General features: G+C 39.9%; 1 protein-coding gene and 1 long non-coding RNA gene across 2 annotated transcripts; one reads left to right on the forward strand and one right to left on the reverse strand.

Annotated features, from left to right (window-relative positions):
* Positions 1-533: 533 nt before the first annotated feature.
* On the reverse strand, positions 534-51,770 carry CA8 (carbonic anhydrase 8). The gene is made up of 9 exons (XM_048054498.2): positions 51,597-51,770; positions 51,252-51,443; positions 47,132-47,256; positions 26,392-26,487; positions 23,925-23,987; positions 22,521-22,569; positions 19,610-19,722; positions 14,366-14,538; positions 534-2,673 (listed from the first exon to the last, which is right to left on the reverse strand). The coding sequence occupies exons 1-8, from the start codon at positions 51,673-51,675 to the stop codon at positions 14,404-14,406; spliced, it is 852 nt and encodes a 283-aa protein (XP_047910455.1). The 5' UTR covers positions 51,676-51,770; the 3' UTR covers positions 534-2,673; positions 14,366-14,403.
* LOC136790190 (uncharacterized) lies at positions 51,424-58,331 on the forward strand. Its single transcript, XR_010829697.1, has 3 exons — positions 51,424-51,563; positions 56,374-56,438; positions 57,456-58,331. It is a non-coding gene; the product is annotated as an uncharacterized lncRNA (long non-coding RNA).
* The last annotated feature ends 4,294 nt before the right edge of the window (positions 58,332-62,625 follow it).

Consider the following 62,625-nt stretch of genomic DNA (forward strand, 5'->3'; position numbering starts at 1 on the left):
GTGGAACTCTAATTGAAGAGTAGCAGAGCCTTGCCACACTCAATAAAATCTCTCATGGGTGCAGTGTAACTGGAGTAATACACAGAGAGCCCTTTCTGCAAATTCCTCCCTGCAGATTCCTACTGAAACCAGAAAGACTAATTTAACTTTTCCCAGCACACCACGAATGTGGGTTGACCAATCTGTAATTAGAATGGGTGTGTTTGGGGAGTGAACTTGTTGTTATAATTAGATCTGGGTCTAAAGACAAAACACAGTTATAAATATTTTTACTAGTGTTGTGTTTTTTTTAAAGCCAAGCCTTCAAAAAAAAATTCACAAATGTTGAGACAAATTTTCTAACCTCAGTTTCTGCACAGTAGGATTTAAACAACTCAAACTTCACTGTCCAAGGCAATGCAGGAAAGAACAGCAAACACAGGAAGGGAGCACAGGAAAGGGAAGCAATGGACTTCAATTTTTCAGTGGAGACATTACATCATTTTCTTTGCAATGTATCTGTATTTCAAAGCCAGAATAATATCAGCCAGCTCCAAGATAAGGAACGTGTTTATTCAGAGAATAAACTACTTCAGATTTCATTGTAACGTCAATATTTGCTGTATTAATATTACAGTTCCCCTCAGCTAATACCCAGTAGTTATTAATATGTTTTGTGCAAAGGGAAAAGATCTTCCGAATGAGCTATTCACGGAACCTGGGAATTGCCAGGTTCAGAATCTGGTTCACTCCACTTTTGGACAGTTCTTTCATTCCTGTGTGCAAGGAGATAGCAAGAGGTCATCAACGCAGAAACACGTTGACTTCCACCTCCTAGGATTTTTATTTATTTATATTTATTTTAATTTATTTTAGAGCCAAACCTGACAACTGCAATAAATTACTGGGCTACTGTCAAAAACCGCAGACAATCCAGCCAAGCCATTGCAGAGCAGACACTCTGTACAGCAGACCTTATGCAGACTCCTCCCTGTGCTGTGGCAAGATATAGACCCAGAGGAAGCCAGGCTCTGCTGTTGGGGTTGGGTTACAGCTGCAGCTGCTTGAGGAGTCATTGCTGAAGGAAGAGGAGCAGCAGCCAGTGAGTGAAGCTGCTACTTTGACATTTTGAAGTGCTGGGACATTGCAGATGGAAAGCCTATTTTTGGCCAGTACTGAAATGTTGAGCCCCTTGACTAGAGAATGTGCTTATATTTCATTAAATTTGGGCAGGAGGTAGAGGAACATTCTTAAGCAAAACCCTAAGAAATGTGAGTTTCCATAGGTCCACGAAGCAATTTGCCAATTACAACTCTGCTAAGCTTCTTAAACAGACGACTTCATGATGGGCTGCTTGCTGCATATTTTATATGCATTTATTGCAATATCAAGGGCGGCTGTGTCTCTCCAAAGGTTGCAAATGTTTCTGTAGTACATACAGTCACGAGCTTGAAGAGGTGGATTAAGCATGCCTTGTGACTGACACTGCATTTGCCGCTGCATAGTGCTGACTTTGTGATTGATGACTCACCAATCTGCTCCGAGGGAGTAAACTCCGCTTTGTGATCCTCTGTTTTCATCTCCATTGTGCCCTGCCTGCAGCTTGCCATCTGCGCTCAGGCATTCTTCCACTCACGTAGGTCTCACCATAAGCCTGCCCTCATTGTGCTAGCAAAATGGACCACGCTGATAGCCATGGTGATCAAAGCTACCTTCCACCACTTTATTGTCTCTGTCTGTTGGCTACCTGTTCTGCAGGAATCAGAAGCTACGAGCTTGATTAACTGGCTTAGGCTGAGTTTACCTCTTGGGCTCTGTCAGAGCTCTGTCTGTGCCATGTGTGGCCCAGCGTGGCAACCCCCATGCTGTGCAGCAAGCTCAGGACATGCAGAGCAGGTCCCCAGACCACCATCCTCAGCAATGTGCAGAAACAAATGGAACTGTCATAACTCACGGGAGAACAAAGGCTGATAATTTTCTGCCCGAATTGAACATTTCTTTGCAAAATTCCATGACTCACCAAATAGAAAATAATCCAGACGGTTCTGTTTTGTTACACTGGTTATTTTCCTTATTTTAAATTTGTTCTTTATTCGAATAAGGTTCCTAATATTGCAAATGCCATTCAGCTTTATTCAGATAAACCATGTTAAGTGCATAGGTTTGGCAGAGAAGTGTTCATTTCTGCCCAAAAATTAATTCAGAATTTGTATAACGCTCTCTGTGAACAACCAATGTTTTTTTAACTTTACAGAATGTACTTCCCCTCTATAGAAAAGATGGTTACTGACAGCACAAGAAATGCTACAAAATAAAATTAAATGTAACATTCAAAACAATAATGAGCACTTCTACATATATTAACATTCATACCAAGCTTAAAATTAGTTCTGTTTGGATCACAGACCACTATTGAATGCTATGGCAAAGAAACTATATAAGCAATGATAATTACCATTTTAAAATAGTTAACAGTGTGAATTGGAAGATTTAATGTGTTTTCTTCTTTTAATGTACTGCCCCATTCCCAGAATTTCACTGGACCGTGTGGACAGACCAACTGTCACAGCTGTCTATCAAGGCTGAATTAGATGAAGACAAACAATACAGGCTTTGTGGTTCAACTGAAGCTGCAGCCTCAAAAGTTTCCATTTCTCATCCAAGGGCACTGTGGGAGCATTGTCTTCCCCCTCTCTGAAAAGAGAATGGAACAATTATGTTACTGAAATTCCTCTGCAGTGGGTCTGAAAGACTGTTTATGTCCAGCCAGGGAGACAGGGAAAACTAAAAGCAGGGGTTTCATGACAGCAGGTGGGGGTAGTTTCAGGGTATATACTTCATGGACATAATGGTCCTGATTCTTCTCTTTCAGGGTAAAGCCAGTGGTGGAAGATTTAATAGCAAGGGAGGAAATGGCAGTAAAAATGCAAAGTTAAATGCAGCGGTAAACTTGAAACAAAGCTTTACAATTGGCTTTCTGAATCAATCAGGTAATTGATTCTAATGTGGAGAGTACAGCTGTAAAGTAGAAAGGAAAATATACTATCACCCAGAATTTGTTACCATCTATGGGGACCTACCAAGTAGAGTGCTAAGCACACAGCCCTCATGGGAGTCAGATGGGCTCAAGAGATAAAGCAAAGGCCCGATTTAACCCTCCTAATAGCAGTAATATTCTTACTTGTTAGCAGTAGAGATAAATTAATACTTGGTTTCATGCAAACACGTATTCATGTGCTGCAGCCTAACAACAGCCTAATCTTAGGAAATCAGCTACTCACATAGCCCCCGTTCAGAAGTGGTAGGTATGAGTGACAAATCATTTCATTCTGTTGTACTAACAATCTCATTTTTCCTGAGGTTATTTTAGGGCTCAGGATGTATACACATGAAATCTATAAATGCTTGGGTGCAAATGATCACCTGGGGCTACAACTGCTTGCAGGAACAGTCAACACATCTCTAGAGTTCGCACTCCTTTCCTTAAGGAGAAAGGGACTGTAGAGGCTGTCAGTCTCCTACAGTACTGTCAAGGATTCGGTGTCTACACACAGGACAAACTGTGCAATGATGTCTGTACACTCCCTAGTTACACAACACACCCCCAAATCATGCAGTTTGGCAGCAGGATCATTTGATGGTCAACCTGAAGAACTTTCTGATGGCTACTGTCTAAGGGAGTCTGTAAGCCCTTCTCAGAGCAGCTGGTTTTAGACATACTTCATGCAGTGGCACAGGGGACTCCCAGTTCTTCCTGAGGCTTGGTATAAAGGTACAACATGGGGGGAAAAAAAATGTATACTACTATAGCAAGTTATTCTCAGTCTCTGGAAAAACTCTTGGCACATTTTCCAGTGGGCTCCTGATACGATGGTGCAGGGACCAACCCCTTCCTGAAAAGAAAGGTTTCTCTTGTGTGGACAGAAGATACCGGACCAAAGTATTAGACTGAAAAATCAAAGTAAGCTCAGAAGTTCAACGAGCTCAGAAGAAACCAAAAACTTTGTATTCTTAAGGTTCCGTGTAGGCAAACTAATGCTTTGACAAAGTGACGTTTTCTCAATCTCAATTAATGTTAAACTAATTAACAAAACTGTTTTATACACTGCACTGAGTAGTATATCTCTTCTTTCTTGGAGAATCCCTAGTGTGATGTAAGGGTGATTGAGTATCTAATTACTCCTTAATTGAATGCACACTTCGTACATTTTTTACTAGTTCAAGCTTAATGCTTTTGGTCCAAAAATCAAAGTCAGTGAAATTAAGTTGAACTGGGATTTGGGCAGCTATTGTATTAATGGATTACTTTTGGAAAGGAGCCTAATTATGAGCCAGCTGGAAGATTTCAGTTGTGGCTGTATGGAAATACTTTGTATTGTCTGACAAAAAACTAATTGTATATATTGGTGGTGGTGTTATTCCTGTTTACCCATTATTGGCATTTAAGACTGATTTTTCTACCATGCTAAATTAATAGCACTGTTCCACAATATATAAAACCAAGTAACATACTATTCAGACTAATATTTTATGCATATATTAAGGTACTTGTTTCTCTTACTCTTCTGAAGAGTTTTGGTTGAGCTAAAATTGTACAAATGTATATTATAATCAAAAAATTGCCTAGATGACTTGCTTGTTTATGCTTATATTTCTGTCTCTTAAACTTCCTTTGCTTGGGTCAAGTCCTACATATAGAGCCCCACTGCTTCTGGAGGAGTCCTTTACAGGTCAGACAACAGTCTTCAAAGAAAAGCTTTTTTTCAGAATCAGTGCCATCAAGTGTAAATATCTGAGAAATTAAATAGGATGGCCACAATACTATGCCTTTCCATCAGACAGGGAGGAAGCAAGATACCCCTCTGCAGCCGCCTTAGGCTTATAGTTAACCACTATACAAGATCAAAACCTTTTTTCTGCTACATAAAAATAGTCAATCTCCTTTCTGGAGAGCTTTTCTCCCTCTTTTGTCTTAGCATATTCCTTACCATTACTGTCTCACTCAATGTTTCTATTTTTTTTTTTCTTGTTAGAAGCATCTTGCCTCCTCCTCAACACCAAGTTAAACTAAAAAGTTTGTTAAGAGTTAAAAACCTTCAGAGGACATGAGTAGCAAAATCACTTTAACACTGACTACACACTGCCATCATTCTACACCTTCCTAAAAGCAGCACCTGAAAATATGGTGAGGCATGGATTCAAAGTGTCCTACTACCTTATGAATCCTCATTTCTTGCAACTCTTCGTAATTCATTCCATGAAAGGATCACAGTTTATAGAATGTACATTTAGCTGTGTGGGCATTTAACAATATCTAGCCAACTAAAGTGTACCTGTGTTTCTCTTGAGTTCTGGACCTGCATAAAAAGGTGTTAAAATTACAGAAAGTTCTGCTTTGTAGGATTGCTCTGTCACAAAATTTGGTCTTAGTCATAAAATACAGCTAACAACAATCACTGCTGGTATTATCTTCCTTGAATGAGAATTATCAGTTGCAGAAATATTTTCAGTAACCCAAATTACTTGATCAGTTTTATTTGATATTTATTTTCAAAACATTGCTGTCTGCTTAGCAAGAATTTGTATGCCTACTCATTGTAGTGTTTTCGTCCATATGAAAGAATTAGAATTATAATTTCCAATAAGAATAAAGATCTGTGAATCCCTGGATTCTTGGTTCCAATGGAGTAATAATTTTCTTGCTAAAACTCCTTGTGTGATTTCACTGAGGCAAAACAGAGCACGCTGCCACTTCCTAACATGCTGTACAACCATGTAGAAGAAGGAATGCGTCTTGTGGGCTTTCTTCTCTGTTTCTGTAGTCAGACGCATTTGAGAGCTGTTACATTACTAGATATTACATATAATAATCTAGAGTCTCTATACTTTAAAAATCAGGTGTAGTTCAATTAGAGATGATTTAAGCTTCTGACCATTTTGCCTCAATGTTGATCTGCAGCATTTTCCCCATAAGTGAGTAAAACATGGCAGAGTTCCAGCTAGCTTTCATGCTGAAATTGCCAATAAACACGCTGTGAGAAAATTTTTTTATGACAGGTGCTCCTCGCTAAGTTTTCAGTTTCCAAGCAGTAGTGTACAAACCATACATGAGTTATGCTAAGCAGCTGGAAATTGTACTCTGATTATTTTTTTTCATAAAAAGGCTGATGATAGCAGTGCATTGGGGAACATGTGGTGTTGAACGTGTGGTGTTGATAGAGAGGCACACACCAAGAAATTTGGGAGCTTTTGTTAATATGAAGTATCTTATCTGAAGCACATAGCAGGGGGTTGATTCCTAGGCTACCCTCTGATTTTGTTTAGCTTTCAAAAGGAAGCACAATATTTTTTTTTTTTTAAGAGATTTCAACTGTTTCCTGTTCCTCCAATACTTTGGTTTTTCTAAAAAGAGATTTGTAAATGATTAAGCAAGGACAATTCCAATATGGTACTCACTCTGGAAACACCTACAACTCAAAATTATTTTCTTCCTCATTTATGGCTTGATCGCTTCTTGTACTGATCCTCTGGCCTGGATACAGCAAAAATTTCTACTACAGTAATGACCAATCTATGACTCTTGAGTTGCCTGTGGCTACTGAATCCTTAAATTGTGTCTCCTGTTTCAGAGTTATGCCATACAATCAACAAAAGTGTTTTGCTGCTCACTAGTTTGAATTCTTGGCAGTGGGAAAACAAGTTAGACTGACATTACAGGGTTAATCTGCAATGTCAATGCACACCCCTTTTCCTTCTGTTGCAACAAAGTAGTGGGAAGCAACCTGAAAAGGTTGCTTTCAGCCATTCCTGAAGCTCTCCATCCCCTAAACTCTCCAAAGCTTTTGGTAGTATGCTTCCAGTAGCTCTCCAGTTATGATGTGTGGCTCACAAGCCAAAGGTGTTTGGCTCTCTATCCTGTAGTCACTCAAACGTAAGCACACTCTCAAGTACTCTGAAGTGGCAGCAGTGTGCTGGGCACCATACATAAGCTCTCAAAAACGGAAGAACAATAGTTGGTTGTGTTGATAGCATGATGCTGTGTGTCTTTCAAAGACTGAAACTTAACAATTAAACCAATTCTCTTTCATGAACAAAACTTGAACTCATGGAGACAAATAGTGACTGATGAAAAATCACTTGATGAAAAGCAGCATAACTATTCACATTTCATCACAATGATCTAGGAAATCATTGTTTTTATTTCTAAAGAGCTAGTGTTGATAACCTCTGTTTTTTGTTTTTGTTTTGTTTTGTTTTTAATACCAGGAAAAGGCAAAGAATGGCCATAGTAGCATAATGATGCATGGCTGCTGAAAGCTCACTCCAGATCTGGATCAACACAACAGGAAACCATAAAACTCCTCAGTGTTGGAACTTCCTCGGAGCAACTTGTTTGTGAACTTTAGGAACCGCAAAAGCTATTAGTAACTGAGAGCAATGACACAGCCATTGGTAATGTGAACCTCCTTTCAAATGTGAAGTTCACTGAGATCTACCTAGGCAAAGAAATGCAGACTACAGCATCATGCCACTCAACCCTGTTTCTCAAAGGCAAGGCACAGCTCCACAGCTCGCTCTGTATCTAAATATCCTTTCATATACTGTATTCTACTGCTACAGTAAAATGCGCAATGCCACGAAGAGGGGAACATACCACTACCTGTTTAGCGATAGCTCATTCCCACTGGCAATGCTGATCCCTTGTTCAGTTCCCTGTAGAAAGGGCAGCATAGTTTTGCTGCCACAAGCTCAGCTCAGTAGCTTCAAAAGCGAGCAATTTGCACTCACAAAACACACCAGATACAGTCACCATGTAGTCCTCCCTCCTCTGCTTACGCTGTGAACCTAATGCTGTGCCAATTTCTGCTTGTTTGGTCGTACCTCACAACATCATGCAGACAGTCTCTGTGGTATTAGGCATGCAGTCTCTTTTATTCCCTCATGATATCATGCAATCTCTGCAGTATCAAGCATGCAGCCACTGTTCCTCCCACCCTAAATTACCCCTTCCTGTTCTTCAGGCCTAGCACAAACTTGGTGTTTTAATGACAACATTTATATCTTTTTCCTCTACTTTTGAAATGTACAACTAGGAAACAGGAACTAGGAAAACACAGAATAGTCTTTAATCCAAGGTCATTGCTGCTAACATAATTTACATGACGTTGGATAAGCTTGTAGCTACTGACAATCTGAGGGCTACTAAAGATGCATGTATATGTATGAATGTGTACATGCATTTGTGTACATAAAAACATGCTTTTTCAGGAGTTTCTGAATCAGTCACAAAAATGTTCAGAACTGGAGTAATGTAGATAGGTAGCTGGAATACAATTCATAAATACAAAATAAAAGAAGTTTCTTTTATATTTATTCTTCATACCTACAAAATAAAAGAAGCTGTGTCTGAGATGTGCACTTTCAAGACAGCACATTGGAGATCAAATTATTTAGCTTACTGGTTATGCTCAGTGAAAAATAAATTAAAGCTTATCATTTTCAAGAGAAAATATTATTTCAATATTGTGTTAGTGAGTTATTTTTTAGAACCAGGTCTTACTGCCTTCTATTAAAAGAATCTCCTTGATTTCAATGACTTCGATACTAGGCATTTATCTGATCTCCCCTTCGTAAATGGGAGCAATGACATTTAACTATAATAAGAATGGAATCATGCTTATGCAGCCTGATTGTAAAGGAATGTGGACATGTAAGCATGCCACACTGAATTCAGTATCACTGTCGATTCAAGCTGATATGCATAGAATGGTTTGGGTTGGAAGGGACCTTAAAGATCATCTAATTCCAACCCCCTGCCATGGGCAGGGACACCTTCCACTAGACCAGGTTGCTCCAAGCCCCATCCAACCTGGCTTTGAACACCTCCAGGGATGGGGCATCCACAGCTTCTCTGGGCAACCTGTGCCAGTGCCTCACCACCCACATAATATTTTTTTCCTAACTGCTAATCTAAATCTATCCTCTTATAGTTTAAAGACGTTACTCCTTGTCCTATCACTACACTCCGTGACAAAGAGTCCCTCCCCAGCTTTCCAGTAGGCCCCCTTTAGGTCACTATAAGGTCTCCCCAGAGCCTTCTCTTCTCCAGGCTGAACAACCCCAACTCCTTCAGCCTGTCTTCATAGGAGAAGATGTGCTCCAGCCCTCTGATCATCCTCATGGCCCTCCTCTGGACTCATTCTAATAAGTTCGTGTCCTTGTGCAGGGGGTCCCAGAGCTGAATGCGGCACTCCAGGTGGGGTCTCACAAGAGCAGAATAGAGGGGGAGAATCACCTCCCTCACCCTTCTTTTGATGCAGTCCACGGTATGGTTGGCTTTATGGGCCGCAAGCACACATTGCCAGCTCAATGTTGAGCTTCTTGTCAAGCAACATCCCCAGGTCCTTCTCCTGAGAGCTGCTCTCAATCCATTTTCCACCCAGCCTGTATTTGTGCTTGGGATTGCTGCAGCCCAGATTCAGGACCTTGCACTTGGCCTTGTTGAACCTCATGAGGTTTGCACAGGCCCACCTCATCCAGATCCCTCTGGATGGCATTCCTTCCCACCAGTGTGACGACTGCACCACCCAGCTTGGTTTCATCAGCAAACTTGCTGAGGGTGCACTCAATCCCACTGTCCATGTCACCAACAAAGATGTTAACCAGTGTTGGTCCCAATACCAACCCCTGAGGAACACCGCTCATTACTGATCTCCACCTGGACATTAAGCCATTGACCACAACTCTTTGAGTGCAACCATCCAGCCAATTCCTTATCCACTGAGTGGCCCATCCATAGAATCCACGTTTCTCCAATTTAGAGACAAGGATATAATGTGGGACAGTGTCAAATGCTTTGCACAAGCATACAGGTAGATGGCGCCAGTTGATGATGCTGTTTTCAATGAAGAATACACTACTGAAAAAGATACATTAGATAATGTGACAAGCCCCAGAATATAACAGAGTTTGGGAATACTGATTATTCTCACAAAAACTAGTAACACTGAGGGATCATAACACTATCCCTCCTCTCTTTCCTTTCAGAAAACGATCTAGGGGTCCTGCTAGACAAGAAGTTGAACATGAGCCAACAATGCACCCATGCAACAGCCTCCTGGGCTGCACTAGGAAGTACATTGCCAGCAGTTCAAGGGAGGTGATCCTTCACGTCTGCTCCTCACAGGTGAGATGTCTGGAGTGCTGGATTTAGTTCTGGGTTCCCCACTTCAAGAGAAACATGGACATACTGGAAAGAGTCCAGCAACAGACCACAAAAAATAATTAAGAGAAATACAGAAAATCTCATTCAAGCTTTTCTTACTGTAAGGGCACTCAAACAAAGAAACAGCTTGCCCAGAGGTGTTGTGGAGTCTTCATCTTTAGAATTATTCAAAACCCAATTGGGCATTGCCCTGAACAACCCACTGTAGTTGACACTGCTTTGAGCCAGTGGTTGGACTAACACATCTCCAGAGGCCCCTTCCAACCACAATTATTCTGTGATTCTACTGTTCTTCAGTCTAAAATTAAATTCAGTTTTTTTACCTTCTATATCTGAAAGCAAATCTGCACTGAGCTTTCCATCCAAATTCCCTGTCACCTGACTAGCTCTATCACTAGTCTAGTGATAGACCAAAATAGGTTATAAACAATAATAAAAAAAGTTTTATTTCTATGGAAATGTGAAAACTTCAGCAATTGCAGAAAAAAATGGATGTAAAGGTTGTTCTGTAAACAATATATTTCAAAAAAAATCCACAGAACAGATCCGAGAGGTTCACTAACCCCAGGCTATAGGATAGAGATGCATTTTTAGTGGAAAAACAGAGCCAAAAGAGGTCAACTAAGCAGCAAAAACTTATCCTAAAACCAACCAGGTTAAAAGGAGCAGTGGAGCTACAAAGTTCTACCTACTGTGTCCTCCTTAATATCTCTGTTTCATCCTAGACAAACTTTGCTCCAGAATTGGAGGAGGCTATTTTGAGATCTGTTCTCTCTTACGATAAAGGAACAGTCAAAAAAATAATAATTTCTTTACCTGATTACACAATATGATATATGTTCGTGTCATCTGTGCCTTCAATTCAACAAGCTACCACAAATTGCATCAAAGATCAACATATGCCATTTGATCATAAGCCACAAAAGGCTCAGTTCTGTCAAGGTTTCAATCAAGGCTGAAAAGCAGATGCTCCATAGATTTATGAGCATGGCATGCATAAAGCCTGCATTCTGATTCAGTCAAAACTAATTAGACCTTTTACACAACCTCTCTCTATGCCTGTGTATACACTACTTATAAAGGAACATTTGTCTCCTTTCCTTGACAGAGTGATGTGGCCACAGAAAACTAATGTTTCTCAAGGTTCTTCGAGTGCTTGCACTACACTGGCTTGAAATGAAGGAGAAAATATTGAAAGCTCTACAGACAGGAATTCCAGCAGCCTTGGCAGAGGGGCATCATGTCAGAAAAGAAGTCCACCTGTATGTTTGTAACTGTAATATTCAAGACATACCAGACCTTTAAAATAAAAGGTAGTCTTCTCTTTGAAAGCAAGCAATACTTCCTCTTGGATCATTACGTAGATCCAACTCTGCAAACTATTACTTCCCCATCTGCTACTGAGTCTTCATAACCCATGTTAGAAGCCCCAGCTAAAAGACCATTATTCATTCCTAGGAAGGAGGGGAGGTATCTATTCTGAGGATGTCTGAGGTATGTGTGGGGAGCTACTGTTCTTCAACACCTTCCACCTGGAGAGAACAGTTTGAGAAAACCACAACAAAATAGGTAAGATTGTTTATTTCCTTTTCTGGGGAGAAAAGTGCAGAAGAGAGGTGATCAAGGCCACACCATTTCCTTTTAGACTTCATATATCTAATTCCCAGCTCCCCAGAGACAAACTCAATAGCAGGAATGTCTTGTGAGCCTTCAATTGGCTATTTAGTAGTATTTAATACTACTATTTGGACTGATGCACCCAAAACTAAAAGGAAGATCTTTTCAGATTCTACTGAAGGAAGACCTTCAAACAGGTGTGTAGAGCCAAGTTGCCATTTTTTCTGTGGGCTACACAATGCTCAGAGTCACAGTTCTTTCTCAGTACTTAAGAGTCTATAATTAGCACAACCCAACAGTGAACACTGGCATTTCACATTAAAAATTCCATCATTTGGGAATTAAAACTGCAGATTATTTTGTGAAGCATGGCCAAGATAAATCTTGTTATTTATAACAATTCTTCAAAAGTATCGACAAATGTAATAAAATTTCAAACATGAAAGCAAAAGGAAAATTTTCACATTTCAGTTTCAGCACTGTAAAGGGAAGCTCTTTCATGCTTAAAATTCAAAGTCAGAGTGTCAAGTAATTTCACTGTTAGAGACCTGAATTACCTGCACTGGCCTGAGGGCATTATTCATTCTCTGGGAAAAATCGTACTTTAATATTGCTATGATTTTCCCAAGTAATTTTAATGCAGAAGCCTGGATGAATTTGAATCATCCATTTCAAGATTAAAGTGATGACATTCCGTGACTGCAGAGAACTATGTAATTGAGAATTGGGCTTCAGGATGTGCCCAAATTCAAATATAGGAATGAGAAAACGATATTAATAAAAGGATGAATGAGAAAACAATATTAATAAAAGGACTAGTATTTTGCTTTCTTTACTTAACTTCTGGGATGCTAACATTAAATAGAGTTATAAAATACAAATAAACACATTAAAAATATTTAGATGCATATGTTATATTGAATGCTTACACTATATCAAAAAACATTAAATTGTTGGCCACTGTTCCAGACCACTTAATAATTTGTCAAGTGTGGGAGGAAAGATAATCTTCCCACTAGGTTTTAACAGATCCGTTTTTGGAAGCACTGAATTATTAATTTCTTTTAGGCGTTATCTACTGCCTGATCATTTGTTAACTTTATATGAAGTTGAGTGTGGGACCCAGAGCATAGTCTGAAGAAGTTTAACCCCACAACAGAGCCTGAAGTGAAACAGGCAGTTCCAGCACTGACCTAGATAGTGCGTGAGTTTAATGTACAAATAAATGTCTGTACCCTACAGTGTATATCAAAAACCTTTCAGCAGCATGCTTCCAGGTGAAACTCTGGAAGAATTGCTTCTATTATAAGCATATGGCTTTGAAGAAATGTGCAGATAGAAAAACCGATGCCTTTATATAATAGATTCTACCAGTAAAACAGGGTACCCTATGGTTTTTGTTATTTTTTTTAAAGTTTATTTTAGAATAGGAGATGGACATTTCTATGACGCTAAAAAGTAGTAGGACTTATTAAAGAAAGAAAGAAAGAAAAAATTTTTAAACATTTTCCAGATTAGCTTTCATACTATTGGTATCAAGGTGGGGCCACTTTATTACAAAAACAACCATAAATGTTGGTGTCTGACACATTATCAAAGTAACTAGCTGTCTTGATAGCAAATTTTCTTTAACTCTAAGAATCTCATTACCAGGGTTTTCATTATAGTAAAGCATTGATTACCTAAGTGTAATGAGCTTTAGGAGTAACAGTTGAGTACTAAGGGAATTTATGTTGTAATTGATAGAAGCTAGGGGAATATTACAGGGGCGGTTTTAATAACTCATGTGTGGATAATGTAAGTTCACATGTGTATTAGCTCTTCTGTACCGAACCCAAAGTCATCCTTGCTCTGTGAGCCAATGAAAGAAAAAAGCATCACTGAGGACAAGAAGCAGCAGCTACATAGAGGAATGAAGTAACATGAAAAATCAGCCATGACAGAAGTTACTTAACTATCTCGTCTTGTATCTGCATTGATTTTGCCCAAGATTCATTGTTTGGTTGGGAAAGTACAGCATTCTAAAACAGGAAAAAGGGATTAAAAAAAAAAAAAAAAAAGGGCCTCCAGAACTAGTAACTAGTACTTTGTCTAAGAGAACACTAGATCACAAGATTCACCAGTGACTGGTCTTCTAAAAACAGTAAGAAATCAGTGTCCTTCAGAACTGGGGAAATCTATCACATAACCCTAGGTATAATGTGCTCTTGCTCGTTGCAGTAGGGGAAATTTAAAGCTACAAGAAGTAACTGTGAACTAACTTTGCCACGACTGCCTACTAAGTCAATAGAAAGATTTTAATTCACTAAATCACATACTAGATTCCAGCCAGTAAAGAACCCAATTATTCCAATTATTAGCATTTCAGAAAGGTAAACCAACGTGTTATACCACAGGATAAAATAGGACAGTAGTGTAAAAATTTATAATTGTGAAAATATATCGTAATATGAGATGAAATTAACTCATTTTTTTTCCTTCAGCGATATCTTCCCTATGAAAATTATTTCAAAGTTTTGATTTTTCCACTAAGCTTTTACTTACCTAAATAAAAATTGATTTTTGTTGGTTTTCCTCTTCTGCTACTGAAATGCAGCCCTGATGACTCTGTCGCTAAGTGGCTGAGTTGGTCTGAAGTTATCTCCTAGGATTCCATCAGAGCCCTCTAAAAGTTCTGCACCTTTAACATGTGTCCTCAGTCTACGGAATTCCTCTATCTGAAAGGCAGAAAAACAGACATGAAGAAGCTGAGATACATTCTTCGTTATGGAACTAATGATTGAAATCAGCCTTTCCTGCCACTTCTGCAGCTTTGAAACCTGGAGTGCTCAGATACCATATGCTAAGATCATTATATATATATATCAGCACTGTCAAAATAGAGAAAAATAAGAACTTTTATGCATGTCGTTTAGCAAACATATCCTTTTTGCTTTCATAATTTCTTTTGGGATCCATAATCTTTTTACCCACTGTAGATTACATCCCCACAAAATCAACCTCACAGTTGTGACATGAGAGTAATCATTATGGTCTTCCTCAAAGAAGTGCAGGAATAGCTCAGCCAACTGGAAATTGCTTTGTATTTCTTCCAGTGATTTATTTATTGTGTGAAATTGTTGCTTCATTTAAATTAATATTATTTGCTAAATCAGGAGAATTTTAAACAGGCTTTAAACTTTAGAGGAAGTCTCTGACATCTTATACATAACAGTATGTTTTTTTCAAATCAAAATGAAATATCACTTCAAAAGTTCTGTAGACATAGGTGCTAAATATATATTTAAAAATCAAATACAATCAAAAATCAATATAAAACATTTCAAATAGTCCAAAACAATGTATTTTTGGTGCACAGACTCACTTTAGATTTCACTCTAACCTGATGTAGGGGAAAATGTCACAGCTTCCATCTTCATCCCTCGTATAAGCATCAAGCTCTGTGTGACACAAGGCTAAGAAAACCAATGCATCTCTCAGCAACATCATACCTTACTGTTCGACAGTGCTGTGTCTAGTCTTTTAAATATGTAGTTACAGCTACTACAAAAATTGTGTTTGTTTTTGCTTTGGCATATTGTCAAGCTACCTTAGCTGGATACAGCAAATGTACTTGAAGGCTGACTCCCCTAGGCAGAGGCTCTGTATCTGCATCAACCCTGTTGTGTCTCACTATTCAGCTCAGCTGGAACTTGAAACTGAAACTATACAGAAAGCAAAATGGAGCCTGAAGTATTTAATCATTTTACCATCTAAGAGATTGCAGAGGATGAATTTCTCCATGAAAAACACCCTATGAAGGGTTAAAGGGAGAATGCAAGTGTGATTCCAGAATTACAGGAAATGAGGTACTAAACTAAGTAATGACATTTTTATTCTTATATTGCCTGCAGAGAATACTTTCTTTCTGCAACCTGGAAGACAATCGCCTTCATTGTTGTTTTCCACTCTAAAGCAGAAATGATACAGACTTATTTATTTGATTTAGAGGCTAGCTTTGCTCTGCTGCTTTTTCCTCAAAAGCCAGCGTGCTTAGAAATGAATGTTGCTCTGCTTCTTGCAGCTGAGATATAAAGCAATAGTTTAGAGTGAAAAGATGAAAAACAGAAAGAACTGTAGAAGGTCCTCGAAAATGCTTTTAGAAGCAGATTCCTATTTTGGAAGATTTTTTTTTAAAATGTTTATCAAAAGCAAACTGAAAACAAACCCACTACAGGCTTCAGAACTGAAAAAGTCTTCAGGAGTCAAATGCTGTTAAATCACTATATGAGTATTGTACCGTCTTTCACCATCACTAAACTGAATCAACTCTGGGAAGTCTGAAATAATTGTAGTTTTGGAAGGGGCAGAGGCATTTTACAGGAATGTGTCTTTTGTTTGATCTTTTGAGAGTGAGAGACTTCAAACAAACACAGATGAAGGATAGGGAAGAGCAGACTGCAAACCTGGCATTTGTGAGTTACCTGCTACTACAACTACAAATGCTCTGCCCAAGTCTCTACAGTGAAATCTTTCTCCAGGAGGTATTCCTCACAAAGCAGCTTCCAGTTTCTTCAGTCAGAAAAAACTGATCGGATCCCCACGTCTGTTCTTCAGGGAAGTCAGGAATTGCAGCCCCACTCTGGGGGGGTAATTGCTTCTGAGCCCACCAGTCTCCTTGCTCAATCTTTCATATCATGGTTCAGACCCCAATGACAGAGACTTGGTGACATACTTGGTGGCCTGCTTCAGTTTTGAGAAGTGGTTTTGTCAGAAAAGGACACTAGCTGTGCTGATGCTACTTTTCATATTAAATTTCCATGTGAAAAGGCAGTATGTGTGCCCTATTCATACTGCTTCATCTAATATGGAACCATTTACTAGTTCCTCTTCGCCATCTCATGCCAACCCCTCACATGTCAATGCTGTAAAGTACACCCTGTAGAGGAAATAGATACTCTAGAGGCACATAGATAAACATCCTTGAATATTCACACATTTCTTAACAGAAATAGCCATCTACACCCAGTCATCCCTAAGTATGACCCAGTACTTTTCACACTGAAATTCAGAAGCAAAGTGAAAGAGTAACTCCACAATGTTAACATTCACGCTTCTACTGAGTGAAAATAAAGTTAGCTTATATTTTGTAGAATTTTGCAAGAATGTTTTTGCCACTTCCCAGTAGTCAGATTCTGAATACCGCTTTATTCTGTTTTATTTAAATATTTGCTGAGGAGTAGGATGCACAAAATAAAGAATATCTGCAAGTTTTCTATATGAACATTTATTTTACGTGAGAAACAGAAGTATTACCTTCTACTTGAGAATTTCACATGCCTTCATCACACCTTCCAAGAAAACAGACCTGTCTCCCAGTGAATAAAATACCATGAACTTCACAGATTGTTTTATTTCACAGACTACTACACAAATTTTGCACAACTCCCACTCCAGTTCTAAATGCTAGTTACTATTTCTGCCCTTTAGGACTTGACTTTGAATGAAATAGACAAAAGGACTAGAGATCTCGCCATTCAATACAAAAACAGTTAACTCTGACAATGAGTACAGCAGAACAACAGCTCCTCGTTTCACCATTGTGTAAAACCCCTATTCTGACTGGCTTAGACAATGCACTTGTTCTGGGCTTCAGTGAATAAAAAGCACATTATTCACAAATGTCCTATTAAAAGTATATATATAGTGGAGAGAAGCACAAGCAAGTCTTTTTCAATTTTCTTCCTGCTATTTGCTGGCCTAATAGGAGAGATTTTTCTATTTTCTTGCATTGTATTCCAGCAGTGTACATCATGGGTAAGGGGTCTTACAAAAGTAGTCAAAGCAGTTCTTTCTGTGCTGTATATTTTATGTAATTTATGTATATTTTAATGTAAGATAAGTGAGGATGATAAAAACACAAAAGGAGGGCAGGAATGTGCAAAAAGAGTACTTCAGGATGCAGCTTTTCAGACAAGATTTGATGTCCTTCCCACGGAAGTCAGTAATAAAACTCCAGGAACCAGGTTTGCCCAAGCTCTTCATGTATTGTGGATCATCTTGGCATGAATCTACTCCAATCTCTCTCTGTTCCAGAGACACATCTCAGCTACACCCAATGTCAGTGGCAGGGTGAAGTCTTGTCACCTAAGCCTTTCCATGACTTGTGAGCCCTTCATCACTGCGATGCTCTTGTTGGACTGAGTTTATACCAACCAAGGCAATGCGGCAACAAAGACCATTTACCCTTCAGCTACAGCAGGCCTTGGTAATGCATCCCTCTCTTTTCCCCAGACACTATTTATATATGGGAGGCTCTCTGTTAAAGAAAGGTAAGCTCAGTAATCAAAGCAAGAAGGCAATACTGAATCACGGGTTGTTACACCACTGCATAGTATTTCTTTTCTGGAGATTTATCCCCTTCATACCACATTCCAGCATTTTGTTTTCTTGTGGTAAATGAGCACAAACATTAATTAAAGTTGCATTTTTCTGCATAATTCCTCCCTCATTCACCCCCCACATCATCTCCCAGAAAATGCATGGCTTGAACTATACCCTCCTCTGTCCACTGACTGGATTATAAAAGAATAGAGAATACAGAGGATGTAACTAACATGAACTAAAATGTTTTATACGAGGTCTCAGCCTTACAGCTATTATCTCTACACTTTTGATTAAGTCCTCTTATTTATCCGTACCATATCTGAGCAATTAGCTGCCACGTTATAAAATGCACTGTTTTTAGAAGTTACTCTGAATTTAATAGTGCCAACAGAGTTCTGTTTAAATTCACTCAGTAGTAAGCAGCCATAAGACTTATCCTTTCGTAAATAAATAAATAACAGATCAGTGATTGATAAAATACATTTAATTTGCAGCTAACATACAAATAAGCTTATTGGGAACTATCACTTTTATCCTATGATTAGAACTAGAATTCACTCTTCACGTGGAAAAAAAAAACACTGCTGATTTAAAATGGTAATTTGTTAAAATATTCTGCTGGGATTACTAGCAAAATTTTAGATTATTAAAGCTGAAATAATATGAATTTATCGCCTTTTATGCTTTTTTTCCTTCTGTTTGCACATCCTTCAGAGCAGAAAATAAAAATTAATGCACTCAGCTTCAGGGATTTTAGGTAGTTTCACTTAAATATACCTACATTTCTCCAGGTCGGTCTCATAGACTGCAGGAGAATAATCATTGGAAGTTTTCATTGTTTTATTGGGATTATTTGTTGACAAGCTTGAAATTTCTTATATAGAAATACTTATGTGACTGTTAGATGTAACAAAGAAATATACTTAAAAATATTGTGAAATCAACTTTAAACAGGTAGTTTCCATTTGACATTTATTATAAAATAGAACTAAAAAACAGCAAGGTAAGTTAAATATAGTTGAATGCAATATAGCTGGCTTGTACAATGTTAACATTTTTCATTCTCTGGGACACGGTATCTCCCTGAGCTTTTTTGTTCCTTTAACATCAAAAAGCAGTGATATTTGAAAGCTTAAAATTACAAAGAATTGAATTTCTTTTGCCCGTTGACTTCTTTCTTTTTCTTTCACTTAAATAAAGAATTATTTTAAACGCAGATTATAAATGATAACAAGGTTTTTCATCTCTGACCTTTGCATTGCCTTCAGTGACTCAAAAGGCTTAACCTTTACTTGAAAAGCCATGTACTGATCTAATGGGATCTTCACAGAGAACAAATATAATGCCCTGATATATATATTTGCACGCTATAACCTTTAACTCATAACCATATTCCAAGGTCACTTTAAGCACAGCTGTTACCTGCACTTGGGACACAGTCAAAGGATAGCGAAATAATATCCAGGTGACACCTTCACTGCAGGGTGGAATGGTGAGGGAGCCCTCATACACCCAGTAGTCACGCAGTAGAGGATCTGAAATTAAAAGAAATGTGGAATTTTAATGACACTAAGGAAGAGGATTTTGTCTTTTAATTATGACAACATGATAGCCACGGGCTTGCTCATATGATGAAGTTAGTACGCAGTAAGGTAAGGTGTGAATTTATAACCTGCCAAGCACTGTCCACCACTTTCTCATGTGACCGCACATGAGCACACAGCCATTACATAACGGTAACTTCTCCCTGTAGATAAGTATTTTAAAGATGAAAATGCCACTTTATAGACATGGCAAGTACCATGAGCACAACTCCTTAAACTAACAAAGCAAATAAACCATATCTTGGGAAAGAGCCTCCAGGTTTCCCAACTCCACATTCTCTGCAGCAACTGTTGTTTGACCTGCTCTCCTTTGGGCCTCGCTCCACATTTGAAAAAGGAATGGAGGAATTGGATTTCTTCTCAACACTCTGGTTGTGCAGAATCTCAAATCCACTATTGCATGGAGCTTGAAGTTCACTGCTGGATTAAAATATCAATCCCTTATCCCTAGGACAAGCAGAAAACATTAGGGGCAAGAGACATCCCATTTTGAAGGTAGAGGGGATGTGTAAAATTGTGACTTAATTCTACATTTAGGATATGTCTCAAAGATGAATTTACTTAATTAAAACAAAAAAAAAGTCAAAACAGCCCAAACCAAACTTTTCAGTTTGTAATTCTGGTGACATGTTTTTTGAGATGCATTAGTGCCTGCTAGCTTTGGAAAGTGAGCTGGACTCCATAGGAGAAAACTCGATCTTTATTTAAGAGACTACTTTGTTGTCTCTCATGAAAACATACAACAGTTTGTCCCAGAAGAGTTTTAATTTTACATACAACAAAATTTATTTTAATTATTTCAATTTTTATTGCCCAGACATTCCAGTCACACCGCACTTAAGTCAAACTACACAGGGCTGTCCTTTTCTGCCATAGGCCATAGTCATAAATGACTTCCTGACTCAGCTAAAGTAGAATAAACTGCTTGATTGTAAAAGAGGGGAAAAGAAACAAACCTAGAGAGCAATTGGAGACAAAGGGTAGTTAATTGTGACATGGAGAGCCAGGGGAAGGTTGTGACTAGCTTGACAAGGACAGGATGGGAGGATGGAAACTGGAATAAATTTGCTTGGTTGACCTAACCTGTTACTGCCATTTCACTACTAGCTAGGAGGAATGTCAGTAGAATTAAATCTTGCTAATGAAGCCTGTGATTGTCAGTGAATGCATTTTGGTTTGCTGATATCATTTTCATTCTCAGTTACGGAATTACATAGCAAATCCATTGCAAGAAAGTTGCATTGTCAAGCACTCAAACTTAAGAACTGCAAGAATTAATTCAGCCCATCCTGTGCATGCATTATGACACTGTCTCATTACATGATCACATATGAATTTTCTAGAGAAGCTTTCATCATTTACTTGCAAAGATGGATGATTCTATCTTGAAAAGCAGCGGCTAATATTTGGCTTTCTCAGCATAATATATGGTCCTAGGTCTTCTTTTTCCCATGCTGTTCAAATCCTGCTTCCTAGAAGGACTAATTTTCTTGATTTTTCATTTCTAATGCACTCATTTCTTCAGTGTCTGAGTGCTTCACATATGTAAGTTTATCCTTTCAGCACCCAGGTGTGGTGAGAAAGGACAGACTACTCCCAATTTTTAAAGCTGGGGAACTGACACAAAGAGAGTTTAAGGTCAAATGCATCTATTCATTTGAAGTGTTCAATATGAGATGCTTAGAACCTGATTTCTCAGAGTAGTTAACTTTCTATAGCACTTAATGCAGTCAGAGCACTGCTCCCATTGACTTCAGTTGCAGGTGTAAGCACTCAGCACTTCTGCAAATCAGACCCCATGATCTCAAGTCGGCCACCTAGAAAATGAGGAACACATAGTTAGAGATCATTTATGAAAAATTTGGCTTATGTGACTTGATCAGCATCAGGAACTGTGAGGCAGGGGTCCTGTAAAAATAAATTCCGGTAAAATATGTTTTATCATGCATGTATGTGAATGGACACAGGCAGCCAACCTTAATTCCTGCAATTCCTAAATGCTGAGCACTTGACTTTGCAACCTAAACAATATTATTTTTATATAATAAAAATAGTTTAATATAGACCAGGGTTATTTGGAAAATTAGTTTAAATATCTTGCTACTATGGCATGAAATTTAGCTCAAAAGATTCCTTGCAGAAATATTTGTTTTGTAGAAATGCATTTTTTTTTAAAGTCACATTTTTTTCAAGACAAGGTAGAGTAACTGTTTTTTTCTTATTGTTACCCTTGGCTATATGAATTTGCATTTGCCTCCCACTGACACTACCCCCTGTATCCTATACAACTGCCATTGCATTATGGCATTGTCTTTTGTTGCTGACAAAACACTAACTTGGTAAGTGGGCAACCTTACATTTTCTGAAGTTATAACAAGCCTCTATTTAAGGAAATCATCTTCATATTTCATGCAGAAGTAGAGAAAGGATTACACATCGCTCTCCCTCTGGGTGGGATAACAAATCATCAACAAATCTAGCCACAGTGTTGCCAGCAGGGCATGGACTACAATATCACATTCCACTTGCGTGATGGAAGTGTGAATTTATCCCAAGTTCAAAAGGGACTTCTTCCCTACTCCTATTAGCACCATTAGGTGGAAAATGCATCATCACCTGATGGCATACACTCTCAGGTTTGTAGTTAGACTATTCTTTAGATCCAGATTGTTTCAGCCTCTGCAATTAGCTAGTAATCCACCCATACAAAAGTAAGTAAAGGCACCTACCTGGCAATAAAGAGTTGGGATTAAAACAGGGTATAGTTTTGGACTTTCCCTGAAAAAATGAATACAAATCAATCTCATCTCTAGTTTCTTGTTAAAATGATGATGAATGGTAATGTAAAACACTGTGTGTTTGCTAACATTAAACCTTGAATTTCTGTGCAAAGCAACCTCATTAACATTCCCCATTTAATCATCACTGTGTTTGTCCTTGCAACTACACAAACAGTTGTGTTTTTCATTGTTTGTTTGTTTGTTTTAATACATGTTTTACTTCTAAGATTATCTCAGTAATTTGTTAACTTTCTGCCTCTAGTTCTTCTGCTTCCTCCAGACCCCAGCCTTAAAATTCTTTCTCTACATGGAATTCAGGGGTTCCATACAAAAAGAGTTTAAAAAACAAGGGACAAAGTGAGCTTTTCCTTGACTGATCTAGAAAACACTAAATACCGGATTCACCTATTTAAGGCAAGAAAAGTTTATGTATGCAAAATGTAAGTTTGATGCTGGCCCTCCAAAAGCCACTAGTTTAACACGCTCTTAATGATGAAGCTTCCCACCACCTTCATCTACTTAGCAGTGTCTTCAGTAATGAAACTCTACAGTTCTGTACACTAATGTTTTCAAAGTCACCTTCAGAAACAATGAGTATGTAATCTTAAACATCACGACTGAAGCTTACCATCTATTATTTGCCTAAAAGAAGATTTTAAATTCTCTTTTAATAACAGCTTCTCATTTTTCTACATTTCAGCACCCACTGACGTGAATCTCTCCAGACTTCTCAATAATATATCTCAAAATGCTTCAAAATCAAGGTAAGTATGATTATTTCCATTTTACAGACAGAGGGATGGAAGCAGACTGCCCAAGGTAGTATAAGATAGAGTCAGCATCCTGGAGAGCACTCAGATCTCCTCAATCTAGCTATGTTTTTAATCTGTTCTTCAGCATCCCCACACATAACTCCCCTAACAAGGCAGCACTGTGTTTTTGCTGATTTTCCACTGCAAGTTAATACAGGTGTTTATTTTTTCCTCTACAAATTAAAACCAGAAAAGTTTGGAGATGCTGTTACTAGTGTTCACTAAGCATGCTGCAGTGCTTACAGTTACACTGACTCCATAATCACTGGAAAGGCAGTACTTGAAATCAGTTGCTAGTATAAGAGATCAAACATTCTGGACATCAGACAAAGGAAGTTAACCACACAGACTGTACATTATCTGAAAATACTGTAAAATACTGAGCTTTTGATACAGGCCACTGAACTATGGCTTTCACATGTGGTTTTACTACAAATAAGTCTGAAAACATTCTCTTGGCCTCGGGGTTTCATATCCATCTTTCACTCACTTACTTCATCTCTGGCCTGTGAAGGAAACATTTCTTCAGATGATGCCTTACCTTGTACTGGATGTCCTGAAGAATTTCAGTTACAGCCTTTAGGCCTACATGTTCTTTTCCTATCTGAAATACAACAGCAAAGATGAATTTCAGTGTTTTGCTATATCTGAAATTGTGAAACACAGAAGTCAACCAGAACAGTGAGTTCTGTACTCGTTTTTACTTAAGCTACCCAACCTTGTATTAACCAAATACACTGATACATGGCAACTCCAAACAATGAAATTACTATAAAGGCATCAGCCAAAATTAGACAAGGTCTGAATAACTTTAAAGCAGAGACAAAAACTGACAGAGCAAGAAAAAGAGTCACAGTTAAGACTGGTAAATTTTGACTAAGCCTGTTTTGCAGCATATACTGCATGTAAATTCAAAATCATGCAGCTCTGTGACATATAAATGCCAAGGATACAGTTTGTCCTTACCAGTTTTTGTCAGAAAAGTACACAGAAAGGAACGGAGTGAACAAACACGACAGACACTTTTTGAATTTGTTCCCACAGTGCTGCAAATCTGGCTCAACATGTCTCTAAGGCTCAGGGGAGTTTTTTTCCTGCCTGCAGAGTGCAGAATGGCAGATCCCCTCCCTCATGGTATCCCTGGGATTTTGCAGGCAAAAGCATGGCTCTCTGCAGCAGTGTCTTTACAGAATGTCTTTTAAGACTTTCAAAAGAAACCAGCTTCCATGAACATTGTTCACTCTGCACACTGATTTCAGCTGCTTCTGATCTAAATCACCCACCTAAAGACCCTAACTTTTACCTTCTAAGTAGCATTGGCAAAATAGAAAGACTCAGAATGGCCTTCCATTTGATTTCTTTGCCAACATGTACACGTATAATGTGAGGAATCAAGTGGGAATGAGAGAGAGCAGAAGAGCTGGATGCTGAAAAAATAGTTTGCTTTTGGATTATTATTTTTTGGAATAAAATGGAAAAGTAGTCACTAGAAGGAAATAATTGAACATCAGCAAAAGGTAGCTTTTATTTCCAGTAATTTAAAAGGGTTTTCTTTTGTTTCAGAACGGGATTTCAATTTAAAACCTTCAAAGTGCATGGAAGATATCAAAATAACTTCAAAAATGTAGGTTCTAAATTGTACCAAGGTCTGTCACTTAAGACAGTGAAAATATTCTCATTAACCTTTAAATGATACATTTGAGAACTGTGGTGCAGAACTATTATATTTCCATGCCATCAGTGGGAAATGGTCACTGAATTTCCTCTCCTCATTCCTTTAATAAACAGCATAACTACTCTTCTTAGTCAATTTTAATTATATGAAGCCTTTCCTGGCTAATGAAAAAGCACTTTGGAATGCTTAAGTGAGAGAGAGACCAGAAATGGAAAATGTATCATTTAAGTTTCATATTTGTTTAAGAACTTATATATAACTTTCTAACTAACTCGAAGGTTACCTCTGCTAGAATTAGAAGGTGACTTACACAAGCAATTATGACACAGCCCTCCAGGATACAAAACTGAGAGAATGAAAACTGTCTAACTTCCATTTTTAGCAGTTCTGTCTCAGTGTTGGAGCTGTAACCAATGTACCTTTAAATTCAAACAGAGGTAAAGCTCAAAGGCATTCATAAACTTGTTATGAAATATGACAAATTAATAATATCACTGTGAAAGAAAAACCACTTGATCCAGGCATGAATTCTGAATCTTTTCCTATAAACCCATTTAAATAAAACATTTTGCCACTTTTCATGAGGAGGATGAGCAAGTGGTGTTTGAGGAGTAAAACTGACAGTCTTCTTTATGCGATGCAGTCCCTGAAAAACCTTCAGCGGCAATTAGATTATGGGCCTAACTTCCCAGCTTGCATTATGCCTTCTCCCCAGCAGCTTTAAGCCTCCATGTCATAGGCTTCTCTGAAGATGTGCAGAAAGACTCAGTACAGTCTCGATCTGTTGTCTCTGAAGAAGTAATGGGATCCCACCTCACATTTCTGCTGTGTGTAAAAACACACTTGCCCCTGTGTTTAAAAAGGCACAGCTCTGCTACCGGGTTTTGGGTCAATGGGTTATTTAGTTGTTTTTTTTCCTCTTTCCTCCTCTCCTCTATATATTTCCCCAATCCCTGTACTGCAGCCCTGGCCAGGAATGAAGAAGAACACATCAGAGACAGCGAAGCACCTTGACCTCCTGACAGTCCTCATTCTGTCGTCACAGGCATGGTGAGTGGATGTCTACTTACAGCCAGACGCACAGAGAAAAGATGGTTTGACTACATATCACCCCTTCTTGAACTAATATACATTAAATATACTACTTAAACAAGAGTTATTTATCAGCATATGCACAGGCGACATGACAGAGAAATGTCTGTTGAATAGAATACCAGCAGCCACACATTGTTTTATTTTATGAAATCATTAAAAATGAAAGAAAATGTAAAGGGACTAATCTTCCTCACACAAATGACAGTGCATGGTAACAACTGCAGCACAGAAAACCCACCTGTACAAACAACGCAATAATAGCTATGCCGTGCTTCTTCCCCACTGCCTCATCGATGCTGCTGTACAGTGTGGAGTTCCAGTGCATTAGATGAAGCTAAAACAAAGCAGTGCAAATAGACCAATAGATAAATATGTTTTGTAATTAAAAATAAAACACACCAGAAATTAACTTCAATTAACAAAGCCTCCACGTTTGAGTGCATGCATGCATATGCATGCCTGTGGTTATGCATGTATATCTAAATGGATTCCCATTATAATCAGGAATCCCAAGAAGAAAAAAGAAAGTCAGCTGCAGAAAAAGCGATCTATAGCCAGTTACCAAATATCTGCAACAAAAGTGTGAATAACCACGGTAATGATGAGTTACATACTCCCTCACTTTGAACACTGAAATAACATCAGCTAATACAACCTGCCAGTGTTGCCTCTCATCCTGCCAGCTCCCTCCCAAGGTATGATTATGGACACAGGCTGTCCAGACATACATTGGAGTGGCCGACTGTATTATCTGAATGTCACTTGTCTCACACGTCACCTTCCAAGATGAGTCACTCACATCTCAGCAGTAAGAGCAGGTGAAGTGACTTCAAGAAAGGTTAAACAGAGAGAAAGCTGAGCAGAGAAGGATGGCTGAAGGATCACCTTCGGGGCAGCAGTGAAAGGGATGCTAAAGAGCAAAATGAGAGCCCTCAACTGCCTTCTACAAGGGACCAGGGCCCGTAGGATTTAATGCATGAACACGTCAGGCAGCAGACACTGGATGGAAAACATCAAGTCTGTCCTGGTGAAGTGTCACAGCTGTCCATCTTGATTTGAGAAAAGCCCTTGAAAAAGGGAAGGGAAGGGAAGGGAAGGGAAGGGAAGGGAAGGGAAGGGAAGGGAAGGGAAGGGAAGGGAAGGGAAGGGAAGGGAAGGGAAGGGAAGGGAAGGGAAGGGAAGGGAAGGGAAGGGAAGGGAAGGGAAGGGAAGGGAAGGGAAGGGAAGGGAAGGGAAGGGAAGGGAAGGGAAGGGAAGGGAAGGGAAGGGAAGGGAAGGGAAGGGAAGGGAAGGGAAGGGAAGGGAAGGGAAGGGAAGGGAAGGGAAGGGAAGGGAAGGGAAGGGAAGGGAAGGGAAGGGAAGGGAAGGGAAGGGAAGGGAAGGGAAGGGAAGGGAAGGGAAGGGAAGGGAAGGGAAGGGAAGGGAAGGGAAGGGAAGGGAAGGGAAGGGAAGGGAAGGGAAGGGAAGGGAAGGGGACGCCACCATCTACTGAGACGTAATATACATTTCATACATGAGTTTCTCGAGCACTGATGCGAAAATGTAATCTCTGTGGCTGAGTCTGGTAACATTGCAGAGCTTCAACACCCTAAGCACTGATGCTTTCAAGTTTATCTGCCAACAACTTTTGCACATTCCAAATAGATAAAACAGCTTAAAAAAACTCTTAAATTTAATTCCTGTTGTAAAATTAAGTGACTGAAATTTTGCTCAGACATGTCTAAAGTTAAAATATCACTGTCTTAACTAATATTGTTTCCACCTTCAGACAAACTGGTCTGTAAAACAGGTAACATTTTCTGGTTTTGTGCTTCAATTTGGCCCAGTAACAGACCCTATGAAATGCTTCTGGCAAGCAGGAGTTTACCAAGGGACCTCAGCATTTCAGAAGATCTGCTCCACTCCCCTTATTTCATCTCTGAGGATAATTTTATGTGCTACTCTTGATGCTTGTCATCTTATAAGCCTTTGTCAATGTAAAATTTTAAATGAACATACTGTAAATCAAATTACATTTCAAGTTATCATTGCAAATAATTCTGGTCGTATTGATCGCAGGCATTTGCTGTACTTAAAAAATGAAACCTTTAAAAAAAATCATTCACACATGAAGAACACTGATACGAATGTACTCGACCACTGCTATAAAACTTCTAGACATACAAACGCTCCCTGTTAGAGCTAATCTGTCTCATCATTTCCCATGAATGTACTTGGTGTCATGTACTTCAGCAGACATAAAAAGCTTTTCTATACATCTGATTTACCTTTGGCCTTTAGAAGAATAAAAACAAAGGATCGGATACGGACAGTCCATTCCCTGACACTCCCTTTAGCAAACAGACCACCACCCTCGAAGTCGGAGCCCTGCCTTCTGCCCGGCAGAGCCTGGAGCCTGCATCAGCCATCCACTAGAGGGGGCTCAGGGAGTCCCACGATCCGAACCAAACCCCAGACCTGCCGAGGGAAACGGGAGCCAGCTGCAGGCAGGCAGGCAGGAGTGCACAGGCTCACAGAAAAGGTTGCAGTGACTGCAGTCCCGACGGCGATGTCCTTGGTGCTGCGGAGAACAATACCACATGGCACCGCCATTCATTTTGTTTGAAATGTCAAAGCAAGCCTCTCCTTTGGCGACGGGAACAATAGCGCCGGGAGTGATAGCCAAATTTAACAAGCCCATTACTTCAACTGTGTCAACAGGTGGGGCTTGGCTAAGGCTGCCATGACATTCAGCAGCTTGCTGCGCTCCTTTGGAGGTGAAGTCTGTAATCTGATGTCTCTCCGTGTTCTGACAACAGCATTTTTTTGTGAAGGTTTGAACGGAAAACTCTTAGCCTCAGAGAGAGGAAAACGAGCAAGCACTTCAGACCGTGCCAGCAATGACCCCAGGGTATCTAGAAAGAGGTCGCAGTTCTGTCTTAGGCTCTTAAGGGCAGAGACTGTTTCCTATGTCAGTGTTATATATTGGTCAGGAAAATGATATCCAAACCTCTGTGTAAAATATTAAGACATCTAGAATTAGTCTGTGAAGCAGCATAAACAGCCTGCCAGGAGGCCGTGCTGTAAAATACACGTAGCTGCTGCATGAAAGGAGCTACATGGTGCCAAACACCCTGCGGATGGAACTGCTTTACAAAGCACATACCCACCGGCCAGCACCTCTTCCCACATCTCCCGGCAACATGGGAAGAGTAAGTTATTAATATTAGCTAAATATTAGTAAATATTAGTTTATAAGTAAATATTAGCCACCCATTTCAAGCATATCTCTAGGCCTTGCTATTTACTTGGGGAAAGAAGATTCTCTGCATACTCTTAGGGCCTCCTTCCTTTCCACCAACTTAACGGAGGTCAGGATGGTCTACGACAAAAAGAAAATAACACAAAGACAAAAAATGGTTCTGCATAAAGCTGATGTACCCTTGCCTAGGTTCAGGTTTAGGAATCAACATTACTAAAGGTACTGAAATGGACATTCATCACTTTCTGGCTCAAAGGCTCCTGTAATTTGGAGGTTCCACTCAAGAATGTGGAATATTTAAATGCTCAATATTTAAATAAATATTTGACTCCTTGGAACAAGAATCAATATTTTGTACCACGTTTCTGCAGACCAATGTAAAACAAACTTCTGGTCTGTGTTAAAAATGCTACTCTGCGACTGCCTTAGAGGTAGCGATTATTACAGTAGATTAGTCATCTACTTTTTACACAGTAGATTGTAAACCTGTTGCCATAAACACTTGCGGAGCCATATCGTACCATAATATAAATGGGTTTGACAAGTTACAGACAAATCTTCTAAAAACAGATACTAAAGGGAACAGATAGAATGGTAGCCTCTAGCACTCCTAGCCCAACCACCGCAGATGACCGAGGAGTACAATACAGAAAGAGGTCAGGCTCGTGTGCTCTCCTCAGGCAGCATCTCTTATTGCCACTGCTAGAGACAGAATACGGGATGGACCGCTGGTCTGACCCAGCAGGGTATCCATTACGTTCCCATCTTCGGAATCTAGGAGATACTTGGAACAGCTCTTCACAGAAAAGGTTCTGTCATTAGGGATTTACAGGCTGAAATTAGACAGGTAACCTAATGAGACCTAATAATACCATAACACATCCTAACAACAGGTCACAAGGCCTCACATCTTTTGCCCTCTGATAAGCCTGTGCATGTGCATTTAAATAAATAGATGTCAACATTTGTCTAAATACATGGAAGCCAAATCAAATGAATTCTTCTGCAGAAGAGGAAAAATGTAGCTCATATGGGGTCTGGATAAGTAAATGAACAAGAGATACAGAAAGGGAAATATTACCAAGGAATTAGTAAGACCTAAGTTTGCTTAGCAAAGTGTTCCTTTCAAATTGTTGTTTATCCTATGCATTCATGAGGTTTTCTGAATTGTTCAGCCTTCTGTTCACTTTTTTTTTTTTTTGTAATTTGCAATTAGATGAAAATCTCAGATAACAGAAAAAAATAAACGGCTAAAAATCTATGAACATTACAAAAATTTGAACTCTAAAAAGGACAGTCCACAACCAACATGGCCTGTAACTCCTGTTAATATTAATGGAAATCAGATGTGCACAGGGGAAATACCCCAGTGCTTTTACAACTCTTGAAACTACCCATGTAACACCTCTGTACACTGACAACTTCACAGCCATGCAGCTGTACGTTACCAGTAGCTAACAGCCAGGCAGACTTACTAGGTCAATGGTCTGTACTTTGGTAGCTTTCAGTTTTACATTGATTTGAGAAGGCCGTATTGATTTGGGACGTTGGTTTGAGAGTGCATACTCACAAGGGGTGCCAGCCTCTGATGAAAACAAACCATAAGGGTTTTTTTAAATAATCAACGCAATGTATTGGCAGCTCACTGTAGTGTGGTTCATTCCGAGTGCAAACAAGCTGCAGCAGGAGAGATTCTGTTCAAGTTGTTAGCTAATGTGTTGATGCTCAGCAGTTACGATGTTTCTATACAACCAGAATGAGTCAGCTATGCTGCTGATTGTCAGGGCTGGCTTGGAGCGCCAGACAGTGCATATTTTTGCAGAAATATTAAAAGATTGTGAGAAACTCTTTAGCATAATAATAATAATTATGATAGTAGTAATAATAATAATAATAGGATGAAAAAAAAAGTACTTTGGAGACGTTTAACATTCCAGCTGTATATCAAAGAATTGTAGTGGTGACTTCCTTGGAATAGGATGAACTGAAAACTCACAAAGGCAAATGATAAAGTGCTGATAGAGTTGATTTACTCTGTCAACAGCTGGAGAGACTCTCCTTCATGGGAAATATTAAGAAATTATTGCAGGCAGCAGAGTGAACCCTACAGAACGGTTATTCTGTATGCAACAAATCCTGAGAATCCTCTCAGTTTTTACCCAGTCTTCACTCAACTAAAAGACTTTTGATCATAGTCCTGATGTCCTTGCTCAGGAAAAACATACACTGACATTAACTAGAGGCCTGTCTCAAATCAAGACTGCTTCAAAACTTAATAAGGACCTGAGATTCTGGCTTTAAAATCAATAAACAAATGAAAAGCCTACACTCTAATCGGTTCCTTTCCATACCACATAAACATCTTTTATACCAAGCTGAAAAGAAAAGGCCTGGGATGGTAGAGTTTTACACAGTATCAGTCACTGGGATGACAGATTCTGGCAAGAACTAGATTTCACTCTGTATGACCTAGTATTAGTTCTGGAAGCCAGTTTCAATAAAAAAAAAGTGTTACAAGAACATGTACATTTTTCCTCTGTCTATGATGCTGGCTGCTCTACAGATCTTTGCAGGGTGCTACAAAAAATGATCTTCTAAGCTCTGTTGCTGGCCTTACGCTATTTCTAGTTCACACTTAAAACATAGACTCACAGGATAATTTAGGTTGGAAGGGGCCTCTGAAGGCCAACCAATGCAACTCGCCTTTCCCCATGCAAAGCAGCAACAAATTCAAAGTCACCCACTAATTCAAAGTTGGATCAGATTGCTCAAGGCCTTGCCTGACCAAGTTTTGCGTATCTCCAGGGAGGGAGATCCTCCAACCTCTCTGGGTAGCCTGTTCTGTATTTCATCTCCCTCATGGTGAAGAAATGTTTCTCCTTGTACCTAATCAGCATCTCTCTTGCTGCAACCTAACCTCTCTTGCCCTTTCACGCTGCTCAAAAGAGCCCGGCCCATCTTCTCTTTGGTCAGGAAGCCAGGCACGAAGTGGCCACAACTGCCAGAACAATGACTCTTGAATGACTCCCAGATGATGGCTCTTTCTCAGATCCTGTCAGTGAATATCACCTAGTGAATGTCTAAGTTTCACCTAAGTTTACTTTCACCTGAGCTTACTTAACTCCTGCAATGTCAGAAAGTCACTATTGTGTCTATCCCCCACTGCAACATGCTAGTGGGTCTCTGTTATCCAAGTGGCAGACCAGGGCAATGTGAGACAGGCTAGTGCATTATAGGAAAATACTCTCTGAAATACATCACAGCTAATCTTTTGTTATGACATATCATCTGATTAACAGTCGAGGAAGAAGGAGGACCCTGTGCTCAAATGTTTCTGCTCTCTTATATAATCTTAATGCTAGAAATTTGCTATAAATCTGCACAATGAGTTGCTACCCTAAGAAGTAGTTCATATAATATTGCTGCTTTCTTTATGAATACTTCCTGCTAAACTACTGGAGCCCCAATTTGTTATTGGGATCCCTTTAAAACACTGTTCAATGTGGAATGTTTTTATCAGCTAAGCTAGGCAGTTTGGACAGAAATAACAAACCCACACTTCCTTGGAATCAAGGTACAGGTGCCAATAGCAAAGTCCTCTGAACCTCAATGGCATCAGAAGCAGGTCCTACAGCAGACTTACACCTGATAAAACCACTGGCAGCTGGGGCAACAGGAGGCAAGATAAAATATGTACATAACCTGGGTGTAGGTCCAGCCTCAGCAACCATAGCCAATTTTTTAAGGTTTTGTGACATGGGGGATCACTCTGTTCAACAGGCTCCTGTTTGTGCTCTATACACAACAGAAGACTATGATTTTAAAATAATCCTGCTTCAGATCTGTGTGTTAAACTATTAAAACATCAGACTACGACACTATCATCACTAGACTTACTTGAATGCATGTTGCTTTTGCAATCACTCACTGTACTTTTTTTCCAATCCATACACTCTTGCTCTTCACTAAGGAGCTAGGTACTCCAAAAGCTTCTTTCTTCAGTGCATGCTGTGTCAAGTGTAAATGAATCTGTTGGAAAGCTTTGTTCCCTGGTCAGAACTAGGTTATAAAGGTATTTCTGGTTAGCTGTGCAACTAGCAACTACAAGCTCCAGAAAAGTCTGCTTAGTCCAGTAATATTACAGGTCAAGAATGCATCTGAAGGTTCGAGATACATTATTGCTCTCCTATCTTCTTGATCCTTATTTCAATTCATATGGGGTGTTCTTTAAAAGACTAATAGGTGAGTAGTGCATCACCACATTTTAAATTGTGAGTTGCATCTAAAACATGTTAGTCTGGGAACTGTAACCACATGTCTTTTTGTCATATATCTGTCACTACTGAGACAGACAGTGGCACTGAAACATTGTTTTGAATCCATGTAAATGCCACCTCAGGGATTAATCTATATTATTAAGGTAAATTAAAGCAGCTTTAGAGCTCATAGAATCATAGGCTATCCCTAGTTGGAAGGAACCCATAAAGATCACAAAATTATAGAATGGTTTGGGTTGGAAATGACCTTAAAGACCTTAAATGACCTTAAAGACCTTAAATGACCTTAACCTAGTTACAACCCCCCTGCCATGGGCAGGGACACCTCCCACTAGATCAGGTTGCCCAAAGCCCCATCCAGCCTGGCCTTGAACACCTCCAGGGATGGGGCATCCACTGCTTCTCTGGGCAACCTGTGCCAGTGCCTCACCACCCTCTGAGTGAAGAATTTCCTTCTTGTATCTAATCTAAATCTACCCTCTTTTAGTTTAAAGCCTCTTTGCTCTATATCATCGAGCCCAACTCCTGGCTCCACATAGAACTACCTGAAAATCAAACCGTATATCTGAGAGCGTTGTCCAAACAGGCTGACAGGCTCGGTGCTGTGACCACTTCCCTGAGGAGCCTGTCCCAGTGCCCGACCACCCTCTGGGTGCAGAACCTTTCCCTAACACCCAGCCTGACCCTCCCCTGTCCCAGCTCCATGCCGTTCCCTCGGGTCCTGTCGCTGTCCCCAGAGAGCAGAGCTCAGCGCCTGCCCCTCCGCTCCCCCGTGAGGGAGCTGCAGGCCGCCATGAGGCCTCCCCTCAGCCTCCTCTGCTCGGGGCTGAACATACCAAGGGGCCTCAGACGCTCCTCATACGTCTTCCCCTCTAGACCTTTCACCATCTCTGTAGCTCTTCTTTAGACATTCTCCAATAGTTTTATGTCTTTTCTTATGCTGTGGTGCCCCAAACTGCACACAGTACTCAAGGTGAGGCCGCACCACCACAGAGCAGAGTGGGACAATCCCTTCCCTTGACAGGCTAGCAGTGCTGTGCCTGATGTACCCCATGGTACACCTGGCCCTTTTGGCTGCCAGGGCACACTGCTGGCTCACGTTCAACTTGGTATTGACCAGAACCCCCCAGGTCCCTTTCTGTAGAGCTGCTCTCCAGCCTCTCATCCGCCAGTCTGCACATATAGCTGGGGTTGCCCCATCTCAGGTGCAGAATCTGGCACTTGTTCCTGTTAAATTTCATGCAGTTGGTAAGAAAGCAGCTGCTCTGATAACTACTGTAGAGCTTAACAATTGTTCTCCTGGACTCACGCAGGTTTATTAAAGATCACTACACTCCCGTTCCACTCACAACGTGCCATAAAAACTGAGGAGGGAACAGTACGAATGGGAAACTCTGGATACCTAGCCAGGGCCAATATAAAGTCTTTTTCCTGGTCTGAGAAGGATGAAATGAAGCTGAGGATTTTAGCTAGTAATAATGGATAGCAACACAGACTAGACATACTTTAATTACGCATAATTTAAAAAAAAATGCATAAACTATATCACATAAAGACAAAATGTGGAAAAAATGTGTCTTGCTATTATACATGTGCATAAGAATTTATGAGTTGATACTTGACTTGGCACTGAATTGTTTCAGGAAGCAATTGACTAAGCTGCTGGCAGTGACCGTAACACACAGTAATTAAGTTCCTAATCCTCACAAGGGGACCGAACCAAGGATATGACCAGGGCACACAGCTTCAAGAAAAGTGATTAAAAAAAGTAGAAAGTTAGTTATTAACAGCCTGAAGGAGAGGTTTAGGAAATTAAAGTTAATGGAATTGATACAGAAGCTGTTTGAAAATATCAGAAAAAGCAGGAGTACATTTATATACTCTGTACCACAAAAAAAAGAAGCAAAACCCCATGAAGTATAAAGCCTGCATGGTTAAACATTACAGTTCCGTCAAGGTAAATATGGTCCTTTAAAAAAGCAAATGCAAATAAAAACAAATGACTGTATTACAAACTCTGGGCAAAAGCAAGAAGAAAAGGAGGAGGAAGTAGCCAAGGGAGTTAGGATATTAATCAGTGTACTTGGTTTATGCTTGTAGACTTGAATTTTTCAAGGCTTCTGTCATGGATAGGTGCCAAAATGCCACTGAATTTCAGTAGGAATTAAATCATCTTTATCATTTCATACATAGATTATTGTCATAACAAAGACATAAAGGGAACTCTGTGCCTATCTTTGAAAGCAATGCTGAGGTCAGTGCTAAGGAAGAAAGGCAGGCTGGAAGCAGTGCCAAGAAACACAGATGACAACACTGTTAAGTAAAAATCCTCCTGAATAATATAATGTAGGAGAAGGAAAAGCTAAACTTCTGTCCAACTTCTGCTTGTTACAATTTATTGAAAATCTAAAGGTCTAGGTCTAGTCTGTCACTTAACTGTGAGGTTCTGGGTATGTACAGAACAAGATGACATCCCCTGAACAAAGAAGTCTGTAATTTAAAATCAGACAAATTAGGTGGAAGCAACAATTAGGCTTGGAGAAGAGTACAAGGTATGCTGGAGATTGTGTTTAGACAACCTTGCAGTCATAGTGTGAGATACAAAGTGTCTCAGGCCAAAAGCAAAGTTCATAGCTAAAACATTCAGAATAAATGCTCAGTTGGGACATAAGCTAGTCCAGAAGAACCCTTGCTGACTGTGCTTTTCTCTCCATGGACACCTTTGAAAGAGGGTTGAACTGTAATGTTGCTGTAAAAAAAAATATTTTAGTTAGATTGTATAAGGAAGGGTTGCAAAGACCTTCCAAAATCTATTCTCTTTCCAAAAAGCCAGCCCAGTAACAATTACCTAGACTACAAAAATAGATTGCAAAAGTAGTCTAGGCAATTGTGCAGCATACCTTCAGGCATGCCACTGGAAAGACAAAGCATAATGGGAGCGTAGGATTGTTTGTAGCATCTCAGGAAATGCCCTAGCAGTCACTGTGGCAAATCCCTTGTGATACAGAAATATCTACCACATTGGTGAACCGTACTGAAAAAGAATAATAAAAACACTGCAACATCTAACATTAACCAGGCTTCTGTGTTCCCTTTGAAGAGTCCAATAACATGCAGTAGCCTCATTTCATGTAAGGAAAACAATTGCTGGACAACTGAAACAACAGAATTAACAGCAGGAAGTACACATGTATATGGAGAGATTCAAAAGACCACAGCAATGAAAAGTAAGCTAAAAAGAAAAGTAATGGCAGCAACAACAAAAATCCATCTGAGTGTTCTTCTTTCTGCTCTGGCAAAAGAAGCTAAAAGGCTAAGGGAAAAAAAAATATTTAACCTTATTAAAAAGGCAAAAAATGGGTCAAATCTCTTCAAACTAAGGATGTGCCAACTTGTCACAGAGAGGCTCTATTTCCAAGGTTAGGAAAAAGGAAGCAGCACAAGGAGGGGACCAATCCCCAGAAAGCTTTGCAAACCCCACCTAGGCCCCTTTTGTCTAGGCCTTGAACAGAAGGCCAAAGGATCTCCTCAACGGCTCACAGAGGCTACTGAAATGTGGCATTAGCTTGTCTGTTTTTTAGGAAAACCACTGGCAAAGCATCGAAGGGCATAGGGGAAACTGAGGGTGCTATAATTTGTATTTATTTTTTCTTCCTGCTTGAAAGCACAAGCACGGCTTATTTCTATTGGCATGCAGAGGAAATTAAAAGAAAACAGGAATTAATCAAAAAATGAACATTTTTCCAACCTCAGGAAAATTATACCGGCTAAGAAAAGGAATGAAAACGGCAGAACACCCTTGATTCTATATTGCTGACTTTAAGTTTGAACCCAACCAGTAAGTAAATGAAAAGCTACATAGTTCTCACAGTCAGATTCATAGGTCAAGTTCTTCACTGTGCCAAGTTTCTGCTCGATGTGTGAAGCAAGGAGCACCAGAGAAGGTCATTGTTCCCTGATACCACATCTGGCCGCAGCAAACATGTAGGCTGAGGTGCCCCAGCTCTGCCCTTACCTGTGCTAACAGGAGCAAATACACATTCAAGCCTTTCTTCTTCCTTCCCCTGAAGGCCAGGAAGGAAAAAACAAGGATTTTAGCACAAAGACCCTCCATCCTGCTGTTAGACTGGGTTGCTGCCAACCTGCGTGGGTGTACATGTGTGTCTGCATGTGCTTTTACATCTCCATAGCTGGAAAGTGCGAAGCTTGGTAGAAAGGGACTGGACCTTGATGAATAGTTGATGATATTACAGGCAAGCAATGCCAACCACACAGAAAACACAAAGTGGCAGAGGTTAAGTGGTTACTTCTGGAAGTGTTAGTTATATGACTAGGCATTTAATATAGGCATGCCCAATTCCACAAAGTGTTGGCTGCAATCTGTTGTCCTGGATTTAAAACCAGACTGTTTGTATGTGGAAGGATTTAAATCACTGATTTAATTTTCAACAATAGATTCTGTATTGAAGGCAGAATAAATTAAAAAAAAATACTCCTTCTCTCCTAATTTACCAAGTTTTATTAATAACTGATTTGAATCCTGTGGTTCTGTGTGTTTCAAAGCTAAGGGTCTCTCTGAAGAGATGAGAATCTGTGGCTGCATATTATCATTTTAAATTGTAAGCCTGGCTGTTTTCCAGTGAGCAGTTGCTCATCCATACTACGCTCCTCTTGGAAACTGAGTCGGTTGGTTTTTTTTTCCATAGCATCAGCTACGTTTTCATTGGAATAATAACCCTTGTTATGCATATCCAAGTTTCCTCTTGAACTGTACATTTGCACATTGCATAATGGTATTATACTTCTCTCCAGTCCCCTAGTTGCACAGACTCCCATAATTTTGTCAAGCTTTAATTGTGCCTCACTCTGGTTCATTACGTGGCTTAGTGCTGCCACCTTAGAAGGCAGGAATAAGCAGCGAGGCTGTCTCATTGGCAACAGTGTGGTCCACATAGCAAGGCATCAGATACCCCTGTGGTTTAATTGCTGAACTGGGATTTATAACCTAAATTAGCTATTTTGGTACTGCAGTGTCTCAAAGCCTCTCTAGAATTCGATGATCTAGGAATTATGAGTCAGTTCTCTGTCAGTCCTGAAAAAGACATGCGTGACCAAGGCCAAATAATTTAATCCCTCTGAACTTGTTTTCTACCAGTTCATTGGCAAGAGCGGAACTTGCCTCCCTCGCATCAATGTTTCAAGTATTGCATTCTTTGTGCTTGTGAAGCACTCAGGCATGACAGTAAATACTTGTGGAAGCCTTCAAAGCTCTTCAGCTCTTAGATGATCTTCAAGTTTTATCCTTTACCTCTTGAGAGCCATGTGTGTACCATTAACACAAATAACAACAACAAAAAAAAAAAGGAGGGGGGTGGTTAAGTCTGTATCAGAAAGCTATTGTCTCTCTCTTAGAGTATTCACTCATACTGGGGCCAACCTAGGAACTGGTCCTGACATCAGCATGCAGCATAGAAAGGGAGGAAATGAGGAATCTCCTTTCCCAGCTTCTTCCACAAATGACAGATCTTAGACAGAAAAACAGTTAGGCACAGGAGTCAGGGCAAAGTGCTAAGGCACCAGGAAATTGAGGCAAGATGTAAAGCAGAGTGTCAGCAATGATCATGGTAGAAACTTGAAAATGATGTTGAACCGAGGCAAAACAAGTCAAGGGCAGACAGCCAAGAAAAAGAGCAAAGACTTGTGTGCTCAAGCTTGGGCTTAAATTCATTTCAGAAGTCCCACCTTTTAAGTGACTACACAAGCTCTTCTCCCGCGGCAGAGTGAAAACGTAAGTACCTATCTTTTAATGTTGGGAATGGGGTTTGCAGTAAGGGATGTCACAGCAGCAGTCTCTATATCCATAAGTACAAGCACTGTGACCAAGACAGTTCTGTGAGAAAGCAAAATAAGGAGAAGGCAAAGCAGTATTTCAGCTCAAGGAGTAGAAAAGTTTCACATATTTTAACAAAGTCTCAGAGGCTGTACTGTCTCCACCACAGACAGGGATTGCTAAGAGCTATTTTGCCTTCAAAGCTCCTTGCCTCCCTCAGTGAGGATGCAGTGCCACCAAGCTTGATACACTTCTCACTTTCTTCTCATTCTCACTTCCTTCACTAAATTCCATCCACCTGCGACATGTCTCCTTAGAAGAGTTCTTCCTATTTTGCTCAGTCATTTGTAGTCCAGACCATTTATTTCTTGAAACAGTACTGAAATTCTCCATCCTGGTACAGGTTAAAAATCACAGCCTATTGCACCTGCCCCTTCAAAAGTTTTAGATGTGTGTGAGCAGTGAAGCCACCACACACAACTGGCTGCAAGTAAGACAACTCCTAAAAGAGAAACAAAAGAATAAAGAAGCTTTAGTACAGACTGTTAATGCCACTCTTCTTTGACCTGGTGTCTGGCAGCTTATGTGTCTTTCACAACCAATGAATAAATTGCAGATTTCACACAGAAGGAAAAATAACATTTACTACATCTGATCTTCCTGATCATTACGATCTTCCACAGAGCTTAACTGAGTGCTTCTCGGATGCTAGCCAAGCTAAAAAGCGTTTGTAGCAGCACATCAGTCCGTTTTTGCACCTGTTATTTTCATGAATTCACAATTCGAAGTGCATAGATGTATTCCCTGGTAAATTCCAACTACATGTGACTGAGTAAAACAAGGGCCAATCCAAGCTCATATTGACAAATTACCTAGAAACAAAGTATACTTTAGAGGCTGCATGTGCCTATTTAGGTCAAATTAACCCTCAACCACAATAAAAATATAATACTGGAAGAGCTTAGCAACCAGCAATCTCAAGAGTCATAAGATGCCCATGTGTGCTTTTACAATGATGGTAATCTTGTTTTTATCTTCTTGTCAGTTTTCGTTTAGCATACTGGGAGGGAACGGAGACCTCCCAGCTTTGTACCACTACAAAAAAAGCAAACAATAGTCACATCAACCAGGGTACCACGGAGTGTATGGGATATACAAAAACACAAAAAAATACTTAAACACCTGCACGTATGGGGCTAGGATCACACAATACAATTCACTGACAGCCCTGGAATTGGTCCTAGGGCCAATTTTGCCCATGGAGTGCTGTGTAATGGTAAGTATTATTATTATGCTTCTAAAAAGCATCTGCATAATGGGTAAAAAATTCTGTTTCTCTATAAATCAGTGCAGATTTGGAAATCAAAACTGAAAACATCTGCTTATATATAGGCGTGATTTTCCTGTGTTTTTCCACAATTCTGTCCTCAGAAATTAGGTAACATTCAATGGGCATGTCTAATTTGAATTATAATTAGTCTGTTACTCATAATCTGTCAGGGATATAGCTCTACAGCTCTGCACAACTTCCTGAGGAGAGGAAGCCCAGGGAGGTGACGGTCTCTTCTCTCTAGTAGGCAATGACAGGATACACAGGAACAGCACAAAGCTGTGCAGGGGGAGGTTCAGACAGGGCATTACGGACAATTTCTTTACCATGAGGGTTGTCAGACACTGAAACGGGCATCACGGCGAGGTGCTTGATGCCCCATGCCTGTCAGTGTTCAAGAGACGTTTGGAGAATGCCCTCAATAATATGCTTTAACTTTTGGGCAGCCCTGAAGTGATCAGGCAGCTGGACTTGGTGATGTCGGAAGGTCCATCCCAACTGAACTGAGCTGAACTGCACTGAACTCTTCTATCACCAGAACAGTTTTGTTAGGTCATATTAGTCATATATTTTAGTCATATATTGCCACTTTTCACAAAGCCATTGCAAGATTTCTGCTTTTTTTTTCTTTAAACAACAAAATATTATGTCTCACATAATGTTGTTTGGCACAGTTACAGGCATCACATTCATTGTCATAACTATTACATGAACGTCATCGTTTTCCCATAAGAAGCAGTGTTTTAATCACAGTTCAGAGTACTCATCTGCAATAATTTCAAAATTTAGATTTTTTTCCAAGCTATTGAGTAACAAGCTAATTTTCCACTAGAAAACTTGGAAAATTTCTAAGCAGTGTTCCAAACCTCAGCATGAAGCTACGTAAACCACTCTGAAATCTGTCCTTTTTTCCTCCTCATGACTGCCTAAGCAGGATATTCTTCATTCATAGGTCTTGTGCTGCTCAGGGAACAGGATTTATTCCTTGGTTTAAAACATTTTGTTTTAGGGTTTATGACTAGGGTCTTAGTCCCACTACAACTATCAGCAAATTTTCAGAGGTTTCGAGACTGAGCTCACATATTAGAAACTGCTGATATTATGGATTAAATCCTGCTTGTCATTCAAACCTACCCAATCCCACTGCAGTTTGTAAGCTTTCACGTAAAGAGGGAAAGACAGGGATGCATATGCCTCCTATTACAATTACAAATATAGTAATTATAGTAATTATTTTAACCAAAATAATTCACTACACAAGCCAGTAAGTAACTGAATTAAACAGATATCAAGATTAAATAAACTTGCAAAAAAAATCTAAGGTCGGCAAAGAATAAACTTCCATGTTGAAAGCACACCACTTCCTCTCAAGAAATGCCAGGAAGGAGATGCATGGTGTGTATGCATTTGATTTCAGAACTTTGACACAGAGAAATCCTCGCGCCAAAGACTGTAAATACTTGAGAGTAAAGAAGTATAATGGTTGCAGTCTAAGCCCTAAAACTGTAACTCTGATGAGATCCATAGGCAGGCACCATTTCTCGTGAACACAGGAAAATTTAATGGCTTACATCAGACAGAGGGTAGGATACATTTTTGAATTATATATAAACACATTGCAGCAGGTATTTCAGTAACTCTGAAAGAGACTACAGAATGAATTAGTCTGCTCTTCATGATACGACAGAAAGGAGCATCTTTTTTCCTGCACAAAACTGATTCTGGTCCTTCAGGCAACTGAATTTTCTTCTGCTCTACTCAAAAATTGTAAGACAGAAAATAATACAGTTTTTAATCTTCCTGCAGATCTTGGAAACATTTTTTAAATGATTTTCTGCCAATCCTCTTCTACTGAGAGCTTTCACATGGTTCACAGCTAATATAATCCTACATTTTAAAGAGGATGGATTACAGAGAATTATGCTCCCTGTCATATACAAGCACTGAAAGGAATGTTTTTATTTTCTCAGTTACAGTTCTATTTCAGAGCAGCAGCCTGAAAACAACTGTTTCCTTATGTTCAGATTATGCCTTTGGTCACGCCACCACTTGAATAAATAAGAGGAGGAGACACCTTGAAGGCATAATTTTCCCTATGTTTCCCTTCACTTCAGAAGCCATAAAAACATATTTTTTTTTTCATAAAACAGCACTGATGCCATCTGATGGTTCTCTTTCTCCTGCTGCCTTTTCTGTCTTTTTTGGACTGTAAATTGATTAGATCTGGCACTAGAGTATGCTATGTCTCTAAAGAGATCAGACAGAGTGGGACTCCATAGATGCCCCTATACTAACCTTGTTAATAAGAAGGATATATGTATTGATGACTAGGATGAGTAGTAATTTGCTATTCTTGTCTCTCTCTACCTCCCTTCTGTACAGCAAAGGTGAGGGAGGGAGTCAGAGCTTCATTAGTTCATTTGTTCCTCCTCCTTCTCTAATCCATACTCTTGGCCTGAAGGAAATAAAGACGTGGAATAGTTCCTCTCTTTCTTATACATAAATAAGGTTCAGGTAACTCACATGAGGGTACAAGTGTGGGTTTTACTGCTTCATGGAAATGTGTACTGCAAAGCACAATTTAACCTTTGGTACCTTGTTCCATTTGCCAGCAAGAAACAGTCTCTCAGTGTTAAGACCATTATTAAAAACTTAACCGGTGGCCAAAGGGCAAATAACACTGTTTATGTGCAGTAAAAGTACTTGGTGAGAATGATTTCTGGAGAAGGTTGCACAATGTCTCCTTCCAATTTTTGTCCAAAAGGTTAAGAACAGCCTTTGTGTTCTTGTTTTCAAGAAACAAAGAGAGGAGCATTGTATCAATACATATAGCACTCTGCTTTTCCTTTGTTTAAAAAAGACATGTTACAGCATTTACTTTTGACAACTATTTATTCTTTTGTCCTGCTTTCCTCACTGATCGCAAGCACAGATGTTTCAGTGAAAGTGATAACACTTGTGTATTATTGTCAACATTCTGATTTCTTCAGTCAACAAAGGTGGAAAACGTATCTTTGCTGAACTTCAGACAATAATAACATCATTACTTTCATAACGATGAACTCAGCTTCCAAGTCACATAAACAACATTTTTCTACAGTGTGAATTATTTCAAGAAGCTGTTTGAGAGGTTACATAAGTTTAGTAGCCAAACCTATTTCACCAGGAACCTATATATCCTAACCACGTGCAAAGGTCCCAGCTGTCTGGTAAGAAATGATAGATTGTTGCACTAAGAGACACAGGATATTACCTAACTAATATAGGATATTGCTTAATTTCCATAAGAGCTGCTGTGGTATCAAAGGTGAAGAGACTAAGGAAGTAACTGAAGAGTTTTCTTCCAGACTTCGAAAAATAATACTCTTTTAACAGCATCCTTTACAAAGATCATTACACTAATAATCTGAAGCTGTTCCACAACTATCCAGCCCAATAAATAATAAAGTAATAAAATAATAAAATAAAGCCTTACAATCTTCAGTCCTAAAAACCAGACTGCTGCTCCAGTCAATAAACAGTCCTAGACAGTTACCTCAGATAGATCTCTTTAAACTGAAAGTTGCTACACTGATTTCTGTAGAACTGCTCCGGTTTTATAATAGTGTAATGGTGTATTTAAATTGGACCTAGTTTCTTGTGTTAATGTACTCACTTAAACCAAGCACTTAGGTTTTCATATTACTGCTCATCTACTTGGCTTGTCTTCCTCCCACAAAGGGAGGATGGTTTAAAATCCTTATCATTTGCTTTGTAAATTCAATTCTAGTTTGTTAGGAAAAATGACCTGCTAGATTTGTTCCACTGGCAAAAGATCCAAACTTACGTGCTTGGTGCTCAATATATTTATAGCCATGCATTTGTGCACAAACAACTACCAGATTATTTTGCATTTAGAATAGGAAGAATAAACTCCCCCAGAGTGTTTGTATACATCCAAAGTAAGCACCTATCACCATTTATGTTCGCTAACTAACAAGCCTAGTGAAAATCAAGTCCAATATGTGTTTAGAATATGCTGATTTCCAACAACCGCATAAACTAATGCTAACATTAAAACTTAAGAAATAGATTTCCTGGTCTTCTGACAAAAATGATTGATCTCCACAAAAGCAACTAGGTGGGGCAACGGTTGGAACACAAAGAGAAGATAACCCATTCTGGAGTCTCAGATGCACTACTTCATTAGGGGTCATAAGCGCCTGTTTTATTATTGCTCAGGCCTAATATTTGATTTGGACAATTTCAGCTGGATTTAATACAGCAGCTCTTCATGGACAAAGCAAAAGGAAGTGCAACTCATCTGTCAACAAGACCACACTGTGCTTTTTACAGCATAGGACAGAAGATGATGAACTGGCTCAAACAATATACCTGTGTGTGCCACTGGATATGACGGTAGCAGCTATGCAGTTATTTTCTGCCAGAAGAATTAATACGCATAAGGATGTTTGCAAAGTTAAACATTCACACTATATTTAAAATGTATTATAAGTCCATTTTTTCTACGACAAACTTCTTGCAATTTTAATTCTTTCTTGAGGATCAGAGCCTAGGTGGAAGTTGTTTAGATGCAAGAGACAGGATAACACCAGCTTGCTCACCTCCAGACTATGTTCTTCAATACTGCCAGAATTCTGTTTGTGCAGCTGCCATGCTGCTTTTTGAGTAGATGAAGAAACCCCTTTATGACAGATTGTTAGTTCGCATCTCTGGGTCAAGTATATTTTCCATGGGACTGAGATGCTGCAGTTTCTGCAGATATTATTAATCTGTTCCTATATACCACCAAGGCTGTTTGCAGAGTCATCCTTTATAGAGAAGGAGACGGAAGGCCTGTCCAAGTACAGTTCTTGACATAATTCATAGCAGCATTTCTTGACCACCACATGCTGAATCAGTCCTGAGGACCAGCACAGGGCACAGCTGTTTCATAATGAACAAGCTACTTCCTGCCTCATGGGAACACTGCAGTAGCCTGAAGGTCTTGTTGCCCATACAAACTTTATTGTATATATTACGCCAGGTAACCAGGATGTAGAGATGACTTCTCTGCTTTCCTTTTGGTTGATGAATCTTTGCTGTTCAATTAATTCTCCTGAATTGCCCGTAATCTGCCTGAAATCAACCTGCAAAGCCCGTACGAGTGACTTTATACCTGGGCTTTTGTGATGGACCAGTGCAAAATAGCAATCAGGACCAGAATCTGACCCACAACTCTTAAAGAAAGCCTCTGAACAACCCTAAAAATTAGATTGATGGTGTAAGCCAACATGCTTTTTACACTTAGCTCTGCCGTAGGTACTCTAATACTTTTTATAACCTCTTCCATAAAGCAGCTCTATTCCAATAGCCTGGCACTCACAAATAACACTGCAATAAATTTCTTAACTCTGAACAACACAGGAAAAAAAGGAAATATTGTTTCAGGCTCCTATGGGATTACGATAGATATATAAGGTACAAATAACTCAAAGAACTCTGAAAAAAAATAATTCTTTAAAATTGACACAGTGTACAGCAAATGAAATAAAAGATGCAAAGGTGAAGTCACCAAACGTCATGGTCGATATCTGTTAAAGCTGGTGTTGTAACCAGCGGTCTAGGAGATACTCCAAGATGTTCGTGGAATTGTAAGCAATGGGACAGTCAAAAGTGAAGCAGTCTGATGGATGGCTGCTGGAGGGCAGCAGACATTGGCCCCAGTAGTTGGGCTGCCTAGGAGCCCAAACTGACACCCCATGAACAACTAAATTTTTTCAGACTCCGTTATCACTTTGCTTGTGTTTCAGAAGTTTGTGATTAAGATATTACAGGGAATGCCTAAGACTATGGCATAACCTTCAGTTTTCAGGTATGTAAAGCTAGTTCGTGAACAAATTACTATACACTTCCTCCAAATGTTCCTAAATCATTACTGTTCACCATGGCAACATTTCCAGTGGCCATCTACAGCTATCAGTCCCCATTTACAGCTATTAGCCAAGGTGACACAGGAAGTGTTGAAACAGCAGATCTTGTTAGAACACTAATATTATTAAGACAGAAGTTAATTATTCTGCAAGTTAACTTTATGACCAATTAATCACACAATGGAATAAGTGCTGGAGGCATTCTATCCCAGATGCATATCCTAGTTTACCTGCACTACTGCACACCTCAGGAAGATAGCTTTTTGAAATGTAAAGCAATAAAATGCTGAGCTAAAAGAAAATCTCTTTTGAATTATCACAAATTCAGGCTGTGAATGTAAATCTTTTGCATTTAAGGAGTGTTAAAACAATGCAGTGTCACTCTTACCTCCATGGGAAAGGCTTTAAAATTAACTGTGTGCTCAGAACCACGCTGGTTTTCTCTCCCCCAGTGAAATCGAACATCGTGTAGTTCAAACTCATGTCCTCGAGGTAACGGCCCACCTATTAACACTGGGAAAGAACACAAATGGTAACAAACTTGGTTTTCCAAGCAGACAAGCCACTGAATATATTCTCCAAATACAATGAGGAGATGGTTGCAGGCTTCTTTATTATCAACTGCATGAGAGAGAAAAGTAAAGTTGACAGATGTGGCATTGTGAGTGATAGTGGTGGTAGGGTGATGGTTGGACCAGATGACCTTGAAGGTCTTTTCCAACCTTAATGATTCTATGATCTTTACTTTTGAACTTCTGTGCAGGCACAGAATGCGAATCCAGGCAGCTACAAACAACAGTGAAAACACTGTCAAGCTGCAGTCTCAGTTTTATGAGGCAGAACAGCTGGTTCATAACACTAAATAAAAACATTATACCTTTATCAGAAGAGTGAATATGTTTATTGCTGTTATCGAGACAGCAGGCATGTGCTCTAAACAGATGGTGGGGGTTCTGAATTGAACTGGTCACTACCTCCAGCTAGTCCAAATGCTTAATTTTCATCACCTGTATTTGCTATGTGTCACAGAAACTGATAGAAAACTTTTGATTGCCAATACCTTCCAAGATAAAGGTGTTAAGACATATACCACCTGTCAGGCTTCTGAGATACAGAATGCCCCCATATCCAAATATAATCAAACCTAGACACAGGAGCTTATTTACTTTAAAACAGCTCGTGGGCAGCCATGACTTTTTTCCTAGGGAAGTTTTTTAAAACATTCAGAATTTCTTAAGAACATCTATCCATAATTGCAACTCAGAGCAACCACTTTATATAATACCTTGATTCTTTTGCATTAATGGAGCCCTTCACCATACGAATAAGTAGTTTAAGAAAGCAATTTTGTTTGGACCTTTTTAACATCCGATCTACTTTTAAATTAACCAATGGAAACCAGGGATTTGTTAATCTGCTTCAGCCCAAATATCTACACATGTTGTAAGTAACTTTCTGCTGAAATCATTGAGTACTGGCTTCTACATAGGGCTGAATTTTACTTAAGGACATTCACAGTCTTTCTCATAATCCATTATACTCTAGCTTACATTTCATTGACTTTGAATCTTTAACAGTCTCTGATAATTGGTAATGACTATTTAATTGCATAACATACAGCTTTAGGGAATGACCTTTCCATAACATAAAGTTATCTTGATGCACAAACTAAGTAGCCTCAGTTATATTAAAGCTATTTAGCAATTGTATCATATTGCAACCATACAAACACAAAAACAAAAAATACGGAACTATCAAAAAAAAAGAAAGAAAAATGATCAGCTATGGTTTTCATAATCAGTTGCATTGGAGAAAAAAGTAAAATGTTCTGATTAATCCTCCTTTAATGATTCTTCATAATCATTACTAATTCAACTAATCTAGTAGCCATTAGCATTTCTATAATGAAATGTCCTTAATGTAGTTATGGATCCAAATTTGCTTCTTAAACTTTCTTTATCCATATTGAACCCATACCTATATCTATAGGGAAGATCTACAAATCTGGTGAACATTTGGGAAAACAACCAATTAACGTCCTTAGAGAAACCTGGAAGAATAAAAGGCAACTCGAAACTTAATTAGGTCTACTTTTTGGAAAAGCAGAGCATTTCTCTGGTTTAAAATATTGCTCCTACAGAAAGTGTAACTAGAAAAGAATGTTCTCTATATGATGCAGTTTTGTATCTGCAGGAGCTTCAAAGAGTTTATTTTTTAACCTAATTTATACATTGATCCCACGATAAAAAAATTTCAATGCATGAAGCACGTTTATCTTCCTTTGCCTTTCATCAACTTTTGATCCTTGTCAATAGATGCAACATGTTTAATTTTGCTTTTCAACAACTTTTGATCCTTACTAGAAAACAACTCCAAAACCACCATCTGCTATGCAATCTACCAAGAGCTTAAGAGAAGTCTCTCTGTTAGTAGGATATCCTCCACAGCACTTTTCAATATACAGTTCCATTATACAGTTGGTCATGCTTCTTCCACTTAATGTATAACACATGTATGATGATCAAATTGGAAGCAGCCTGTAAAAATGTTTACAATTAAGTAATAAGAAAGACTGGGGAATTCCAGATGGACTGTGTCCTGAATTAAAGGATAAAATCAATCTCCAGGAATGACAAATTGACTTTTAATATGTACTTAATCGGTTTAATTTTTTTCCATAAAGAAGTTTTTCTTTGACTGTCAACATTACAGAAGATGTGACTCTCTTCCACATTAACTGGACAAAGTTTCAAAAGCACTTAGTATTCAACAGTTCCCATTAAAATTATCTGGCTAAATGGACTTGTCATCAGAGATCCCTTGTGAGGAAGAGAAGCTGCAGGAGTTTCCGCAATCCCTGAAAATTGGCCAAAGTAGTAGGTCAAACAGAGCTTATTAACTCTTCTTCTCATCGTAGAGATAGCAAATGCTGTCCTCTCCCTCCCAAAAGTGGAAAAAATATCCCCAGCTTACAAATGGAAAACTATGTAATATGAAATCTAAATAGAAGCCAAGATAGAAATAGAAACCAAGATCTCCTAAATCCTAATCCTATACCTCGGTCATAAACTTTTATTCTGTTTCACGTTACTCCTTACACTTCAACGCTCATCTGCCTGACATCACACTGCATTCAAGTTTTAAAAGCAGTATTTTTCTTTTCCTAAATCTCTAATGGTTTTGCACATGCACATAAGTGTGTTGGTCCCATCTTATTAATCATTGTTACCAAGTTACAACCTGCCCTTGGGAAAGGTAGGTTTTAATGGGTTGCATTTTGGCATACAAGTAGCGAGATGTAGTTTGTGGTCACTCTTACCCACTCTGCAGGAGAATCAATAACCTTCCTGATCTTGCAGGGAGAACCATACTCCCTGAGAAAAGAGCTCTGCTTCTGATGAGGGCAGTAAAACTGTCTGGAAGTACAAAACTTCTGTTCTATTGGAAATATGCAAAAATCTGTGGAAAGAAATGTTCTGTTTTGCAATAAAACATGGAACTTATCATGGAAGGGAAATTATAAAGGAAAACAACATTATTAAATAAAACAAACCCTTGTGTTTAAAAAAAAAAAGTAGTGTAAAACTGAACTGATTCCCTCACTCCCTGCACAGCTGCAGCTTACGGGACTATTGGGATCTCAGAAGGAAACAAAAGTTGGACTGTCTCATGGTTTGACAATCTTCAGCTGTTTAAATGCCCCCAAAAGACTGTTGCTAGCTAAGATTCGTTAGACTAACTTGGATACTCTTCAAAACACATGGTAAGCACTACCACAGTGTTGGGAAGCACAAAGGATTTTTTTCTGCCAACTTTCTTGACAGTTGCCTCCTTTGTACAGAATAGTTTATCCACATGATAGGTCTGGGTGAGATAACACAATTTCGCTTAACTTGAAACTGGCTTCTAGTTCTTGTTTGTTGAATGAACCCCAAAAAAAAAAAAAAAACACTTTAAGAAATGATTGCTACCTGCAATGTTACCTGCTCTTTATCAATATTTTAAGTACGTATAACTGGAGCATCTTTCTTAAGTGGTCCAGTTGTGCAGTTAGTGCTGACAGCCTACTCAAATGAATGGAAAAAGTTTACCTTAACTTACACGGTCTCTGGACCACGGACGAATTTTGCCAGCTGTACAAAGCAGTTTGGCATCACACTGTCTCTGCAGCAGCCTGCACTGCTTCTGACAACAGCCAGCTGTTAATGCCACAGAAGCAGATGACACCAGCACGGCGGGGAACCCCGAACTCGCTCTGAAGCAATCTCACTGACCATCCATCCAGTTTGGCGTCGAAACTCCCAGCTCCCGCTGCAAAGCCAGCTCCTGCTCCAACTTAAGTCAACAGCACGGCTCCTACCAGCCACAGCCCGTGCAGAAACAGCACGGCAGCTGGGGCTGGCAGCAGCTCCCCTTCCTACGCTCCTGGACACACTTTTAAGGCAATATATGAGCTTTTAGCAATCAGTGGAGGCCACTGGAAAAGCGTATGCGGTGTCTCGCCATACCTGACTTGGACTTGAGGGCGATCTGAATGGAGTGCCCGTCGTTGATCACCTCACAGTCGCGACAGACAACGTAGTTGGGCGACAGGCGCACGTCGAGGAGCGAGGGGTCGTACTTGGCTTCTCTGGAGTTGAGGTTGATGGGCGACTGGTACTCGCCGTTCGCCTCGGGGAAGAGCAGCCCCCACTCCACCCCTGCAGCGCCGGGAGAAGCCGTTATGTCGCGACCGGAGCCAACGCGCGGCACGGCTCCCCCGGACGGACGGACGGACGGACAGACAGACAGACCGCCACCGGAGCCCCCCGCCACCCAAAGTTTGTCCCCTCCGGAGCCGCCCGGCCCCTCACCTTCCTCGTAGCCCCACTCGGGAGCCTCCTCCCGGCGCGGGCAGGGCTCGGCGCCCCCGAGCAGGCTCCTGTCAGCCATGGGCGGCCCCGGCTCCTCCCGGAGGGGCACGGCGGGGGCTGCGCGAGGGGCGAGGCCGCCTCACGGCGCTGCGACAGCGGCTCCCCGTCCCTGCCTCCGCCCCGGCGGGCGGCTGCGGCCGTGTGGCGGGGACAGGGGCAGGGGCTGGGGGCGGAGGAACGGTGGCAGCCGGCGGTGCGGGGCGCGGGCAGCGAGCGCTGCCTCATGCCGCGGGTGGGCCGAGCGCGTACGACCGCCCCGCGGCGGCCCGCCCCCGGCGGAGGGTGTGAAGGCGGCCCCGGGGGACGCTGCTCGCCCCGGCTTCCCCCTGCCCTGCCCCGGCTTCCCCCTGCCCCGCCTCGCCGTCGGCTCCCCGCTCGGGCTGCACCCCCGCCTGTGCCAAGGGCACCCGGGCAGAGCGCGTTCGGCAGGGGAAGGGCAAAGTCCTGCTGCGCCTGCAGGGGGACAGCCCCAGGTGCTGGGGGCTCTTGGAGGAAAGGTCCTGAGGGTGCCGGGGAACGTCAGCGGTGTGGCCTTGCTGCTGGCGGTATGCCTGGCTGCACCCGGGGGAACGGCTCCCCCGTGGTCCTTCCCTTCAGCTCTGAGGCCACACCGGGAGCCCTGGGTCCACCTCACTTATCCCCAGTAAAAGGAAAGCCTGGGTGTACTGGAGAGAGTCCAGTGAAGGGCCGACAGGTTGATGAAGGGACTGGGGCACCTCTCCTGTGGGAAGAGGACGAGAGAGATGGGACTGCTCAGGCTGAGGAGAAAGCTTGGAGGGGGATCTCACCAACGTCTATAAACACCTGACGGGAGGGTGCAAAGGGGACAGAGCCAGGCTCTGTTCAGTGGTGCCCAGCACCAGGACATGAGGCCATGGGCACAAACTGGCACTCAGGAGGCTCCATATAAGCATCAGGAAGCACTTCTCTGTTGTACTGCGACTAAGCACAGGTTGCCCAGAGAGGTTGAGGAGTCTCCCTCGGAGATCAGAAGCTGCCTGGGCATGGTCATTGGCAACCCGCTCTGGGTGGCCCTTCTTGAGCAAGGGTTGGACCAGACGGCCTCCAGAGGTCCCTTCCAACCCCAAACGTTTTGTGATGGTGTGGTTCCTCATCCTGCAGCACTGTGCCCCCCTCCTGAGAGGGGATGGAAGCACTTGTTGAGGATAAGAGAGCCACTGAAAACGTAAGGGAGCCCAGCTCTGTCTTATACATTCTGAAGCAGGGTTGAGGCCTCCATATTCTGCAGTGACTCCATTTAGACCACATCCAGGAGTGTGGCTTCAACCCTTCCTGCAGAGTATACAGTGTACTGGGGTATGAGAGGGTGCCCCAGTTCAAGGGCATCAGAGGAGTCTCTCATCTCCTATGCCAACAGCCATGCATGGACCTGGAGAACATTTATTTTATCAAGGGAAAAAAAGGTTGAAAGGGACCTCTGTAGTCAGGCACTACCGTATGGCAGTGACCCAAAAACTTGTATCAGTGACAGGAAGGGGAAAGAAACAGCACTGACAGTCCCAGTCCCAGAAAGGCAAGAGAAATAAAGTTGCTATGATGGTAACATCCAGACTATAGTACTAGTAGGTACCATAGCATCCAGACCTCCCTGAGAAGATAATATCCTGATCCTGCGCTGTTGATCCACAGGCTTTGATCTAGGTGTCGACCTCAGTGTTCCCCAGCTCAGCAGTAGCATTTATGATTCCTGTGCAGGCTGACATGAGAGCAGAAATTATCACAGGTGTTAAATTGAGATGGAAGGAGAGGAAGAAGTAAGCTAGAAATTCATTAATGAAGCAAGAGAGTACTGGTTCATGAGCTGTGTGCAAGGCAAAAAGAAAATAGGACAAAAAAGTAGCATGTATTGGGTTTTCTTTTGCTTTTTGTTTTGTTGCTTTAAGATCAGAATGGAAATACAAGTTTCTTTCTGCAGGATCACAGTTACTTGTTATTCTTCACTACCGAAGACTGAAAAAAATATATTCTACCCCAAAAAACTACAATGGTGGTGCGGCTCCTTGTGGGAAAATCTCTCTATATATATATATACATATATATGTACATATAAATACACATACATTTTTTCTCTTGTAATGAATACCTGACATCAGTAGAAAAAGAACATGTGGGTTTTCTAGCATGAATTTTAGTCACATGATAATAGTATATTGCATATGCATATACCAAAATTGGCTTTATTGTTTGATAAATTTTGTCCCATAATTGCTTCTTAAACACACGTTAGTTATTCCTATTAACATCAGTCCCTTTGAATCGTTGCTGAGCCACAGAATCATCATTGATTCTGGTCCATCTGACTGGAAATTCTTTTTCCTCTTCAAGCAGAGTCTCTCATTTTGAAGAAAAAACAGGCTTAGGAGGCTGGGTTCATTCCATTGCTCCTTGAGGCACAGTGCTTCATTCATGCCCTGTATTAAATCCTTTCCTGCAGTAGCTTTCCTGTGGGACGTCTGTTCTAGAATTTCACACTCATGAGTGGCACCATAATCAGACCTGTGATTTCCTGTTTTGTAATAAATACTTTTCATGGCTTTTCAGATTTTTCATGGCTTCCATTCATAACTGAAGTTAAGAACTAAGCTACTTATATTATTTGCCCTTCCTTTTAACCTTTCCATTATTTCCATGTCTTTCTGCAAAATTAGGCATAGCAGGTAAAGCCTTAGCAAAGAGATGGCATGTATTTATTCCCACATGTCTCCACAGTTGTTCTCTGTGAAAATATCATTTCTTCCTTAGTTGCTGTCTGGCATAGGATGATCTAATCACCAGATTAGATTCTTCTGAAGATTCCTATGACTCGGTAAAGTGTGTGAGTAACAAAAGAGTTCAAGGTAATGGCTCTAAAATGGAATGGAGTGTGGGACAGAGATCTCACATTTAGCTCCAACCTGAATCCATCTGAGCAATCTCTGCACAAGCCAAATAATTTGCTTATGGACCCAGCTCCAAGTAAAGGAACTGAATCACAGAATTAGATGAAGATAGTGGCATGATCTAAGTCTTGCTCTAGATCAATGGGATTTGGTGTCCTTCGGGCACTCTTGAAATCATTGCACTCTTTGTTAGTCCATTTTTGTACGTATGTATAGTATACTGATGATGCCCTAGGCACTGCCTTTTGCCAAATGTTGATATACTGTGCAATCATCTAGAAAAACTCACCTTGCAGTGTTATGTTACCTGATGTACTTGTCCCAAGGCATCCACTTCCACTTAGAGATCTTTCCTCTTTAATTAAGTTCTCTCTGCATGGCAATCATATGGTTTACATCAGCAGCCTGTTCCATACATCTGTTAAACTGACTTTATATTGATCTTTAGAAACTTTATTATCACTAGACATCTAAAATTTTTTTGTGCATAAGATCCCAGTAGTTGACTTTACTATAAAAACATGATAAATATATGATACGTACAAACACAGTATTTGTTCTGTAAAAATGCATTGCTTATGGTGTTATTCATCAGACTAACGTTTGCTACATTGGCTTGGCATACTGTAAAATAGATAGGCATAATTATGGCCCTCAAGCTAATACCAAACTGATGGGTAAAGATCAGGAAAAGCACGGTCAAAGTGGACTTCATGAGTGACACAGCAACTCAGCAGCAGAAGCAGTAGGGAACATCTCCCCACATCCCAGGTCATCCGCTGATCTTGTGGAGCATGCTGACTTCTTGGTTAACCGGGATTAATGGTCTGACCCTTTGATGGTAATGGGGGTAGGAGAGGGGAACTGAGGCAGAGGGATCCAAGGTTTAACAGTTTCTCTTTGAACTCAGAAGACAGTAGTGGCTGAGTCTCTGACATTCCCTTTTGTAAAATGGCACTTTGAAACATGTTCCAAATTTGTATCCAGAAACGGTCATTGATGACAAAAATGACGAAAAACAAAAATGTTTTTTAAAGAAGTTAAATTTCAACAACTTTGTAAAATGACTGCTTTCCACATGCTGACTGGGGGAGTTCAATGCACAGAACTGTGCAGATTATTAAGAAATCTGTAGGAAAAATAAAAACAGAATTCCATATAAGTTATTTTGAACTGAACAGGCCTACCTGCAGGGATTCTCTGCAGGCCACAGAACTGACAGTTTTTTCTATGATTAGAGGTTATGAAATTCAGATTGTAAGAGAACCATATTTCCTTCATTAGTCACTTCTTTTTCTTTATTACCTTGCTGCCTGTGAAGAATATTTGAGGGCATGTGGGACTTAGTATAGTAATAGAATTCTTCTATGGGACATTAGAGTATTCCATTTGGGGAAATTTAGAGTAGAGTTTACATTTCTCTAAGCCATCTCTCAGTTCTTGCCAAGGTATCCTGAAAGAAAAGGCAATATCCATATAGAAACATAAGCAACTAAAGGACCGGGAGTATCTAGCTTTTTCAGTAAATAAGGCTTCCTATTTTGCTTCCTGTGCTTGACTATGAGGTTGGCCAAAAATCATCACTCACATGATACTGTTTCTGCCTTTATTCTTGCCAGGTTACTCTCTCAAATAAGTTCGCCGCTTTTCCATACGTAGAAGTGTAAGCAGGAAGTTCATACGTTTGTCCATTAAAGTACAAGCTTCCATATAATAAAATTGAAAATTGCTTTGCATATTTTGAAAGGCAGCTGCAAGGAAGAATATTTCAGCTTTTCGGGGATAATATTATTCGCCTATCATTTTTTTTTCTGCAGCTAAAGCAATGTGTGACAGAAAGGAAAAGGATGGCCAAGCGGTATAAATAGTCCAAGATGACAAGGTAAAGAGAGACCATTTTCAATAAAGAGCCCATTTAGAGCAAAGAGAAACAATTTACGGTGAAAGACTCCATGTGTTTGCAAGTCAGGTTTACATTGGCAAATGCTGTTCTGCAAACATTGCAAAATATAGCAGCTGGACTCCAGCTTCCCTTTAAATCCACACCAACTGTGGTTTCAGTGGCCATGTATATTTTATGTCTGTAGGCATAAATTTGTGCTTCTTGACTTTACCAGCTAATAGGATAGCAGGCTGGTCCTGCACACACTTCACACATTTAACTTTACAGTATACATGGCTTCTTTGGAATTAAAATACCAACAAATTGAGCTGAAAGTGTGTACACAAATATGCACTACAGCACAGGTATAAAATCCCTAAGCACAAAATTGCATCTGTAGGAGTAAACAAGAGGTGAAAGGAATATGTGAAGAAGCTCATATTTCTAAACTAATGGGCATAATTGGCGTATATTGTCCCAGTATTCAAATGTGTAAAACAAGGCTATTGTGGCTGCCAATGAGAGCACACACATACATCTAGAAGGCAATGAATCTACAACAGGATAGTCTCCAGTTCCTTAAGGAAAATCCAAGGAATAAGAATGCACTTCTAAGGACTTAAAAATACCTCAGTTAAAGGGAAGGGAAGAAATAACAAGAAATACTGTGCAATTAAAGCGCATACTAAAAAAATAAATAAATAGAGAATAACCTAGTGTAGTCTCTTGGAACTTTTCATTTCCCTAACAGGATCTAGCTCTGAGAAAAAAAAATGTAAAGAATTTGGAGAAGATAACAGGAATTGCTGGTGAAGTAAAATAAGTACAAAAATAAAGTCTAGTCCTTCAGACAATAGAAGAGTAGAAGGGAAGCGAGATTTTTTTTTTCCCCTGGTAGGTTGAGGAAAGGAGAGATAAAGGATGAAATAGGATTTCTCTGAAACACAGTAAAAGAAATCATAATTAAGGGCCCTGACATGGCAAAACTCCTATGTAAATAATTCTTTATTTCTTTAGGAAGGAAGCAGAACTAAAGATATACCCAGGCGAAATTCAAGGAAGATGATTGAATGCTCAGGGGGAAAATCTGCAATAAGAAGATGCTGAATATTTATTTACCTAACTGTAGTCATTTCAGATCTTTAACATTACATGAGATTCCTAAAGGATTATGAGTTTCATCTAATGCCTATTGAAATGGAGTGGCACTTTGTCAGTGAAACTGGTAGATGTTAAATCTGCTACCTGCAAATTAAATGTTTAAAAAAGAAGCACTGAATATGAATCAGGGAAAGATGTAATACTGTTCTACTCTTAAAAATAAAAGGAGAAAATGAGCTAAATAATGAGCCTGAGCAGTTTTTTCACTGGAGGAGCAGAGGCAGATGTTGGCTTAAAAGTGTTGGCTTTTCATCTGGGAAGTACATGAACACATGGAAGCGCTGAACAGGATCAAGTGGAACAGGATCAAGAGAATAACAACGTATTTGATTCTGTAAAATGATGGCAAAAGGAGAGTCAGTTCTTCATTCATTCTACTGACTTTTGCTTATCAATGTGTAAACATCTGTAACTGGCAAAGTGCTCACGTGCCCAGTTCTGGTAAAGCTATGAAATCATACATTGGGAGTGTAATCTGGCTTCCTATATCACAGGCTATTGCATTTCACAGTTACTCATGTACCGTGTTAATTATTTGGTTATAAATAAATAATAACTTGTGTTTTGCTAAAGCACATTTTCCAGAAATGCACGACCTCAAGACCTCAAGAAATGAAGAATTCATTACTTTCCTTTGACAGTTTGTTCCAGCGGTTAATCCCTTTCATCGTTAACTCGTGGGTACCCAGTTCTAAGTTGAATTTATCTGGCTTTAACATCCAGCCACTGGTTCATGTTATGCTTGTTTGCCTTGATAAAGAGCCTTTATTGCTTTGTGTTTTCTCCATGATGTACACACCCACTTGGTCACCTCTTTGTGGTCTAAACAAGAGGAGCTCACTAACACTTACTGGAAGAATAAGACCAAGATATCTTTTTTCTAAGCTTTTTTTTCCTGCACATTTTCCTGTTTTCTGCATTAAGAATACAGACACCAGAATCCCTCTGTGTCGCTCTTGTTTTTACCTCATGTTCTCATTTATTTCTTTTTTATGTGCACAGTGACCAGTCACATTAATTTTTTTTTCCTTTTGAATCAGACATTGGAGCTCTTGTTCTGCCTCTGTTTAGTATAAACATTAAGTCCTCTTTTCAAGTCAGTGTATTCAGAAGCCAGTGTACAGAATGTGAACACAGCTTGTGTTATCATTTTCCATTTAGTTAACATAAAACGCCATTCATTTCAATCAGTACTAGTGTTCATTTATTTTTAATCAAAATCTTGTACAGTACCAAACATTATGCCTCATAAAAATCCGTAATCTCATTATATCATCATATATGTTCATTTGACAAAATGTACTTTCTGCAAAGCTATTGTCACTAGCATTAATTATATTCCTCTCCATCAAATTTCTGTGGCTGCAGTCCCATATCAATAAAATTAATAAAATTAAATTAAAATGGTTGGGGTAGGAACATCAGGTATCCTGTACACTGATTTCTTGAACTAGTATTCTTTCAGGGTGATAATATGATAAAGGGGGTTATCTTATTGTCCCAAACCACATTAAAAAAAAAAAAAAAAAAAAAAAAAAAAAAAAAAAAAAAAAAAAAAAAGAAGAAAGAAAGAAAAAAGGAAAAGGAAAAGAGAGATCTCATATATAAACAGAAAAGTTCCAGAAAAGTTCACATTCAGAAGTATAAAGATACTGCTAGTTTCCAAACCAGTGAAAAACTCCAACCAAATCAATTCTCCTCACAGACTGAATATAATAAATCTTTGCCCAAATCTCACCAGATTTCCATGTAGTAAGTCATCCAATGGCTGCACTATTTTATCAATGTCCCACAATACATCAATATGCAGTAGTTTTATATTAAAAAAAAAAAAGGCATCAGAGGAGGCTTCTTCACTAAAGAATTTGGAATTTGTCAGAAGCTTTTTTGATATTTTCTTCTAAGATTTCATTTTTCAGTCTCCTCCCTCTTGTTTAAGAATCCGAAAACAGGCATTTTCTGTTTTACACTGAAACACAGGACTCTTAAATATCTCCTCAGCTGCTTCCTAATATTTTTTCCACAGGAAGGGAGTTAGTTCACAGCACAGTGTACTTTGTTATATCTGCATCAGCAAAGCAAATAGGCTTGCCTCTCTTCATCTGGAAAAGGGGCAGAGGAAGAGCACCAGGAGACAATGCAGTAGTTAAGGATTATTGTGAAGGTTTCAGGGAACAAGACGACAGTCTGGTAAGCAGAAAAGGTCCTCTACTATTTATGTTCCTGTAGTGCTTCTTGCTTGACAAGTCACTTGACTGTGTGTAAGCATTTTCTCTGGAATAGGTTGGTTTTGGCTTCCAGCTGTGGGACGGTATATCTCATAGAGAACTGAAATTCTCTTAAATTTTATTATTATTCTTGCTTGGCACTTAGCATCTCATTTTGGCACTGAAAGCCTTTGTCTTGGGTATGTTAACATGCATTTGAGCAGCCGACATTCCCTTCACACAGAAGGGATGGCCCATCCCTGACACGCTTGGGTTGGCTTCACATTGGAGAGGTCAGTGGGGCTTTTTTCTGAAAAACTGATGCTCTTGGAGATTTGGCTACCTATACACTTTGATTAAATGACAGTTTGATCAAGAGAGACCTTATCGTATGAGAAGGCATGCTCCTCATGATCGGTCTGAGTCCCTGTGCATTTTTGGCTTTGGCAGCTCCCACCTTGGAGTTCAGAGAAGCAGAAGATATTCCCCAGGTTGAAAGGCATCATTTAGAGTTCCTTGGGACTCTTCCTGGACTGTTCTACGTTAGCAATAAATAGAATGCCTGTAGCAGTAAAACTGATGGCACCAGATCAAAGCATCTGTAAAGCTTCTTCTGTGAACTTCCCATGAGTGCTTTCTCCTCTACACTCACACTCCTTTTAGCGGCTTTGTTCAGGGCTGAGCTTTTGGCATAGTCATTGACACACAGCTTTGTCAAGTTGCAAATTATCAACTGAAAGTGTTGCAATACAAAATTAAAAGCTTGTTTATCACAGAGCCTCTTTGCTAGCGTATGGTGTTGAAGCAAGTTGTTCTGTGACAGGAGTGCTGGTGCTTTTTTGCTGTGCCAAGCAATGCCGTGCCTCAAGCCCAGGAAGCTGCAGGAATTTACAAGAATAAATTCTTTCATAGTTAAGATCCCAGCGACTTACAAAATCCCTGCAGCACGGTGTTTAAATGAGGTACTGCAACAGTGCCAAATAAAATGGGTATGCTCCACTAATGAGGGCATATTGTGCCAGCACTTTACAAAGAGTGTGTTTCCACCCACATCGAACCAGCTCTACTGATAGATGTGGAAAGAGAGAGCAGAGAGGCATTGACACAGTTTATTCCTTTCTACTCACCTTTGTCTGGTGTCTTGTAGAGACCAGGGATCGTATTCTGTCTAATCTTGTCCTTATTGAAAAATGGAAATGTTTCATGTGAGAATTAGATTGCCGTAGGGGGAAAACACCACAGTCAAATTCTATCCACAGAACCAAACATATCAAGATCTCAGATTACATTGCTGTTCACTTTAACAGCAGTAATATTATTGACAGGAAGATTGTGACCTTCATTAGGTTCAGGAGCTAAAAAACTGTCATGAATGATTATATTTTAGATCTCCTACTTCAAGATATTTCTATGCATACTCAGACAGTGCTGCGGTCTATGGAGAGCATCCATTTTGGGGTTTCCTGCCTATGAGATAGGAAATTTTAAACATCTAATAGTATTCTGTTAATGCTGGCATTTTTTCTATTATTAGTCTTTACATACACATATATAAGTACTTTATCTGGTTATTTAATAAACCATTCCTTATATCTCTGCATTTAAATTATATACCCATACAACCAGCATCCATCAGAGTTGATGAGAATGCAACAGTGCATGCTGTAACGTATGAAGAACTGTCTCTCGCATTCTCATTAGCAGAAACGTTCCTAGAAATAGTAAGTGCTTTTCTAAAGATACATACAACACATCTCCATATGACTTATTTGCTTCCTGCTTTTCTTCAAAAGGAGCCTAAAGAGGCACTATATACCTGATTTTCCTTGGTACTTACATCTGCTTCTACATGAGAAAGGAGGCCATAAATGTTAAGTTGAAGGGACTTATTTTATTTACGATTGCAAAGATTCTTGGCTTGAAAACTCAGTTAAGTTCCAGTGCCTTTCATCTTCCATGCTAAGTGGAGAGACAAAGAAAGCATTCATAGACACAGCACATGTGACAATGGGCAGTCTAATGGCATTAGAACAGGTCAGTGAAGCATTAATGAATTTACAGTGATGACAGCACAACAGTGCTAGGGTCTAATCTGCTCTGTGCTAAGTGGTTTTCATAAGTAACCTTAAACAAAAATAACCAGTCAGGACTCTAAAATCTTTTGTTTTCTTTTTGACAAAACTTAATCTACATTTTTTCTTTTGAAATCAGTAGTCAACTTCTTTCTTACTGTGTCCCTGATGTTTCCTCAGCCCATGTCATATCTAAGACTGCTCTCACCAAGTCCAGATGGGACTAGTTATTCTGAGCATATATTTCAAAATTTTTTTTCCAGTAATCTACTGTTCATGCCACTAGCCTCAGTGGCTGCTTAGAACTAAGATCTCCCCCAAAAAGCCTTGCACAGGAAAAATATGTGGTATGATCTTGTCCATAATGCCATACATTCATTCCAACTTTGTATTCACACATCTTTTTCTTCACTATTATACCTCCTTGCTGTCATATCTCTGTGCCCACTCACATATTTGGGTGAGGTGCGCATATAAGGTGTTAAAACAGACAGCAGCAAAGTTCATGAGACAACGACAAGATATGACTACTGGCTGTTTACACAAGATCTTATCCTACCTCACTGACATCAAAAAGGTTATTGCCATTGACTTACATGAGCATGGCGTCCATTTCCAGAATCCAAGAAAGGAATGTGTTGGGCTTGAGGACAGAAATATGTGCAGAAGCTTCTCTTCACGTTCCACCAAAATGATGATCATACATTTGTGTCCACAAAACTATCCCCAAATTAGTAATTTCATTGT

This window comes from Anser cygnoides, chromosome 2 (assembly GCF_040182565.1).
Source record: "Anser cygnoides isolate HZ-2024a breed goose chromosome 2, Taihu_goose_T2T_genome, whole genome shotgun sequence".
Classification (NCBI taxonomy): Eukaryota; Metazoa; Chordata; class Aves; order Anseriformes; family Anatidae; genus Anser; species Anser cygnoides.

Bases quoted from the DNA above. Each gene is read 5' to 3' on its own strand.
- CA8 (XM_048054498.2), bottom strand. From the start codon at position 51,675: ATGGCTGACAGGAGCCTGCTCGGGGGCGCCGAGCCCTGCCCGCGCCGG. The intron at 26,488-47,131 runs GTAAGAGTGACA...GCTTTGTTTTAG, and splicing joins TTAAAGCCTTTCCCATGGAG to CTTCATCTAATGCACTGGAA. The intron at 14,539-19,609 runs GTAACAGCTGTG...TCTGCCTTTCAG, and splicing joins TGACTGTGTCCCAAGTGCAG to ATAGAGGAATTCCGTAGACT.